Source organism: Cyprinus carpio, chromosome B4 (assembly GCF_018340385.1).
Source record: "Cyprinus carpio isolate SPL01 chromosome B4, ASM1834038v1, whole genome shotgun sequence".
NCBI lineage: Eukaryota > Metazoa > Chordata > Actinopteri > Cypriniformes > Cyprinidae > Cyprinus > Cyprinus carpio.
The window spans coordinates 17,910,136-17,982,224 of NC_056600.1; the positions used below are offsets into that span (position 1 = coordinate 17,910,136).

At 35.3% G+C, this 72,089-nt stretch overlaps 1 long non-coding RNA gene across 1 annotated transcript; it reads right to left on the minus strand.

Annotated features, from left to right (window-relative positions):
* Positions 1-26,068: 26,068 nt before the first annotated feature.
* On the minus strand, positions 26,069-56,811 carry LOC122137043. Its single transcript, XR_006154546.1, has 3 exons — positions 56,620-56,811; positions 56,461-56,515; positions 26,069-26,199 (listed from the first exon to the last, which is right to left on the minus strand). It is a non-coding gene; the product is annotated as an uncharacterized LOC122137043 (long non-coding RNA).
* Between the last annotated feature and the right edge of the window lie 15,278 nt (positions 56,812-72,089).

Consider the following 72,089-nt stretch of genomic DNA (forward strand, 5'->3'; position numbering starts at 1 on the left):
CCAAGCTAACATAGTCACTCTGGTAACACTAAACAGTGTTAAAGATCAAACATGTCATTAGAGTTTTGTCACTGCACAATAATGTGGCAATACTGTATGTTTTTAGTCAACAATATCAACTAGCTTCAATAATATGTGATTTTACCATTCATTTGAAGACTGATAGCTATGGAGGATCATTTTTGCTGCTTTAAAAAAATCATAAGTCATAGTAAATCATAATTATGATACAAAAAGTCTAAATTATGAGACTAAACAGTAAGTTGAAATTATTAGATAAAATCATTATGAGATAAAAAGTCAAAATTATAAGATCAAGCTGATAAAGCCATAATTATGGTATAAAAAGTTGACTTTAATTACAATTTTCAAATTTGTTAACTTATATCATACAGTAATGTCGACTTGACAAATTTTTATATCAGAATTTTGACCGTTTATGTCAGTTACAACTTTTGACATTTTATCTCATAATTTTGACGTTTACGAATTTTGATGTAGTATGTCATAGTTTACATTTTTTATGTCAGAATTTTGACATTATCTCATAATTTTGATGTTATCTCAATTTTGACTCATCATCTTAATAACTTTTACAATTATGATGTAGCATGTCATAGTTTCAACTTTTTATGTCAGAATTATCAGTAACACTTTACAATAAGGTTCTATTTGTTAACATTAGTTAACTAAATTCGTTAATATAAACCAACAATGAACAATACTTCTAAAGCATTTATTGATCTTAGTTAATGTTGATAAAAAAGTTTCATCTATTAATGTTAGTTCGTGGACCTGAGCTAACATGCACTAACAATGATGAATTGTAAGCCTATTTTTAATAACTAACATAAAAAGACTAATAAATACTGTAACAAATGTATTGTTAATGCATTAAAAAAATTGCTGAATTATCAATTTTAAGTCATAATCTTTAATGTCATGTGGCATTACTATGATGTCATCATTTTAACTTTTATCTCATAATTGTAATTCTCGCTCACAATTTTGCCCGTCATAATTAAAAAAATTTGTACCATAATCTTTATGATTTATCCAAGCATTATTTTTTTTTAACATGGCACCTGCATTCAACAATTTAACATTAATGAAACTGTGCCAAAATACCATCATTGCCACAGATATTGGGCCTGCGCTATGAGAAAGAAACAAAACGTATTTATTATAAATTGTTCATAAATCCATTTTATGTAAACTGACACATTCAACTAAATCATACAGTATCTCGGAAGAAGAGTATCAGACTTCATAATCATAAGCAACCACCGTTAACGCCTTCAAAAACACCCAGAACACAGCTAAAACTACTCATTTTTGATATAGGCTTCATCCATTCATTCATTCATTCATTTTTTGCAGAACCTGCAGTCCATGGATGCATGGTCTAGTTTACATCACTGGATCAAAGAGACTATAAGAGCATAATGCCCAGGTAGGCCCTCTTTTTTAAAACATTGTCAGCACTGTCCAAACCCTGATAAACCTACATGTTCACATCTACACCACACAAATTGTGTTTTGTCACTGGGGCTTTTAATAAACTGATCTTTGTAAAGTTGCTTTGAGATTGATCTGTCTTATGAATAGTGCAACAGAACTAAAAACTAAACTGGAATGAATGGCATATCTACCACAGGAACATGAAGCATTAGCATGCAGAAGATGGAAATATTAAAAACAAAAAGAAACAACGTGAGCAGAATTATGCGAGGAGCGTTCATTTATTATTGATGCGTGATGAATAGCCGGGTCTCCGGTGCGCCATATTGAGTTTCAGTCCCTCTCTCCTGTCTTTAAATATTCCTCAAGACTGAGAGCTTCAAAGTTAACTTCAATTACAGGCGTGATTAGATCTACACAAGCTTCCATTAGCGGATATTTAAGCTTCAGGCCCAGAAAGCCCTCAACGCGGACTGGGTCAAACACAAGAATATGGCATATTGATTTACTTACCACTACCGCTTTTTTTTTTTTTTTTTGTCTATTCTAGATTTATTCTATCAGGGTTTCCCTCAGTCAGAAATATAAACTGACTGCTTGTTTTCTGTTTGTTCGAGATTTCTGATTGCGAGCACTCTCTCCGTATGCATTTACTAGCTCGTGGCACAATCTCACGTTGTCCAACAAAGTCAAAGTCTCACTTTCAAATTATCTGTCAAACATGCTGACGTCGTGATGTTCTCTACTGATGTCAAGACTTTCTCCAGTTAATCATGATCTGTTAATATTAATGCAATTCCTGATTAAGTGATACAACAAGAATAGGCCTATGAGTTTCTTTAATTGTCACTTCCATGTATTTGTGTATTTCTAGGTAAAACAAGATGTTTAATCAGTATGTTCATTTCGTTAACGAAGACTATGATGAATAATGTTCTTTGATGAGCTTTTTTCCATGACTGGACGAGACGAATACGAGACGACAATAAGGTCAATAAAAGATAACTAAGATTATATCAACATGTAATTTTGTTGACGAAATAAGACAAGACTAAAATGTATTCAAAAAAATTAAAACTTTACCAAAAACATTTTATTTTAGTCAAAAAAAGGAGACTGTCCCTGCGTTCCATTCGGAAGGGCTCATCCCTAGTGAAGGGATCACCCAGAGTGAGAGCTTCAAAGGGTTGAAGGGTGTAGGGGACCAAACAACTTTTTCTTGAAGTGTCCTTCTGCGTCGTCATCACGTGCACACACAGAGGTGCCATCATCATGCAAAGATTCTGCGCAAAGGATCATGGAAGCCCGAAATGTCCATCAGTTGTATTCTTCGAAAACCTTTATTCCGAAGGGCCCTTTGAAGTGGCCCGTTTTGAGCACTTTGGTTTCGAATGACCCTTCAATATGGCGGCCATGATTGTTTTTACTCCGAAGTGCTCTTCGGAGGGCGATATATCCCATTTGGAACGCACCAAAAATGTTATTGCACACTGCTCTACACACCTCCTCTACTAAGCGAGCTATCAAGAGTACTAAACCCCAAATCAGAGCTTCGATGTTAAATTGATACATTTTCTGCCCGGTGTGTTTTGCTTATTTTAAGCAAAAGTCGGCTTCAACGCCTCTCGTTTACTTTTAGTCAAGTGTTGGCGAAATTAATTGTGGGTCCGTTGCATCGCGTTGGGTCCGTTGCTCATGGCAGAAGTTGAAAACTTTTCAAGTGCCAATGCAGGAGTCAGCCAATCAGATTGTCTTATGCAAATACCCTAGTGCAGACGCTAGCCAATCGCATATATGCAACACCAGAAAACTAATGTGATTGTCTGTTGTCACTATGACGGCTGCGTCAGCACCAAGCTTCAGAAACGCCCTCCGTCAAGCGCTAAGCATTGGCTAGGGGCATCATTTCGGAAGCGTCGCCACCGATGATCTGAAATACAAACAAGCTTGAGTTTAGCAATCTAAATAAAAGCGTCATTCAGCCGGTCAGTGTTCTGTAATGAGATGTCGACTGTATTGTTTGCGATTGTGATTGCTGAGTAAATGCACTTACTCAATCGCTGTTGTTTTAATAGTGAAATAGACTATTGCAATTTTGGAATTAGTGGAATTACTAGGAATTTCACTGTTGCAATATTTTTCATTTGTTTAAGCTGTTTTCATAATGTAGACAGAGAGATTGTATAAGTATTTGGTATTGATTTATATAATGAAAAACCTATTATAAATCAGTACACTAGATGAGTTGCGTCCATGTATGCGTCCACATTCTATTGATTTGTGCTTACTGGAGAATGTGCAATACCTGAAATCCAAAAGTAAATTTCTCAAATGACAACAATCAGTATGATTATAATTTTAAGAAAAAATATTTTTTATCAGTTTAACCATTATACATAATGATGATAATGTGACTAAGATTTCATTGATTAAAACCTGACTAAAATGCTGATAGATTTCATTGAATAAACAAAAACAGGACAAGTTTGTCTAAATATGATAACTAAAATGTACATTTGAGTAAGACTAAGACTAAATTAAAAAAATGGCTGCCAAAATTAATAGTTTTTCAAAAGTAAAAGTTTTCATTGACTAAAATTAGACTAAAATGTTGAGACTAGTCGACTAAAACTTGACAAACTAAAAAGGTTAAGGTTGACTAAATATGATAAAAACTAACAAGGACATTTTAGCACGGGACTAAGACTAAAATAAAAATGACTGACAAAATTAACGTCAATCAATCAATCAGTCAATAGTAGGGCTGCGCAACATGATTAATCGCAGATGTATCTTCTCTACGGCTCTGTGTAGTAAATGCTGCTCCATCTGAGAGCATGTGAAAATACCACACTTAATAACATGTTTTTACTCTGAAATCACTTCATAATGTCAGTCGAGTGTTTGAAATAAATCCTTCTGTGAGATGATGTGGCTTCTTAAACAGAATAATTAAGGCACACTATATTTAATTGTATTTTAAGCAGTGGTAATGGCTATGTTGATTAGCATTTCATTATAGATATACTTTATTATGATGAAAATTATAATAATAAGAACTCAGGTAAACAATATATTGCCGTAGTCGTGTGTTTATTAGTCACGTTGAATAAATGAAAGCAGTTAAATCTTCTGTTTATTAATTTCCTGGATTTCATCTTCAGGGCATATTTGGATATTCAGCGTGAGAGCGCCCTCTGGCCTTTGGATGGAGATTTACTACTGATCACAGAACTGTGCTTTACTGAAAGATGTGCATGAAAATCTTCTGCCTAATTGCGATTTATTGCATTTGCTATTTAATTTCGATTAATTGTGCAGCCCTAATCAATAGGGTTATGATCTTATGATCTTATTTTGACTTGAATTTACTCAAATTTTAATGACACTTAGGAGTGAAATGCCTAAAACACAAAAGTGTCCTCTTCAGTATTCCTCCATTTTTAAAGCGCAAAAATTCAGTAAAGTCTGTAACCAGATAAGTTTGTAGATGGAAGCCAGCTGTTTGGTTATGTACAGATTGAAACAGATTTGCTACGCTTGTTTCATGTTGCACTCACAGCTATAGCGCCAGAGGTGGTTGTATTTTAAATGCATCTCTTATAAAACAGGAAAATAGCCAAAGTAGCAAGTTGCTATTGCTTGTTGGCATAATGTTTTGGCTGGTAGATACAGTAACTACACCATTTTCCAGGCAAAAACAAAACTAAACATACAAAAAAATAAATAAATAAATAACATTTCTGGCAATTCAACTGAAAATATCATAACATCAGTGAAGATAAATGATACCAAAAAAAGAACCAGTAAATACTTACAGAAAACTTCTGTAAACATGTTAATTATAAAGTGGTCCACTCATATGAAGCATTCTGAAGTTTAACTCAATGTAGTGAATCAGGTTAGGATTGTTCATTTAGATGAACTGATTCAGAAAATGATTCACTGATTCATTTGACTCATTTTATATCGCTTTGTTCACATTAATATACTACTGCTATTACTACTACTACTGTATTACTAACACTGCTAACAAAAGTTTAATAATAATAAGTATTATTATTATTATTATTATTATTATTATTATCAAAGCAAATATTAATTTATAATAATAATAATAATTCAGAATAACATAATTTTTTGTTTTTATAGGTGGTATTTACTGTAAATATGTTCAAATGGCATCACCCTAATTGAAAATAAAATAAAATAAAAATAAAATAAAATAGCATTAGTGACTAGTGACATGACATATGGCCAAGTATGGTGACCTATACTCAGAATTTGTGCTCTGCATTTAACCCATCCAAAGTATACACACACAGCAGTGAATTTCGGGCAGTCGAGCAGTTGGGGATTCGGTGCCTTGCTCAAGGGCACCTCAGTCGTGGTACTGCCGGCCTGAGACTCGAACCCACAACTTTAGGGTTAGGAGTCAAACTCTTCAGGAATACACATTACCATTTAGAGCTATAAACTAACACAAGGCATAACAAGGGCCACAAAACCCAAGTTTTGGTTCCACATGTTCTATTAAAGTGCACAAAATAAGACGCACAACGAAATACAGGCCTCTGAATCCAAAAGAAGACAACAGGAAGGAAGCAGAGATGGCGAGAAAGGAAGACAGAGAGCGAGAGAAGGGGAGATGGAGGAAGAGAGAGGGAGAACGAGATTAAAAAGGGAGGGAGAGAGGGAGAGAGGCAGAGGGCCGCTGAAGCGGGGAGCAGAGGGGAAGATATATGAGCGTCCTGAATGATTGTGACAAGCATAGACCATATCAGCCACTGTTTGTTTGCACACCACCCCTCTTTCGCTCTATCCCCCAACATCGCATTAAAGTGGCCTGTCTCACTCTCTCTGTCTCTCTCTCTCTACCCATCTCATCACCTGACACACAGCCAGATGTTATAGACTGATAAGGGCCACGGGCCCTTCCCTTCCACAAGCAACACACATTTATAGAGCATAAATGTACTCGCAACACACACACACACACACTCACGATCAACTGATTTGAGACCGTAAATATTTAATTACAGTAAATATTTGTTGATTATTTATTAAAATAATTCCAAAAAGTACACTATTATTATTGTTGTTATAAAAAATAATAAGGTTAGTCTTTTGATATTAGTTAGCTACTTAATTTGTAGCTATTTGTAGCTCCATTTCGAAAGGCTAGCTTGACTGTAGCTGAACTTAATTATGGTTCACCTCACCTGTAGTTTGACAAGCTGTGGATTGAAATTAGCTTCTCCAAGACTGGATGTGACAGCGATTAATTGCAAAGAGAGGAGAAGAGGTAAAGAAAAGAACCAAGAGAGAGAGAGACAGAGATAGATAGAAGAGATGGCAGGAGTGTGAGTGCTAAAGAAAGACAGCAAAGATGGGACTATTCCATCACACAAGGAAAGGCAGAAAGGGAAACGATATAAATGGAGCTTCCTGGCTCCTCAATCATTTTTCTCTGTCATAATCGGTTTATTCCATAACTGCTTCTCCTCACATCATCATTAGTCGCTGATAATGACATTATTCAATAGGGGAAGGAGAATTACGCCGCCACCGTGCTATCTGATGAGTTTTTTTCTGTTCACGGCCATTTCCGCGGGCCTCTCATGCTCCGCTTTCAGCCGACAGAGTTTGTTTGTGATAGTAATTACAATTTAATGATGGCCATGTCCGTTGCCGTTATTGCTTGAAAATAAGGTTATTATATCACTTCTTTATGCATTTGCCACAGAGTGGGTGTGTTCCGTAAATACTGCAGAATAAATTGGAGTGTCGGAAAACAAGTAACTTGATTGGTCTGGTCTGCTCACTGTGATGTCATAATGGGGGTGATTCATTTGCGATGGTAAAGCAGGATGTTTGCAGTAAGTTAAATTCATCTCAAATTAAAAGAACAGATGTGAAAGCTGAATATTCATATGGTCGACAGTACCAGTTCAATATTTTTATATGTGTCGGTCCTAAATACTACATGTATCATAACATATCATACAGTTCATGCTGTCAAGACAAATGGCGTATTGCTGTTCTGTTGATATGAGGGGTATTTAATGTGCTGCTTTGCATTTGCAAACATGTTTCTACTTCTAGAATGTTTGCCGACATTCTAATTTGTAAAACTGGTATAAAAATAAAGTAAACAAAGTAAGTTATTTTATTTATTTGTTTGTTATTTATTGAAATTGTAAAAATGCAGAAAGGATATGGTTAGGGTTGGGGGTAGGTTTAGGATAAAATCAAAATGTATAACTATCATTAAATAAAAATAATAGAATGTCCCCATTTAGATAGCTAAGTAAACGTGTGTGTGTGTGTGTGTGTGTGTGTGTGTGTGTGTGTGTGTGGTGTGTGTGTGTGTGTGTGGTGTGTGTGTGTGTGTGTGTGTGTTTGTTTGTTTGTATCAGAATTATATCGGCCACACTTTCTTTGTAAATCTCAGAATCTCCCATTATTGTATTTGATATTTTAATCTGTAGATATGGCTTGCATCCCTTCTCAAGTTTAAGTCTATGAGATGGACTTTATGGTTGTTTTAGATCCCATTGATGAAACCAGTTGAAACATTCTTTATAATGTTTTCTTTTATGCTCCGCAGAAGAAAGAAAGTCTCACAGGTTTGGAATGACATTAGGGTGAGTGTTTTTGGGATTTTCAATAATAGTAGTAGTGATGCTTGCCTTAAAAACACCACTAATAAAATGAGAATGATTGCTTGCTTCTTCTTTAAACTTACATCATCACATTAAGAGCTATTTGCTCGCTAGATCCAGATTCAATTGAAAAGTGGATTAGAAATTAGCCTCGGTATTAATCTTTTGTTCGGGACTTGCGATAATCTGGGTCTAGGAGTACAGTCCATATGAATCGAAACATTAAAAAACAAGAAGTTCAAGGCCGACACCAATGCTAACGGGCAGAACGCCTCAACACCGTCAACGCAAATCTCTTAGAACAACGCACGTGTGCTAAGCCTTCAGAAGACATTTCTTTGCGTCCCAATCAATGCGACGATGATGATAACAAGCTTTCAGCCTCTGTCGGAGGCCCAAGCTCTCCTCTATCGGCCAAAGTCATCAGCAGAATTTTCTACAGAGACTCGAGGGGGGTGCACGCTACGGCACGGCGTGACAAATACGGCAGGCGGTGCGTCAAGAAGATAAGCTCTAAATAATGCCACTCTGACACGGGAGAGAGAGAGAATGGGCAGATGAGGCCAAGCCATGCCATTCTGACAACACAGAGATGTTTCAGGCCCCGTTAAATGTATTAAAACGCTTAATGCAGGCATGCAGATGGAATCCGTGGGGAATCGGGGGCGTAGGGTGTTTTATCCCATCTTCCGATGGCCCTTTTTTGTTTTCCATAAGCAATTAACAGCGTAGTGAACACCGGAGGAGAATCAGAGTGACAGTGTGAAGAGAACATACCTGTCAAAAGCCCCTACGGAGCGAAGATAGGGGGGAAAAGAGACAGATCCTGCTTGTGTACATCCCAAGAGTGCCCCATCTGTGAAAATGAAAGGAGTGAGAAAGATAGATAAAGATGGTGCGGATAAAAGGTGTTTATTGGATTATGAGTGGTACATGGGATCCACAATGCAGGTATTGTTTATGATGTGATAAGTATGCATGTGCTTTGATGTTGATCATGTTCTGTTTAGTCTGTCAGACTGCCATGCTGTGATGAAGTAGAACCCTGTTCACACACACACACACACATGCATATTCATACATAACAATACATGTCCACAAAAATCCAGCGCCAACAGTCCTCATTGTTCTTCATGACAGCTTAAACCATTTAAATATGACTATTGTTATTGTTACGTAAAATTAAATCTATTTAGTTAAACTATTTGGTAATTGAAATGATACTTTAGAAACTTTATTTATTTTAATTTATTTTTGTTTTTAAATATAGATTTATTTGTTTGTTTATTATTATTATAAATATCAAGTCAAATATCAATTACTATTAACTATTGTCTGTGGTCAAATACTTATATGGACATGGACGTGAAATACTTTTTTTTAGTTTAAATTGTACTATTTAAATTTATATAAATTTATCAGAAATGAGTTAATTACTTTTATAAATTACTGGTCATGTACTTACATAGAAATGGAAATTAAATATAAATATATAGCTTCTTTCAAAGTCAACTGAAATACATCAATATTGGACAATACTGATGTAATCACTGATTGGACAATATTGGACATTGGATATTATTGGACAATATTAGATATTGGACAATACTGATGAAATCACTGATATTACATCAGACACATTACAAGGTCAAAGTTGTCCAACTTGCACACATTTACGAAGAATAAACATTAAAAGTATTGCAGATAGATAAAAAATGTGTCTTATATGACCAGCCCCTCGCTGTTTAAGATTATACTAAGATTATATTTAATTTTTTCTCTGACATGCAGCACTCTATCTTTCCCTGACTGACTCTCTCTCTCCCACATTAACATGTTGTGGATGATGGCAGGCCGGACACAAGCACACTTACTGTGTCCTTGGCACAGGGCAATTAATTGGCTTCTTTTCAAACTTGACTTAATGAAGAAAACACACACACACACACACACACACATCTAAGAGGAAATAACTGGGAAGGATCAGAAGCAAACAAGATCCTAGACATAGAGAAAAAAAAAGAGAAACACGAACAAGAAATAAACCCAAGCAATCTATCTCTTGTCCCAATCTGCTTTGGCAGGGGGTGAGGAGCTCTAATGCCAGAACAGGCAAACTCCAAACACAAAAAAAGCCTTATCACTTCTTACCGCACAGATTAAACACGACCCTGTCGCATCATGTTCAGATACTGCAATGCCGCTGCTGGCTATGAGGATTGAGTGAGTGAGTGTGTGTCTGTCAGTATGTCTCTGTTTGTGGAGAAGTTAAACTTCAAGAGCTGTCCCAAAATGCCTAAATGAAATAAGAAATGTTTAATACATAACAAGAATGCACGGATTTGGAGGAAAGGTCAAAAAGTTTGGGGTGTTTCAGAAGAAGTCAGTGAGTTTTCAGAAGAAGAGTCTTATGCTCACCAAATTTGATAAAGAAAAAATAAAATAAAATAAAATACAGTAAAATAATAAAATTGAGAAATATTATAATCATTTAAAATATTATGTTTGATTTAATTTAAAAATGTATTATTGTGATGGCAAAGCTGAATTTTTAGCATCATTACTCCAGTCTTCAGTGTCACATGATCCTTCAGAAATTATTACACTAATACGCTAATTTTGTACTGAAACATTTCTTATTAGGGTAGTATTTATTTAGTATAATAGTCAAAATATTTTGTGCAAAAACACACAGTAAAAAAAAAAGTAGACCTAGTGATCACATTTTATTTAATTGAAAAATGTATATATATAAAAAAAAGGGTGAAACATTTCATTTACTGTGCAGTTGGGACAAATTATGAAAGTGTTTCAAAAGTTTTAGGCTAAAGACCCTATAGAGATGCTCCGTGGCATGACACTATATGTTATAAATACATACATATATATATATATATATATATATATATATATATACATACATACATACATACATACATACATATATATATATATATATATATATATATATATATATATATATATATATATATATATATATATATATATATATAAAACGGCATTCTCACTTAAGCACTGTTTATTAGATACTAATGTTTCGGCAAAAGAAGTAGCCTTTGTCAAAGTATGAGGTACCAGTGTACCGAATGACACTATGTTCACACTGGCACAAATATCACTTCTGAAACAGCAGTTCCCACTGAAGCAAATGAGCACTTCTTGACTTATTTACAGGAGGAATGAAATTACTTATGGTTCAATCTTTTATATAGATTATTCAGTTATCGCTATAATATCTCATAATATAATATCATAATATTTGAATTATTGCAGACATTATGTATAGCATTATATATTAAAACTCCTCTCTTAAATTCACCCCATACTCCACTCTCTCCTCGCCCCCTCTCTACCTACTATTCTCCTCTCATACCCAACTGCTACCCTGATGCAGGCTCCTGCTGCTTCTCTAACATCTTTTGGGTTCCATCTGTGAAGCTATAGCCCCCCTAAAAATGGCCTAGCGACGCCCATGGTTGACTCATGTATTTTTGTGTGCGACCGGAGCGACGTCGCGGAAGGTGGAAATAAAACTGAGGAGGAGTACATTGCTAAACACGGAGCTCCTTCTACAGTCTGGTACTGGTTTGGTCAGGGCTGTACAGTGCAACAAAAAATTGGTATGAGCCTTTGTACTACAGTAGCACGTGTGCAATACAGTTTTGCATGTGTATGAGCCTTTTTACAAACCTGTTTTCCAACAAAGATATAATTTATTGACATGCTTTTTCTCCAAATTAACTTCATAACATCAGTTGAGTGTTTGAAATAACTTTGTGATCAGACGTGGTTTCATATCACAGAATGAGGCAGAAATCATACTATTTATACAGTGATAAAGGCTGTCAATTAGCATTTCATTATAAATATACTCTATCCTTATAAAAATACAGAAGATTGCTTGAAGAACACAGATAAACCATATATAGTCGCAATCTCTATCTGAGTTTCATTCAGCTACAATGAAAACTAAATACCTTTGTCCATATTAGGGGTTCCCTGGAGTGTCATCAGTGGAATTACTTCTGCAATGCATATATGGGGTTTCTGCTCAAGGGCGTCCTCCGGGTTCCAATATAAAATAGTCATTACATTACGTGTGTCCTCAGCAATGCTCACAACACCAGGGTAAAAACAGAAAAGATAATAATTTTCTCTAAAGAAACAGGATTTTTTTGTCTCTTAGTGGATGCATAAGATTCCCTGATTTATCGTCATTGATAATGTTATCGCAATAAATACCAGAAATCATTTAAGCCCATATCGCCCATCCCTAGCTAACACCATACAGAAGTGAAGAAAACAGGTTAAACTTAAAGGGACAGTTCACCCAAAAATGAAAATTCTGTCATTAATTACTCACCCTCATGTCGTTCTAAACCCGTAAGACCTCCGTTCATCTTCAGAACAAAAATTAAGATATTTATGATGCATTTTGAGAGCTCTCTGACCCTCCCATAGACAGACATGTAATTAACATGATCAATGTCCAGAAACGTAGCAAGGAGATTGGTAAAATAATCCATGTGACATCAGGGGTTCAACCATAATTTTACAAGACTACGAGATTACTTTTTGTATGCAAAGAAAACAAAAACAACAACTTTATTCAACAATTCGTCTCCTCCTGTTTCACCCTAGCACCATTTTAGAGAGTATCCACTGAATGCAAACAGCATATGCTTTTCTGTGTTAACTGCACCATGCGGATGCATTATCTAGTAGTTGTTTTTGTTTTCTTTGCATACAAAAAGTAATCTCGTAGCTTCGTAAAATTACGGTTGAACCCAGTCAGGATCATACACCTGTTTTGTTGTGTTCTGCCCCTGTTTCTGTTCATGTGTTCCCTTATTTACTCGTTGTGTACTAGTGTTTTCTCCTGTGCCCATTGTGTGGATTTCCCGTGTTCCTTGGATTAAAGACTGTTTACATTTACTCGTGCCTCCTGGGTGATTCCTCAACAGGGTCTCGTGACAGAAGACCCGACCAAAAAACATTACCTCCGTGTGTTTACTACTTTCCGTTTTTCCTCAGTGTTTTTTGTTTCCGTTGTTTGTATGGCAAGCCGTGAAGGATGAGAGCGCAGAGAGGAGCTCCGCCCGCTGCACTGTGGCTGAGGGTGAGCTAATTATACATCTGGGACTGCTGGACTTAGAAGGGGACCTGATAGACTGGGAAACAGATCTGGAGGTTGACTTGCCCTGTCTCCTCTCACCTTCTTCCTCGCTGTTCCCGTCCAGCCCTGAGGGGGCTCCCATATCCCAGTCCAGCCAGGAGTGGGCTCTGATCCCTGAGGGCAGCCCTGAGAGCCCAGAGGCTCACGAATGCCCAACCACCCGTCTGCTCCGCCAACATTGGTCATCCCCCTGGAGTCAGCGGCCATTCCTTCTCCATGGATCCTCACTCCATTGGCTCCACCGTGGGCCACCGTAATGACCTGTTTTGTTGTGTTCTGCCCGTTTCTGTTCCTGTGTTCACTTATTTGGTTATGTTCCTATCCTTGTTTAGTTTAATTATTCATTCTGTGCACCTGTGTTTGATAATTATTCCTAGCATTTTAGTTCTTGTCTGCGCATTTTTCCTCTGTCAGGTCTACCTGTTGTGTACATGTGTTTGCATTGTGTGGATTTCCCCTGTGTTCCTTGGATTAAAGACTGTTTACATTTCCTTGTGCCTCCTGCGTGCTTCCTCAACAGAGTATCATGACAAACACCTGATGTCACATGGATTATTTTACCAATCTCCTTGCTACATTTCTGGACATTGATCATGTTAATTACATGTCTGTCTATGGTAGGGTAAGAGAGCTCTCAGAATGCATCAAAAATATTTTAATTTGTGTTCCAAAGATTTTAAAATGACATGAAGGCGAGTAATTATTGATGAATTTTTTTTTTTTTTTGGGTTATCTATTTATTTAATTGATTGATGAGTGAGAAATTTTTTTTTATTTTAAAATTTTGCATGTTAAAAAATAAATAAGACCACACTTTGTGTCAATCATGTTCACACACTACCTCAAAACTTTCGTCCTTCACAAAAAACTTAGGATCGGGTTCAATATTCTATGTTTTTTGCATCCGTAGCAAACATTTGGAGAGGTGCTTTGATTCAGAGCCACTGTATAAGCAAACACAAAAACCCAGAATGGCGATCGTCAAGTTCAACCAATTCGTCTCGTAGCACAAAACACTGTGAAGGTCCTTGCACAATGAGTTCACAGAAATTGGTGGTCTTCTTTTTAATACATGGCTCTAGTATCGGTAACAAAGCTTCAAACTGAGCCACTGATATCCTGAAATAAACTTTGAATCACCTGGGATAATCCTGCTGCTCCTTAATAAGGAGGGGAACTCTCCTTCCTCTCTGTATCTCAGGATTGGATGGACACAATATTTCCTTTCTTTTTCTCTTTTTAAGAAGTGAGAGGACGACAAAATCATCTTCACTGTTAGAAGACTCCATTTAGTTCTATTTTGCAAGGTTTCTGTGCGTGATTCATTTTTAGGATGACAAATACGAAAAAACACATACGAAAATTTCAGACTGATTGTGCAAGAACCTTCACAGATGGAGCCCAAAAGATGTTAGTGAAGCATCAAGAGCCTGCATCAGGGTAGCAGTTGGGTACGAGAGGAGAGTAGTAGGTAGAGAGGGGGCGAGAGGAGAGGAAAGAGAGGAGAGAGTGGAGAATGGGGTGAATTTAAGAGAGGAGTTTTAAACGCAGAGCGGACCAAAAACCTGTTTAAGAAAACCCCACTGGAACCACAATCTGCCTCCCCACCCGACCATGTGTGTGTGTGTGATTTACCAACAAAGAGAAGCGTACCAGCACGGCCGGTCCCAGATATACACCCACTCACACACATACACAACTTCATAGGACTTTCCCAACACTAACGGATGTGTAATTGTATAACTCATAAAAACAGGGATCGCCGATGGCCACACTTGCTCATACATTCCTACCACACAAATATCGTTAAGAACATAATCACAAAACAAAAACTTCATAGCAGAAACACATTCACACATATAAATATTCATGGGGCTGTATGGCAACAAGGCAACAAACCATATTTGTTTCTTTATAATAATGAAGAAACATGGACTAATATAAAAAGACATGCTTAGTCTAAACAATGACAAAATTAATATTAAGGGGTGTTTTTTAGGTGATGTAGAGTTTAGTTGTTGCATCAGTGCAACTTGCCACATTAATATGGACACCATTTTGTGTACAAAATCCACATCAGCCACTGACAAAGCAGCAATATACCCCAAAGCAAACATTCACACAGAGTCATACTGTATTCATAATTCAAGCTGTGTATTATTTGTGATAATCTCTGACTGTCCTTGGGGATTACAGATGAGTGAACCACTAATACACAATAATCCTCCCCCTGAAAACACACAGTCTCTTTATGACATCACTGTCTGCTTTATGACCTCACAGGGTCAATTCCCCTTCAAAGATCTTTGATGTTAAATGCCTTTTATGTCTATTTTTCCAGTTCTTTTTTTTATTTTTTTTTAAATGATGTAGTATCGTCAAACCCACTCTTCATATTTTTCGTCCTACATCTTTCTCAGCTTCCTCCCCCTCTGCGCTCTGGTCTCAGATCGGGACATATCTTCCCTAGTCTCGTCCAGCCTCAATAACATACAACAAAACACAAGGGTCTGCTGATAAAAACACAAAAACAGAGAGATAGCAAAGATTTATGAGTTCATCCACCCCCCTTTGCCCTGGGCTTAATCATTTCTTTTGTTCCCCTGAATTCAAGTTTTCAAGAATCTTGTAGCTTCACAAAAACATACGACTTTCAGAGCTTTTCATAACATATAATAACTTTATTACATATGTAAAAATAATTGATTACACATGGAATGTCATAAACATGGATAATCTGTTTTGTTCTGATGTTTTGAAAATACTTTATCTGTATACAGTATGTATACTATTTTGTGTGAGGTATGATTCTTATTTAGTTTAAATGCCTTAATTAATATAAATAATATATCCCTATATATTACCCTAAAATAGTGTTAATAGGGTTTCCATACAAATTTTTCCAAATGGTTGTTTGTTTGTCTACAAATGATCTAAGAAAAAGATCACCTATTTAACTGATTTATTATTTTGGGGGAACCATAAATATAATTTTAAAAAAAAATTCCAAAGCTGTTGTATGGCGATGAACCAGATAACTATGAGAAAGATTAAAGGTGTGCCCAGCAATTTTTCATTTTAATAAGATTTACCACTGAAGAAATTAATATCACTTCATATACTCAGGTCAAATGAGGACTCACCTCATATCAAAAGCCAGTTACACTTTATTTTAAGGTCCAATTCTCACTATTAACAAACCATTAACTATGAAATTTACCTCAATAAACTTGTAATTTACTGTCTATCAATCAATCAACCTTGCAACCCCTATGTTGACAGTCTCATTCATGTCAAAGGCATCAGTTCCAAAAATGTTTTCATTTTGCATGATGTTGCATTGATGCTGCTAGATGTCAGTTAAATTCTAAGATAAGGTGACTGCTTTATCAACTTGTATTGATTATATAATATATTTGTATACTATTAGTGCATAGTTCAATGAGAATTTGTTGAATTTCATGAGCTCATCAGGATTACTTCAGAAGTGTGTCATGTATAATGTAGATTTTTTGCAAACCCCAAACCAATCCTGACTTATATTCTTTATGGCTAATAAACTTTTGTATGGCAGCACTGGAAATGGGAAATACAGCTACTGTAGGTGGTTCTTCTGCTAGACTGCTACTTTGTTTGCTTTGATTGGCCAGCTAGCTAGATAACATTAGCCAACGTAATCAGATTATGACAGAGCACAACAAAAACAGAGTCAAAGCAAAATAAAAATAAGATTCATATCATAAGCTAATATTTTCAGCCACATATAATGAATAGAACGAGAACAGAAGTCAAGAAATATCTGCAAAACTTCATTATTCTAATAAATGTAAATAGTTATTGAAAGTAATCAATTAATTGATGGGGAACAATAAAAAAAGCTTAAATTTTGCCTTTAATTTAAGTATATTTCAACATGTTCACTGCAGAAGCCGCACAAAAGTTTCCCAATCCGCTGTATACTGCAAAATCCTGCATATAAATTACAGAAACATCTGCAGAGTGGACTGCAAAAATATGCCTCCTAACACACACAAACTTGTAAATTGTTCATGGCCAAATACCCACGATGCAGTGGAGTATCAAAGTCGCTGCACATGCTCAGCACTGACCGGAACCGCGTATATTCACTCTCTGAGGCGGCAGCCCCATACCGGTTATCAGGGGCCCAGCACTGCTCACATTGCCACAACAGCACGAGGGGAAGTTAGGCACTGCAGAGGATTGTGGGGGATCAATATTTGTCCGCCGTCTCTTGCTGTCACTCATCATTACAGCTACCACCATCAATGTAATGTGTGTGTGCATGTGTGTCCAATGTGTAAGCGAGCCAAAGAAGGAATTGCTTGCTGAATGTGTGGTCTTGGTGCAATTGGCTTTACTCTATCCCTTACACACACAGATACAGGCAAACATACACTTTTTGCCCCATCTCTACAGGCTATTTACGGAAGCTTCGGTGCTAAGTAGCATTTTGCGCTGGATGCTAATGTCGTAGACGGTGAGTGGGTGGGACTAAAGCCTGGAGGCATTATAGTCTTTTATGTCTATAAGAAATCAGACGTAGGCTGAAGAAATGGGGGGGTTACAAACAAGCAAAATGGCCTCCAACCACTCTGTCGCAAAACAAAACTGTCTTTTCTGGACCACCAACGAGACCAACACCCTGCGTGATTTTCTTTGCACTTCCCTTTAATTGGTGTTAACCAGATTAGCGACGTCAAAGGCTACAAATGTTGACGTCGAAACAACTCAGGGCCCTGTGGCAAAATCTCCATTGCAAAGCAAGAATGGTTGTTTCAAAAACGCTAAACACAAATAAACAAATGGCTGAATAAAAGCTAAAACGTGCGCTAATGCTTTCATATTCAAGCAAATACAAAAACCAAGGCGTTTTGAGAACAATTCCATTTGCTAGAGCTTTATTATCACCAGCAACAAAGGGCCTGGAATTGATATGTTCTAAATAATGTCTCTATAACATTTTTCTACATAAAAAATAAATAAATAAATGTCCCAGTATTCTCTTCAAAAGTATCTTTTTCAGGCAAGCACTGTGAAGTTTATGTTGACAGATGATCTCTGTGGAAATTGAGACAATAATTACACAGATTTATATGATTTTCCGCCTTGTGGGTTTGGAAAAAGTTAAATGAACAAACAGAAGTAATAATCGGACTGGGAGGGATATGAAAGTGAGACAGAGTGGGTGTGATTACGTATCTCTTTGGGTGAAGTGGCCTCCAAAATCAGATGCTGCGGTCGGCTGGAGGCCTAAAGGCCAAATATACACACTCACAAAGACAATAACACAGTCACTACTTTTTCCATGGATTGTATTGGCCCAAATAATTCACTTTGATTTTTGCACACTAAAAGAAATACAAAACAAAACAAAACAAAAAAAAACTTAATTTGGATAATGTGACACATTTCAGAATGAAACTGAATATTAAATTAGAAAAATTTTCTGTGCTTTTTCCTTGCAGGTGTTTTTATTGGTCAGTTCCCGTCACAGAAGCATGTTTTTGAATATCTAACTTAAAAGGTTTAAAATATTAATATTAGCATTTCAAAAAATGGAAAATGTGTATGACATAGTATCTTAGTTTAATATCAGTCTTGGGCATTTGTGAATAGAAATTGCAGAGTATATGATGGTCACAGACTTGAGGATAGTCGGAGAATATCAAATATTTTTGATATTTTCAGCAAATTTTCGAACACATACTGTTTTCTTTTGTCATGTGTATTCTAGCAACAAGGTACACGTTTGTAGTGATTGGAACGACTTTAAAGTCTGGTAGCATATGTTCCTCAGTCGTTTGGTGTATGATGGACAGTTTTCCATCTGTGACTATTACAAATTCATGATGCCTGTTCAGATTTTCAAGTTCATTTAAATGAAATGAAAAAACTTGGAAAAAGTAAATTAATAAAACCATAAAACACCATGGGCATGTTTACAACGAACATACAATTTCCTTGTTATGCCAAACTCTAATATATTTTCAGCAATATATAATGAAATGTTTTATTGGGAATTGATTGGATGGTGAAAAGATGGATATATGGAAAGCATCCCTTACCATAACAACCTGAATGCGAGTTTACATCACCATGAGAACATCTTGATGTATTCAAATTATGCATTATTTAATTGGTGTTACATTTACTCCATTAACTTAAACCAGCATTAAATCACTGTTAACTGCTATCTACAACAATACAGTAAAATCTGTGGTAACACTTTAGTATAGGGACCAATTCTTACTATTAACTAGTTGCTTATTGGCATGCCAATTATTAGCATACTGGCTGTTTATTAGTACTTATAAAGCATATATTCTGCATCCCTAATCCTACCCAATACTTAAATTTAACAACTACCTTACTAACTATTAATAAGCAGTAAATTAGGAGTTTATTTAGGGCAAAAGTCGTAGTTAATAGCATTGTTAAAAGTATTTGACTATTGGATAATGTTATCCAATAGCCTTCATGGCCTAAATGATGTCATAAATCAAGGAAATGTGGTGGAATTAATAGAGTTTTTAGTGTATAATGAAGGATTATTAAGACTAATTTTCCAGAAATGTGTAATAAGAAAATAGATAAATTTTGTTTTCTTGTTAACCTCCAGTAGTTTTAAAAAGATTCGCCTCCATTTGATCCCAATCCTGCCAGGAAGACTATTGGTTCTAGTTAGCTGCAGGATTCTGGAGAAAAGAATGTTTGATGTGATTTGTTTAAGAATCAAACAGGTTTATACAGTATCACAAGGAAAACCTCCATTCCATACAGCTGTAGGTCAAAGTCAATCTGAAAGGGGAGGGTCTCTATGGACCAGACCAAGTCTGCCAAAATAAACCCTCACAAAATGCAGGAAACGAGCCCCCTGTTCCACAGGAAATCAAGTCGCCTGTCAAGCAGACATCCCCGTGCCCCGTCTCCCAGGTTACTGCGTATTGTTTACTCACTCTGAAAGGGTCAAAAGTCATCCAGACCAAATCTATTTCCTCTTTCGTTTCATTCTCTCTCCCCCCGAGAAAAGCGAGGGGGTGGGGGGGTGTTACAGAATTAATATATATATATATATAGAGAGAGAGAGAGAGAGAGAGCGAGAGAGAGAGAGAGCGAGAGAGAACGATCTGACAGGAGAGATAAGAACTGTGGGTAGGAGGAGGAGAAAGAGTGAGGAAGACGAAGGAGAAGCGGAGGGGGGCGGCTTCATGGGTGTGTATTCAACCCCAGGCTTCCTCCTCTTATGCTAATGCAGCCAATTTCCCCTTTTATTTCATTTCTCGAGCTGAAATCTGCGATCTTTGATAAGGTTGCCACGGAGACCGCCTCTCGGGCGGGCGGATGCGGGCAGGCATGTGATGGAGATGTGCATGTGTGTGTATGTGTGCAGGAGCAGTAGGGATGAATAATTTAAAACGGCAGCAGCCCAGAGAGATAAGAAGCCCAGACACACACACTCGCTCGCTCGCTCACAAGCTCACACACACACTCGCACAAAGCTCTCTCGGAGCTTGGCGGACAAAGACAGGTGACCCCACAAGGTCGGTTGGGGGTGTGCGAGGTGGGTTGATGATAGAGGGATGAAAGATGGAGGAAGAGAAGACACAGGGAGGACAACACTCTCTGGAGAGGGACTGACGGGGGGTTCAAGTATTGATTTGAGACTTTGGAGTCACACGGCCCTTTGAGTCTGTTTCCATTTCGGCGATTCCTTTCCAACAATCTGCCGCTGATATGTTCTCATTTACTGTGCACTTGTGGAATGAGTTCTAATATAACTTAAGGCACCTTAAAACACAGGCCTCACAATTGAGAGCTCTTTAACATCTCAATTGGTGCTGCTAGAAATTGGATGGAGAGCATATGGAGACCTTTAATGTTCAGAAACTGGTCTGGCATGTTTTATTTCAGTATCAACTGAAAGTCTCTGACTTTAAACAAGTGGCTTGGAATCTAAGAGTATGGGTAGCGTTTTAGTTATTACAGGGTTATAAGATTGATATGGATGGAATAGCCATTATAATTTGTTTTTGTTTTATTTGATGTGCAGTATTTGAGGTCAAACTGAGTTCTTTGACTTTCAGTTGGCAAGCTATAAAAATAATGTGAATGGGGTTCTGTAGCTCTGATACTTTGGTTTCATTTAATTTGATGACAAATGTTTATGTTCAGATTGAGACTTCATTTTTGTAGTCTTAAATACTGTCTATACTCTTAGATACCAAGTTATAAAACTAATGTGGAGGGTAGAGCTACGATAATTCTTATAATTTTTATTTATTTTTTTTAGTTCAAACTGAGATTCAGTTTTTTTATCTAAATCTTGGAAAATCAGACCACAGTTCAAGACATTGATCATATCTCTGAAAATGTAGAAAAGACTTTACTGAGCTCCATTTTTCTCAGGAGAAAATCTAAACAAAAAAACAGGGTCTCAGTTTGTTCTCCATTTAATCTTGTTGCTGTTGTAGAAGAAACAACTAACATATTAACAAATTGGCTGTTTATTAGTACTTATAAGAGACATTTGATCAGATTAGATTTAAAGTATCACAAGAAATTTTACCAGTGTCTCAAACTGTGCTCAGATTTATCCAAAGTAATCAAATGAACATTCCTCAGTGAATTCTCAATATACTCTTATTATACGTGGCAGACACAAATGAGATAAAGTCGAAATTCGAACGAAACTACTGGGAACTCCATTTAGTTTCCTAAACAATGAAAGCACAACATCTGAGCAATAACATTTTCATCTGAGTATTCCCAGAGTCAACTTCTAGGTTGACCCCGTCACACACCCTCTGCATAACCCGGTGAATAAGGGTTCAGTGCTGCAGTCGCACGCTTAAAATATTTGTGAACACTCCCACACAAACTTACCCAAGCATTGTGTGCGTCACTGTGTGTGTGAGAGACACATGCAGGTCCATTCTGTTCTGACTCCTGTCTGTCTGCTTCGGCACATTGCTGTCTTTTCTAGCATCACACACACACACACACACACACAAACAAACACAGGTCATGTGCTGGTGAGCAGTTCAAATAGAGGTGTATGAGGCCACCGCCTCTACCTGCAAAGCAGGCCAATCATAAACACACCACACAGGGTGAATGCTGGGAGCCCGTACGTGTGATCCTTATTCAAGCATGACTGTATCATCTGTGCTGGCGCCAGTCAGACTACAACACTACCTGCGGAACCAGCACACTTGTTGCGTGTGTATGTGCATTTTTTTATTATTATTATTATTTTTATTTTATTTTTTTACTTTAAACACAGCGTACTAAATATTATACATTACATTTTATATTATTTAATATGTATGTGTTTATTAATAGTCAGTATATACTGTGTGTGTGTATGTATGTATGTATATATATATATATATATATATATATACACACACACACACACACAATGCAAATTTGGTCAAACATAATAATCTTGCAAAATGTTATTAAACTATTAATAATGGTTTCTATTTTAATATCCTTTAAAATATAATTTATTTCTGTGATGCAAAGCTGAATTTCCATCAGCCATTACTCCAGTCTTACTCAAGTCTCACATTATCCTTTAGAAATCATTCTAATATGCTGATTTATTATTAGAATTATCAATGTTGGCAAAAATATAATTTATATATATATATCCATATATATATATATATATATATATATATATATTTGGAAACTGAGATAATTTGATGAATAAAAAGTTAAAAAGAACAGCATTTATTCAGAATAAAAGCCTTTTCTAACCATGTACATCTTTGCTATCACCTCTTATCAATTTAACACATCCTTACTGAATAAAAGTTTTAATTTCAGTCCAAAACAAAAAGCAAAAAAGAAACATTTACTGACCCTAAACTATAGTGTATATTGTTAGAAAAGATTTCTATTTTAAATAAATGCTCTTCTTTTTAACTTTTTATTCATAAAAGAATCCTGAAAAAAAGGAGTACAGGATCCAAAAAAAAAAAAAAAAAAAAAAAATGACCCAGCACTGATAATAAATCAGAGTATTAGAATGATTTCCGAATGATCATGTGACACTGAAGACTGGAGTAATGATGCTGAAAATACAGCTTTGCTTCACAGGAATAAATTGGATTTTAATTTATGTTAAAATAGAAAAATGTTACAATATTATTTTTTTTCCTGTATTTTTGATCAAATAAATGCAGCTTATTTGTTTGCAATAAGAAACTCCTTTAAGAAACATTAAAAACTGTTCTGATCCCAAACTTTTAAAAGTCAGTGTGTGTATATGTGTGTATATATATATATATATATATATATATATATATATGTATGTATATATATTGTATGTATATATATTGTATGTATATATATATTTATATATTTTTTTTATGTGTGTGGGGGGGGGGGGTGGTTGGTTGGTTGGGTGGTTGGGTTGGTTGGTTGGTTGGTTGGGTGGATGGGTTGGTTGGATAGTTGGTTAGATAGATAGATAGATAGATAGATAGATAGAAAGATAGATATCGTCAAACCAAAACCTTCAACATTTCTCACATTATCACAGTTTATTCGCTATAGTTTAGAAAATGGTAATAAAATATGACAAGAACTCAGAGTTAAACTGTCAGAACAAATTCTTCTTGATAATGTCAGATAGCTTTGATAGAAAGGTATGTAATGAATTAGTTTGAATAGCTGTCAGCTGTTAAATTTAAGTACACAATTAGATAATAGCAATTAAGGTCAACCAGTTACAAAGGCAATGCTTAACTTTGTTCAGTCTGTGGTGTAAAAAGGTCTCATTAGCAATTAAAGTAAAAAAAAAAAAAAAAAAAAAAAAAACCTACAGAAAAACATGGTCAGGTTAGAGTGTTTTAATAATTTTTGGTCCCAAATTGTAATTAATTTTACTAATAGTCCACTGTATGAAGAATTTTGGGGTATAATATGTCACAGTTCACTTTATTCTGCTATCCTCACTTACATAAATTAACTATAGTGTCCTGCACCCACTTGTGAAAACAAAAATATATGTTAAAAATTGTATCTGGTGTCTGAATAATTTTTGGCTTGTCTGTATATGTATATTATCATTTATTTTGTTTATTTTGCTTCTGACGCTTTACATATACACCAAGATAATGATATTGTGCAAAATGATACAAAAAATAAAAATTATACTATAAAAATAAAAATAATAAAAAAGCTGTTATGTATTGCACACATATAGGACAGGAAGTCAAAAAGGGACATCCTTTGATGTGGCACGTCTGATCCAAATTGTTTTGTACATGTCTAGTAGCTTCCATCAACACTAGAAATCTTAAAAGAAGATTTCAACAAAAAAACAGATCGCCATCAGCGTGTGTTTTGTCTTCTCATATCATGCCTGACATTCCAACCTGGGTCCAAAGACACACACACAGACACACACATACACACACTAAAGCCTATACACACATACATAAAGTTATTCAACAGCACATTTGGTGCACTGAAGTTCATCCCTTTGAGCTTAGACTGCTGGTACAAGATCAATGTGCTGTATTCAGTACTTATACTCACCACATGGTGGCACTAGACACATTTTAAAAGGACCCCGATAAGCTAGTATTTCCATAAAGTGATAAAAGCCAAACACTGCACATACTCTAGCAAATAGATACTCCAGATAACAATAGTGATACAAACATTCTATACTGGCCCCCTCGAAAATAATACAAGATGAAACTCAGAATTGATCTGACTTCTGACAAACAGCATAACACTCAAACCGCAAATGGTGTAATGCTTTAAAAAAAATATATATTAAATGCAAATTTCAGAGTTTGTTCAAAGTATTCAAATATACAAATAGTGAGAAATACATTTAACATTCATTTTAAATGGAAAGATGTTAAGATATATTTTTATTTAAATAAATCCTAATGAAATATATATTATGAAACGAAACCGAAAATACACTTTAAGGACCAAAAAATGATGATGCTCCAAAAATCTCTTTGAATCAATTGGGATGTTGCATGAAAACCATCTTATTGTTTCTATAATACCACATAATCAGAGGTATTTAATCAAATTATTTCCCCAAAATCAAAATTAATTAATAAAACTGTGGAAATGTGATATTTTTTCTTCTCTCAGCAAAAGTGATCAGTCTTGGATTTACATCAAACCATTTGAATGCATTCTCATTATATTTGTCTGTATAATTATTACATTTTGCAATCATTTTCTATTGGAGCATACAGTGTGAAAAGCAATTGTAGGCAAGCAATTAAATCAGATGTTAATTAAATCTGATCTTGTGTTTGTACATTAATTAAGCTGCAGTTTTAATCTAGTAAACCCCGACAGTCTAATACGAGATGTGGAAATGTGTGCAGGCGCAGAATTAGCTCATTTCATGCCTGTAAATGCTGCTTTTTATTTGTTCATCTCATCAGCGCGAGAACCCAGAGCTGCAGAATTCCAGCCTCCGCATCGCAATTATCAGCCAAGTTAACAGAAGGTCAGCTATTATCTACCTTCATTATTTCCCGGCCTAATTCTTGAACCTGGAAGACACACACAGGAAATAAAGCTGGAACACCAGTGAGAAAGTATACAAATTCAAGACAGATTATGAACAAACCGGTTCAAAATATGCTCACGTTTAGGAAGACGCATGCAGCACCTACGGACACTTTCATTATGTTTATTTCAGCAATAAAGGTTATCAGATGAAATGCTGGTTTCCAAACGCTCCAGTTCCTGGTAGCAGAGACATACGAGATAAGTGTGCGAATTTTCCCCTGCGGTCAGCATCTCGCTCGCTCACTCATACAGGTCAGGTTTACTTGAAGACTGAAGTCTAAACAAATCCCTCTGTTAAAAAGCATAGGAACAGCACATTAGGCTAATTACAAACTCATTTAAAGCTGGCAAAATATTGATCGTCATGCATTTGGTAGCAAACCGGTGGGGGAGAATAATAAATATGGCAGGTGTAGATGTAAATTGTTTGTTGGCAGCAGCAAATTTTAAATTACAGTTCAATCATGGGAGGGTGGGCAAAGGGAGGGGTCTTTTCTCTGATCCCCTCTCTGCATGCTTAGTTAATATTTCACTGGGTGAGAATACGCCAGCCAGGGTGTATTTCACCCCCTGAATGAGAAGCAATCTCGCTCAGCCGACTCGAACAATAATTAGAATGGAGATTAAATAAAAATAATTAGAAAAAGTTCATCTAGTTTTGATGTATTAATTATTCAGTTGCGCTTTATTCCAAGTCTAATTATCTGCTTCACTGAAAATGCCGAGATTTGCGTGACTCATAAAAATTACATTCGTGTAATTATGTCAGCAATTTGCGGGGAACTCAACTAAGCGACACGTCAGCTTTCTTTCTTTGCCTTTCCCCCCGCCAGTTTTAAGTAACTTACTTCCAACTACTTATAACTTATAAGTTAATACACTTCCATTCAATGCTGCCATAAAAAATAATGGAAGGCGAGTCAGGATTATTTACTCTAGAAATGGCGAGGCGTTCCCACTCCGACTGATTTCCGTCTATTCCCCGTCCGCCGTTTCAGACACTTGTACCTCTCCGAGTACAATGAAAACAAGACGAGCTCCATCCATTCTTGGTCAGTAGATAATCATTTGCATATAAATGGGAAATATTTATTGTGACCGAATATTAAAAAAGGGGAAGGCGAGATGAAGTAGTGTTTTCATTTTTCAAACCTCAGGAGGCGGCCTGTGATATGTATGTATTAAAGACTTGTTGGAAGATGAAGAAAAGGAGGGAAAATAAGTGCGGGGATCTGTCGGAGGGTTTATCGCGCTGTGGGACGGGTGAATGAAGCGAGCTTGCGCTGGTGAAAGAGGGGAGATAGAGCGATCGCTCTCCTCCGTCTATCTCTGCAGCCTGAGTCTGCTCTGGAATACACAAACATACTGACAGTGACTCGCAATATCCACTCCAGCTCACACTTTTGCACTTTACTGTAGTGTGTTTGTATTACAATGTAATTACATATGTAATTACATAGTAATAATAATGTGTGGCATGTAATTAATGTGTAACAAAAACTTGTGTTATCTCTACATTATTATAGCCTAAAAATATAACTTTTGTTTGTGTCAGGGTGATTGATTATATATATATATATATATATATATATATATATATATATATATATATATATATATATTATATGAGGAAAAAAAGACATGCTACCACATGAAACATTAGCAAAGTTACTTTACAAAACATTTTTACAACAACATAAAAAAACAGCAGTAGACTGTTACCTCATACATTATTATTAAATAAAATAATTTAAATAATTAGAGTGTAATAACGTGCAAATGAATAAACTATACATAAGATATCAACAAAAAACTCCCAGCGCTGAACTGTTGTCATTTTTTATATTGTTTAGTTTTTATAAATTAAATTTTATTATTATTATTATTATTATTATTATTATTATTATTATTATTATTAATTCGTAGTTTTATAGACAAGTTTTGATTATTTTTGGATTTCACATTAAAAGTGAAATTGAAATAAAATTAGTCACATTAAAATGTTTTTTAGATAAACAATGTGCAAAATGCAAACCTCAGGAATGAAATCATACTTGATTTTTCAGGTGTAGCAACAGTTATTAGGTTTCTAAACTTGGACTGTAGTAATAGGACTAAAAAGTGTGCATGGAAAAGATATCAACTACACATCAGCGTATTACACATGTACACCTTTTTCCTTCCCCATCTTCCCCACTTTTCCTCTCGTTGGCTAGTTCTCCTTACATGTGGAGCCAAATCTCTTGGCATAACCACATTCCCCTGTGGGAAACCCTGAAGAGATAAGTGCACCCAGTGTTAGCCGAACCTTGAGTTATAACTCCGCCATCACAGATATGGAGTAACCTATACAGAGATGGAGAGCCTCTTGTGTTTACTTGAGTTAGTGTGTGTGTGTGTGGCCAGCCGGGTGCGTGGAGCAGCATGAAATTCCAGCATTGTATTTTATCAGAGTTACGCTGCTGTGATAATAATGTTAGGAAGAGATGTAGTGGAGAAAAGGATGACAGAAAGGTGTTGACTGAAACAGGTCAGGCCGCTTAAACTGGCTTTGAAGTGTTGCCTCATTCAGACTCATACTGCCTCTTTCCTGCACTATCTAACATCAGTGCTGATGCAGCACGCGAGCCAAAAGTTATCGTGTTCTAATCAATGCCTGCAACGATACTGCGTAATACAAACATTATAAATAAACCACAAAAGAGGAAAGCCATCCTTTTCTTTTCCCTTGCCGGAACATGTTTACACGCATACACAAAATTGCACATTAATGATATTCAGAACGTGTGACAAAAATCCAATTGGAAAATGCTTTATCAGTTTATTTAGAGTCAGAAAGAAAATGCGTAAATTGAATTATATTAAGAATAATTTTTTACTCTTCCCTTTTTTTTTTTTTTTTTTTTTTTTTAATTGTATTTGTTTTAAGTATTTTACACATAATATTTAATTAAAATAGTGCTATGCCCAACCATTTATAAACATTTTCAACCAGGGGCCGTGGACTTTTTATATCAGTTGATTCTTTTGAGAGATCAAACAATACCAGTGGTGTGACAAATTTAGGACATTGCAAAGGATGTAAAGGTTGTTAATTCAGAAAGTAGGTTGATGAGATAATGTTTGTTAATGTTTTAAATGGAACTTAGTGTAAAGTCCAACTTTTGTTATATTACAGGATAGTTGGGTTAACTAAGAGTATGGGTGGGGAGTGGGTTCTTTGGGTTGAAAAAACAAAACAAAAAACATACAAATATATTTCAGATTTTCAAAATGTAAATTTCTAACTATGGAATCATACGAAAGAAAGAAAGAAAGAAAGAAAGAAAGAAAGAAAGAAAGAAAGAAAGAAAGAAAGAAAATATCTTTTCATCATGTTAACAAAAAATCCTTGATTTTTATCTGTTTAACTTTTTCACGATGTCTTTCATTTTTACTGGAGTTGTTAGAATTTCAACTCAAAAGAAGAAAAAGTGTGAATGGTGAAACATGGAAATATTTTGTTAATGGTATGAGGGTAAAAAGATGAAAAGATGTCAAACATGCAGAGTGAATGAGGGCAGATGGGACTTCTAAGGCAAGGCCCACACACTTACACACACGTGCGCAACACACGGATATATGCCAATAAAATAAAGTCATGAGTTATTGCTAATGGTTAGTAATGCCAATCCGACACACATTCTAAGAAGTAATACTCATTTTAGTCAATCTGTACCTTGTTTTCCACCTATCTTTTTTTTCTCTCTCTCTCTCTCTTTCTGAACACTGTGTTAGGACAGCCGTAGCACTCTAAAAGATTCCTCTCCTCTCTTTTGCCCAGTGAATGACTGCATGTTAATGTCAAACACTTATAACACAGGTTTAATCCAAAGCACATGTTGTACTTCCCAAAAAACACAACCTCCATCTCATGTACCGAGCCTTACATACACACACACGGACACATGCACCTCTCTGCCCCGCCAACAATAACACTGCCCTATCGGCACACATCAAACCGCAGCACAGAAAATCATTACTGAAATTAAATAGCCTTTTCCTCGCAATGAAAAGAAAATTCACTGAGCTCGCCCGATCGGCGCAGCCATCTCAGAACTCTCTTCCTGTTGTTTGAACGTGCATTCTGTATTGTGTTGATATAACGCCCTCCGTCCCCGGAAAATGGAAACACGCGATACAAGAACTCCTTCCACCTGAGGTTTTCATGACAGGACAAGGAGGAGAGCAAAAGACAGAGAGAATATTTTGTGTTTTCTTTAGATGGTTATTTAAAGTTGGTTTTCTTTGGCCGTTGCTGGACTTGCAGTTAGGCAGGCAATTGAAAAAGGACCTATCAATTACTGACCCCTCTCCCCACTTACGATTCCTCCCCAGGGCCCTAAGGACAACAGGATAACCCTGCTAACGTGAGAAGTGTTCCCGGGGTGGACATTAATTTACTAATGCGTTTTTGCAGGTCCCGTGGGGTCGGCACTGAAGAGTGGCCCTCTTGGGACTCTGCAGCCATTCTCATAACAGGACCCAGGCGCCAATCGGAAAAAGGGAGGTAGCAAGCACAGTCTTGATGGTATTACATTGACAAAACCACAAAGTCTCTGATAGAAACCTTGACCGACTACTATTAATTGGCTTGACTGTTTGTTTTTGTTTCTGTCTGATGCAGACAGCGATATGACGGCAAGTCATCGATGGCTCTATTTCTGCGTTTACTCTGTAATCAGGATTGACGTGCGTGGTTGTTGTCGTTTTACCACATAAAACTTTTTGGGAAACATTTGTCAGGCTAAATACACAAGCGTCACTCACTTATCTGACCTACAATGGCACGGAACAGGAAACGCTGAGGGAGCGTTGCCAAAAACGTCTCTCAAAGGATCTGAAAATTTTTAGTGCATGATTGAGCGGCACAGGGATAGAAAGTTGATAAGAGGTTATCTAAAGGTTATCAATTTGTAATTACCATGTTATAACAAGGTTATTAAGAGGTTATTACTGAGAGCTTAAAGGTGGATGAAGAAAATTCTTTAATGTTTGAATGAGGTCACAGAGTTTATGATAAGGTCAATTTAAGGTCATTTCATAAGGTCACAGACACTGGCGCCCACTAGTCCTCAAACTTTGAATGTGTAGCTGCATTAAAAACTATTTTAATATAAATAAAACTCTGCATACGTAGCCACCAACGCACTCAATATGCTGTGAACGTGTGACCCCGACCCTAATTAATGCATTAGAGAGGTCAAAGGTTACTTAAACAGCTTTCAGTCTGGGCCAAAAGGGTGCAAGTATTTGTGTGTTCCGATTTCTAAGTACTGTGGCTGACCTGACTTTGTGGTTTGTTGGATCGGAGAACCAACAGGCGGTTGCAGCCCACTTCATCCTCTCCTGTGTGGGTAGGAGGAGATGCGGCGCCTGTTCACTGTTCAAACATCTACTTCTCAAGCCCTGAAACAAGGCTTGAATTATAAATACCACTCTGAATTTTGATCAAAAAATAACACTAAATTTTTTCTCCATTGACACAACCCCCTGTTGGACCCGACCCCTAAAAGCTTTCCTGACTTCAGAGAGTCCATAAACAGTTCCTCTTTTTACCATAAATCAACTTTGCCGTGTGGCTAGCTCTCATTCTTTTTTTTCTCATCCATTTTTTTCCTGTCATTTATTTTGAGGAGGAGAGGTTGTAATTGATATGCAGGATTACAACTATGACCCCACCACCACACACCGTCAGAAACACCCCCCTCCTTCTCGCCACAGGGCAAAATGGAGATGGAACAGAAGTTTTGTTTGGACAGAGGCCTGAGCTGGGAAAAGTGATACAGACACACGTATAAGCCGCATTTACTGACACCATTTCTCTTTATTTACACTAATGGTGCCGTGAATGGTGCATTATGGGGCTTTTCAATTGCTGAGTGGAGGTGTCAGACCGTGTGTCTGTGTGTGTGTGACTGTGTGCTAGTCATTAGCGTCTCTCTTTTGCTTTGCCCCGGGCGCTATTCAACATTTACTTGGTACTTGATTTTTTTTTTCTTTTTTTTCACTTTTTAAGCCATTTAGGAAGTGCAAGTTGACCTCTCCGTTCCTTCAACTCATGTACCGCCTGTTAACAAAAAGACCCACAAAAACACACACACGCCACCACACATTGTTAAGCTCCTACTCGTTTTCAACTATGGTATCATGCACTGGCTGAGAAATTATATATTACATGATTATCTGGAATATTGCATTCTGATTGGTCTTGTCATGGTCAGATATTTTTGTGTAATTATCATTAAACTTTTAAATTAACTGCTGTACTAATCAAGATACATTCAGCTGACCGTAATAAAACTAACTGCTTCTTTTTTGTCTGATAATGACTGCCTTGACTGCACATTATTGGTTACATATTACTGTAAATCAAACTGGTGCAACATCAAACTATTTTTATGATGCAACACAGTATTAACCAATTATTTTATATATAAATATAAAATCAAAGTTCAACTAAAGTTATCTGCATTTTTCTTGTAATGGATTTATATATATCACTTATATATACCATCCATAAATCCATTACAAGAAAAATTGCAGATGACTTTAGTTGAACTTTGATATTATATATATATATATATATATATATATATACACACACACACATATATATATATATATATATATATATATATATATATATATATATATATATAAAAGTTCAACAATTATTTAATTCAACAAATGAGTAATTCGCATCTTAATTTTACAAACAAACACACACACACAAAAAATATACATTTAAATGAAATAGAAGGTGTAAATTACTTGTTTACATAAAACCATAAAAGAAGTTTTGAATACCATCAATTCAGTCTTTTTTTACATTTTTACATTTGTTAAATTTGTTTTGCATTTTTAAATTTGAACACATGTAAATGTTTTTCATTTTTAGTTCTCCAAATGTTAATATTGCACATTTCAGCATCTTTCCAAACATGTAACATATAACATATCACAATTTCATTATTGACTATAATTTAATCACATTGCATAATCAGCACTTGTGCAAATCAGTGTGATGAAGTAAAATACAAATAATAAAACTTTAAGGTGCCAGCAAAGAATTTTTTAACCAGGAAACAGTGACAAAAACAACAATGAAAAGAAGAAATAATGGGGGGAAATAATAATAATAATAATTTATAAAAAGCATTAAAAAAAAAAAAAAAAACTTTAAAAATGATTACAACAGCACTACCACCTGAGGTGGTGGACGATGTTTATTTAAGACAGTGTGTGTATATGTTGAAGATTACTGAAATGTGTTTTGCCCTTTCCAACTCACCCCTCAGTTCAAAAACTCAGCACAGATCAACCATGCAAGAAACTTTTCTCACTTAAAACACCTTTCTGATCTTTGTGTCTGTAGCGTTTAATTGGGAACAGAACAAATGCACAAGGAGAACATTTCCTACATGTCTTTGAAGTGAAGCCCAGTTTCACATAGGTGGTCCTCTTGTTTTTGAACAAACACTAAATAAAGCGTGAAAAATGCATGCCAAAAGACACACTCGCATACTCACACAAACCATGCTCCGTTTCATCAAGACTGCATTTGCTTTTAGCTGTGTGTGTGTGTGTGTGTAGGTAGCATTGATTTGCATAGCCTGTAGGATGCGATCGCAGTGTAGGGGTAAACTTGCTACCACAGACAAAAGCAGACGCTGGGGCCTTTAGAGCACTGTGGGCCAAATGCGCAATTACATGCTATCTGTTTTAAAGAAGCCAACATGCTACAGTATGTTAGCCTGACGCTAGCTCGCCGTTTAGATACATAGCTCATAGATATTTGTGTGCTGGAAGCCCTGTGCTTTAATCACTTGTAGTTTGGTTCAAAGAGAAGAGGAATATGATGGAGAGATGGGTAAAGAGAGAGATCAGAAGAAAGAATAAACAGCTCTAAACAGTTTTGTTGGCGAAGAAGGGAGGGCAATGGATATTAGAAAGAGAGCAAGAGAGAGGGAGATAGTTGAGCCATATTTCAACCCTAATTAGAACTGACAAAATGTTTTTTTGAGGGATCACTCTCTCTCCAGCTTTGTTTGCTTTAGCAAGTCAAAGCCAGATTTATAATGGCTGCAAAACATTAGAGCGATCGGAAGTGCGTGCAGGGAGGGCGGCAGAAACAGACAGAGAACGAGAGAGACCATATGAAGGATGTATTTGGTAAGGCAAGCATCACTATTTCAGTTGCTCAAACACAAGGAGTTTTTCTTGGGGGAAAATATCCTGTAGATTTATTTGAAATAAAGAACCCAAAACAAGCTTCAGATTTACATTCAGATTTGCATGAAGCAAATTTCACAGTATGTACTCAGCCCCGATTTTTGTAACCATGTGCCGCTCGCATATGCATCTTAAATTTTTTTAACTATTTAATTTGACCACAAGCTGGCAACATTGATCCAGGTCCATTGTTTCACAGCGGAAAAAGAAATAAATGGAGATACAACAACAATATACCAACATATTGGTAAGGGCTTTTAGTTTAAACACATGCAAAGACATTTGTATAACTTATAACTTTTGGAGAGAAATAGTGCAGACACTGGACAAGGATACATATGAACATATAATATGTCGACCACATGTGTTCGCGCAAACTATCAAATGGACTGTATTGTACTTTGAAAGGCTATGGATCCAACTCAGTGTGTATGCGTAAGAAAGAAGGCCTCAGAAGCCTGTCCGAAATCAGTTTGTATTCGCAAAGAGATGTTAAAAACCAACTATGAGAATACTTTTTGTGCGAAAAAAAACAAAAAAAAAAACCTTTATTCAACAATTTCCTCTCTTCCATGTCTGTCTTAGATGCACCTTCACAAGAGTTGCATGCTTGATGCATGTGAATAAAATCTTTTCTTTTTGTGCACAAAAAGTATTCTTGTAGCTTCGTAAAATTAAGGTTGAAGGACTTGTCCTATATCTTTCTGGGCCTTGAATGTGGCTGTCTATGCAGGGTCAAAACGCTATCGGATTTCATCAATGATATCTTAATTTGTGTTCCGAAGATGAACGAAGGTCTTAAAGGTTTGGAACAACATGAGGGTGAGTAATTCATTTTAATTTTTGGGTGTCAGTGTGTCAGTAACAGTGCTGATTTCCTACATAATGCTAAAACAAATACTAACTCCAAATTCTAACCTAAGCACCAACCTCAAACTCAATATACTGCACATTCTGATAGATAACATTTATATTTGTTGCAATCGGATCCATCTACAATATTTCTGAACTCTGAACTGAATCCATGAAGCCTGAACTTTTCTTGACAGGTGACTGTGAGATCATATTGATCAATAATATCTGAGGTGGGATTTGCACTTAACTTGTTTGGCAAAAAAAGAAATCATGCACTCGGTACAACATACTAAAAACATTCAGAACATGCAACCAATTGCATAGTATGTCCTATGTCCCAGAAACCACCAGAACAGCCTAACAACTGCCTAGAAACAACCCAGCAATCACCCAAAAACACACAGCTTATAGTATAGCAATATGCTAAACCACTCAGAGCATGCTAGCAATCACATAGCACCATTTTTTTCATTAATTTTTTCTGGATTTACATTAATATTTTAAAGTAAATTTTCATTTTCCATCTCTTCGTGGTTTTGACATTTCTAGGTGAATCTAGGTTAATTATTTTTTAAATCTAAATGCAACAAACAGACTAGAGCACTGTACTGTTCAAGCACATAACTATACTCTCACGTATGTTTTTAGAGTTAATAGTGTGTGTGTGTGTGTGTGTGTGTGTGTGTGTGTGTGTGTGTGTGTGTGTGTGTGTGTGTGTGTGTAGGCTCCAGTCAACTGTATTGTGCTAACCTCACTGTGACCCTGTGCTTAAGTTCTCTTTTGGACAGAGAATGGGCCATTCAGGGGTCGAAGGGTGTGTATGTGTGTGTCTGAGTGAAGCTTTGAGATTTGTTTGGTTTGGCAGGTTCTGTTGACTATTGATGTTAGGGAGGGAGGGAGGGAGAGACCTGCAGTTACTGCACTAAAAGAGAATCATTCATGCACATGAAAAATATACACATAAAGGCATCAAAATGTTACTGAATTGGTCTGCAATGTCGTTATCCAATCAGATTCCATTACTAGGACGTTTGGATTCTTAAAAGACACTGTGGGAATTACAACAGGTGGAATAGCGACTGATCACAGTTAAACAGTTTCTTCAGCTCTGGAGATGGCAGGCCCACCACATAAGAAAGAAAAACAGAAATGAGATCTCTTTAATCTCTCAATCGTTTCTCCTAGACTGCAGTGATTTTAAAATGAGACATGTTCTTAAGTCTCCTGTTTCTCAGATGTTATACCCCAGTAACCTAATGTTTAAATTAAAAGTTATACATTATTATTATTATTATTATTATCATCATCATCATTGTTGTTGTCAATGTACAAAAGTTTGCCTGTTCTCCTGATAAAAAGACCCCTACAACTTAATGCTGCACATATGTCTAAATTAAATTAAATTAAATTAAATTAAATTAAATTAAATTAAATTAAATTAAATTAAATTAAATTAAATTAAATTAAATTAAATTAATTAAATTAAATTGAATTGTACATTCAAATTTTTAACAAATAATTTTTAACAAATAATTTTTGGAAAAAACATCGACAAACTTGATAACAACTGAGACATCCATTAAGTCTTCTGAGCTATAAAGGCAACATCTTAGAAATACAATTTCCTCTGCTAAATGGCCCGATATTCAGATGTCTGTCTAGACAACTCAGTCTCACATCTAATATCTCAGATTTATACTTTGAGTGTCTGTTAGTCATATTAATGCACAAAAGCTATACAGATTACAAGACGATATGTTTAAAAGAGTATGTAGAATGTAATAACACTAATGACATATTCATATCATCAACATATCTGATTTCAGACAGTAAGGGCAGAGAATTGACTGTCCATATGACAACATGCACAGACAGTATTAATATTTTAGGTGAACAGCCAATCTCACGCATGCATTAACTCCCACATAACCTGGTTAGAATGAAAAGTGTGTGTGTGTTAGTTTAAGGGGTGTGTTGTGTGGGTCAGGGGGTTATTTAAAGGACATACTATCAGTGTATCAGCTTCAAATTCTGGTCTTTATTAAAGCCAGTAATAATAACAAATTTAAATGCAAAACAAGACTTAATCCCAGGAGAAACTACAAGTCAAAGCCAGGTTCTGGAGGAACCATTTGAGAGACAGATGCAAAGATCAGGTGCAGGCGGGATTGTTTCCCATCCAAGAAATGTGTGTGTGGTTACTGTTGGATTTAATACCATTTGATTTGTTTTTGCATTTTTCTAACCACAGCTAGCTGATGTTACAGTAAATCATTAAAACATGCAAAGAATTGGAGTACTATTGGAAATACAGTATACTAAATAGTATATAAGAGAAGCAAGTATGTGAAATAGTATGAAACATGCAACACATTTTTAAACATTACATTATTGTCACATGACATTAAGTTCAGCCAGTCTTTTAGCAATCCAATAAAGTAATGAGTCAAGAATTGTAGCCAAAAAAAAAAATAAAAAATGCAGTTTGTCTGTCACACTGGAAGGTCAAGACAAGTGCACTGCATTGTGGGATACAGTATTCCTAAACTAAACTCTGCTTACACAATTGGTGAATGTATTAAGTAATCTTGGAATCTGTATATTTTGCAAAGTATTTCAGCTGCAAAAATAAGAACAAAAACAAGTATTTCAGCATTTACTCGTTTTTTTTTTTTTGTATAGTTTACCATGTTTATTTTACTTATATACTGTTACTAGCACAGTAATCCAGCTAGCAAACAGCTTTTTTGAGTGTGGAAATCAAATTTTGAGCATCGTGCTCAAAAAGACATCATGCCATTTATCACAAATATTTAATTTTATTGACAGCTCAGTTTTTTGATGTAAATAATACACCTCCATTCAAGTTTTTTTTTTTTTTCAGCAAGAATTCATTTAATTGGTCAAAAGTGACATTAAAGACTTTTACATAGTTACAAAATATTTATATTTCAAATAAACACTGTTCTAAACTCTCTTTAAAAAATTGAAAAAAAAAAATAATTGTTTTCCACAAAAATATTAAGCAGAATGACTAGCGTTATTCAATAAAATTAAGAAAAAATTAAGACCAAAATGCAGAAAAAAAGAAAACTGATTTCATAATTTATTTTAACAATTTAATCTGATTTGATTTCAACAACTATTAACATTTTGGCTGTTTAAAACAGTCTTTTTAGATCCCTGTGCTAAAATACACACACACACACACACACACACACACACACACACACACACGCACGCAGGCACACACACATGATTGTTTCTGTGAATTGAGGGGACTTTCCATAGACTTCTATTACTTTTATACTGACTAAATTATATGTTTTATCCCCTAACCCTAAACGTACCCCTTACAGAAAATCTGTTTGCATTGGTACACTTTCAGATAAACAATTTACTATTTTTAATCTTTAATCACACACACACACACACACACACACACACACACACACACACACACACACACACACGCACACAAAATCCACACACACATAGACATAACATTCATCTGAGGGAGCAAGGATCACAAAGCTAGTCCTGTTTTCACACCTGCTGCTTTGAACGACATTAGGGGCAAAACCAAGGCTCACACACACACACACTCACACCAAGCGAATCAGAGAATCACCTCACTACATGAAGTTCACTCAGTGGTCATGACCGTGTGTGCGAGTGCCTTCTGTTAATTGAAAGAAAGGGGAGCATGATCCACAGGTGAGCACAGCTCAGTGCTGCACCTGTGTCATTGTCAACGTCACCGGCCATCACCCTCTGAACTCCGACCCCTGACCTGTAACCGTAGAGCTCGGGTTTAGGCTCTCAGATAGAGATACAGACCTTAAGGCCATGGGAATGACATCTGGAAATCCGCTATATCTGTTTACCGCTCCTAGATGGCTAACGCAGACGTAGCGAAACAAAGCGTCGGACAGTAATGAACTCGGACAATCGCTTCAAAGACAAATTTGGGGAGAGAAAGAAAGGAAGGATGTTTCCTACAGCTGTACAAGTCATCAGGGTGGAAGCGAGAGTGTCATTAGCTCGGGCCTGTCAGCGGCCCTTTAAGACCGCCGGAGGTTTATTGTTGTCATAATGAGTGGTGACGGACTAAAAGGGGAGGTGTGTCCGGGGAATAATCCGCTAGTCAACACCCACATTAAAGCCCTAACAAGCCGTCTCGCACAGTCAAAACACACACATGCATTCTTTGACCTCTGTTCACACAGAAAGGTGCTAAATGGGCATATCATGTCTGACGTGTGACTGTGTATGTGGTGTGGTCTCTCCCACTGCTCCGAGTCCAGTCTTACTGGGAGGCTTGAGTTTCCAACTTTTAGTTTGGCTTAATGTAAATATTCTTGAGTGAACGGTCAATTAGGAGTGAAAAAGAAGTCAGAAGAGATGGAGGAAAAAAGAAAAGTGACTATCTGTTGAGTCAGTTGAATGGAGTTGTTATTATTAGGAAGAATTATTTTTATTATTAGGTGATATTATGATTAACCACAAGTGGCGATCTGATGGTCTCTTATTAATAATATCCATATACTGTACAATTAAAACTGTCCCCTTTTTCTGATTTTATTGCATATTTACATATGCATTTTAAACAGTTCTCGTTAGTTTTGTCTTGTGACTTGTTTCTGTTGTGTTGTGATTTCTTTCCGTTGTGTTGCGACTTATTTCTGTTGTGGTGCGATTTGTTTCCGTTGTGTTGCGACTTATTTCTGTTGTGTTGTGGCTTGTTTCCGTTATGTTGAGACTTGTTTCTGTTGTGTTGTGGCTTGTTTCCGTTGTGTTGAGACTTGTTTTTGTTGTGTTGTGGCTTGTTTCAGTTTTGTTGCAGCTTGTTTCTGTTTTGTTATGATTTGTTTCCTTTGTATTGCAATTTGTTTCCGTTGTGTTGCGACTTGTTTCTGTTGTGTTGTGATTTGTTTCTGTTGTGTTGCGACTTGTTTCTGTTGTGTTGCGACTTGTTTCTGTTGTGTTGTGGCTTGTTTCCGTTGTGTTGCGACTTGTTTCTGTTGTGTTGTGGCTTGTTTCCGTTGTGTTGCGACTTGTTTCTGTTTTTTTTTTGCTTGTTTTCGTTTTTGTTGGGCTTGTTTCTGTTGTGTTGTGGGTTTTTTTCGTTGTTTTTGTGACTTGTTTCCGTTTTTTTTGGCTTGTTTCCGTTGTGTTGAGACTTGTTTTTTGTTGTGTTGTGGCTTGTTTCAGTTTTGTTGCAGCTTGTTTCTGTTTTGTTATGATTTGTTTCCTTTGTATTGCAATTTGTTTCCGTTGTGTTGCGACTTGTTTCTGTTGTGTTGTGATTTGTTTCCGTTGTGTTGCGACTTGTTTCTGTTGTGTTGCGACTTGTTTCTGTTGTGTTGTGGCTTGTTTCCGTTGTGTTGCGTCTTGTTTTTGTTGTGTTGTGGCTTGTTTCCGTTATGTTGAGACTTGTTTCTGTTGTGTTGTGGCTTGTTTCCGTTGTGTTGAGACTTGTTTCTGTTGTGTTGTGGCTTGTTTCCGTTGTGTTGAGACTTGTTTTTTGTTGTGTTGCGGCTTGTTTCAGTTTTGTTGCAGCTTGTTTCTGTTGTGTTGTTATTTGTTTCCTTTGTATTGCAATTTGTTTCCGTTGTGTTGCGACTTGTTTTTGTTTATGTTGTGTTGTTTTTTGTTTACTTTGTGTTGCATTTTTTTTGATTTGTTTTGGTTGTGTTGCGACTTGTTTCTGTTGTGTTGTTGTGTTGTGACTTGTTTCTGTTGTGTTGCGGCTTGTTTCCGTTGTGTTGTGACTTGTTTCTGTTGTGTTGCGGCTTGTTTCCGTTGTGTTGCGACTTGTTTCCGTTGTGTTGTGGCTTGTTTCCGTTGTGTTGAGACTTGTTTTTGTTGTGTTGCGGCTTGTTTCAGTTTTGTTGCAGCTTGTTTCTGTTGTGTTGTTATTTGTTTCCTTTGTATTGCAATTTGTTTCCGTTGTGTTGCGACTTGTTTCTGTTGTGTTGTGATTTCTTTCCGTTGTGTTGCGACTTGTTTCTGTTGTGTTGTGATTTGTTTCCGTTGTGTTGCGACTTGTTTCTGTTGTGTTGTGGCTTGTTTCCGTTGTGTTGAGACTTGTTTTTGTTTGTGTTGCGGCTTGTTTCAGTTTTGTTGCAGCTTGTTTCTGTTGTGTGTTATGATTTGTTTCCTTTGTATTGCAATTTGTTTCCGTTGTGTTGCGACTTGTTTCTGTTGTGACTTGTTTCTGTTGTGTTGTGATTTGTTTCCGTTGTGTTGAGACTTGTTTCTGTTGTATTGTGGCTTGTTTCCGTTGTGTTGAGACTTGTTTTTGTTGTGTTGCGGCTTGTTTCTGGAGAATGATGTCATTAACTGTTTTTGTTAGATGCATGATAAACAGTAACGGGATGGAAAGTGAATTAATTACTAATTAAAATAATTTATTGATACAGTACATTGTATGTTTATAATGTCAAAAAAAAAAAACATATGTTCACTTAATTGTGATAAAAAGTGAAACATTAAAATATTAACTACCATAATATTTATTTTTTTATTTAGTAAATATAAAGACATTATGATAGGGACATAATGCAACACATTACTGGAGTAAAACGTGTCAGCTGAAGCTAAAAGTGTATTCATCCACTCTATGGAATTTTCATAATTATTTTGTTGAATCTGCATTAGTCTTAAAGACTATGTCCGAGATGGAATAGGGGTTCAGAAAATGATGTAATTTTGCAGAAACTGTATGAGTCATAACAGTATAACTGAATATTTAGAGTACTGATGCTCGGATGTAATGAAAAACATTTGGTTGGACATCTTTACTCCATCAAAACTACTGACTTGTTATATCAAACCTATTTACTTATATAAATAAGCACATATCTATATGTGTGTATCTATACAGCAGTGAATCCAAGTGAATAAGGCAGTCGCTGATGGACATTGATGTTTGTAGCCCTGCTAAATGATCCTTGAGGTTCCACTGTGGGCAATCTCCTCTTGTTAACATTAATCTAAACATGAACTCAAATACATATGTGCACACAGAGAGAGAGAGAGATAGAGAGAGAGAGAGAGAGAGAGATAGGCCAGCATCAATAAATCAATCAGCATAAGACTTAAAGGGTTAGTTCACCCAAAAATGAAAATTAGCCTGTGTTTTACTCATCCTCAAAGCATCCTAGGTGTATGTGACTTTCTTCTTTTAGATGAATTCAATCAAAATTATATTAAAAATTGTCCTGGCCCCTCCAAGCCTTTCAATGGGTGTAAGTTGGTGTATTTTTGTAAGATAAATATCCATATTTCAAATGTAATAAACACTTTTTTTCTCACCTCCGCTGACTGTCATACTCAGAAGTCATGCAGGTGGATGATGTAGGACATACTGTATGCGTCGTGCGCGCTCCTCTGAGAAATGCAGGAGCAAAGGAAACAAAGTTTCCTTTCTTTAGCAAAGGAAAACCAGTCTCCTCCTGGCTTATATCGAAATCCACCGACATTTTTCTTTACAAATCCCTGTTATGTGCTTTTAATTCGTGAACATTTTTTGTTTTGTTTTGTTTTGTTTTGTCTCCCCGTTTGTCACTAATCATGCAACGTCGACATCTTACATCATCTGCTGGAACGCCTTCCGTGTAAGACAGTCAGCTGAAGTGAGAAAAAAGTGTTTATTACGTTTGAAATATGGATATTTATCTTACAAAAATGTATGGATTTACTACAGGAGGCCTTTTTTCACCCCCCGGAGCCATGTAAGGGACATTTTATTGCGGATGCGCTCACTTTATTTAACGTCTTCTGAACTGTTGACAACCAACACCCGCTTACCCCATTGAAAGGGTTGAGGGGGCAGGACAATTTTTAATATAAATCCGATTGGATTTGTCTGAAAGAAGAAAGTCACATACACCTAGGATGCTTTGAGGGTGAGTAAAACACAGGCTAATTTTTATTTTTGGGTGAACTAACCCTTCAAAGACCAAACAACAACAACAACAACAGCAAAAAGTTAGACATGCATGCATGTTTCCACTCCTAATCCTGTCACTCAGTACTTTGTGTGTGTGTGTTGGGGAGTAATGTTTTATATCTTGTCTGTGTGACACCTTCTTAAAGCCCTCATTTTATCTGCATGAATGAAAAAGAACAAATAAAACAACAACCTTATAAATCAATGTTTTTGTTTGTTTTTAAATAGTCAAATCATTTAAATAAATGTACATAAATAATTTCTATTAATATCATATATTTCACAAAAAAAAAAATAAAATAAAAAAAAATTATAAAAATACATATAAATTTCAACTATATTATACTGTACTCTCACACAATATGTTTTGGTTGTTTTTCAATAAATTCAAATAATTTCAATGAATTTAAATAATTTCGATTGATATATATTTTGCAAAAAAAAAAAAAAAAAAAAAAAAAAGGGGAAAAAAAGTGTCATTATCAACCCACTCAATGTGACTCAAAAACTATTTTAATTTGTTTAGGTGGAGCACAAAAGATCACATCTCTAAAGCTGCAAAAATCAATTAATAAATAAATAAATAAATAAATTAAAATAAAATATTTAAAAATATATATAACTACTTATAACTTCCAACTATATTATACTGTACCTTTACAAAATAATATAATGTTTTGTGTTTGGTATTAAATAAATTAAAATAATTTAAATAAGTTTAAATGATTTCTATCAATATTATATATTTCACAAAAAAAAAATTAATTGTCATTATTCATCAACCCACATGTGATTCAAAATGTAAATAAAGCTGCTAAAATAAATAAATAAATAAATAAATAATAAATAAATTGTATAGATACATAAATTTCACCTATATTATACTGCATAATACATTTTTGTAAAAGTAAAAAAGTACGCAATTTTTATGTTTTTAAATTTTTATATTTTTTGCTAACAAATGTGGTCAATATGTGGTTTCTTCAAATACTCTTCGAAAAAAAAAAAAAAAAAAAAACAGTATACAGGTTTGGAAAGTAATGACAAAACTATTCCTTTAAATCACAGATATTAAAGTGGGCGTTCATATAGCCCACTATTTAGTCATTTTAGCTGTAATATTGCTAATAGGAAACCAAGGGCCAGTCCCTTCTGCTCTGGTGCAGGATGTGAAGGCCAAGGCAGCTGTTCAGGGGGGCTTTGGGTGGGGACCCCTTATGGTCCTGCAAGGTTATGGTGAGAGACCCCTGGTGATGCATCGCCCTCATGTGTTGGTGTAAACCGATACTGAGGTCACCTCCAAGCCTCTAGCACCTCCGTCTCTTAAATAGACTAAACACATATGTCTCCCTCTCACTCTGCCAGTCTGTCTCTCTCCACTCATAATGGCTCTGTCACTAATATGTGTATCTAATGGCACTAATGGAAAATGACAATATGGGACAGGCACACATTGGGCACCTAACCTCACGGGGATTCCAGGACCCTGAGGACCCCATCGACTGTCACTTCCCACAAAGATCAAAGATCATGGGGAAAAAATGAGCAGCTACTTCATTTAGAGCAACAAAATGTGAGCTGTCTTTTCTCAAGAGGCCCCATGATGATAAGATGTTAGGGGTGGTTTTTACGGTGGACTAGTAGTGCATAACACAACGAAATCTCCACAACAAAACAAAATTGCGACAAAACAACACACTTGGTTGTGCTAATTTGACTGTTTTGCGGCTTGTTTCTATTGTGTTGTGCTAATTTTGTTATGTTGTGACTTGTTTTTGTTGTGTTGTGCTAATTTCACTATGTTGCGGCTTGTTTATATTGTGTTGTTTCTGCTGTTTCTGTTGCAGCTTGTTGTGTTGTGCTAATTTTGTTATATTGTGGTTATATTGTTGTGTTGTGACTTCTGTTGTATTGCAGCTGGTTTCCGTTGTGTTGCGCTTGTTTCCATTGTATTGTGACCTTTTTTCCATTGTGACGTGCTAATTTCGTTGTGTTGCGGCTTGTTTCTGTTGTTTCCGTTGTATTGTGACTTGTTTCTTTTGTGTTGCGATTTCTGTTGTGTTGCAGCTTGTTTCTGTTGTGTTGCAACTTGTTTCCATTGTGTTGTGGCTTTTTTTCCTTTGTGTCGTGCTAATTTCGTTGTGTTGCAGCTTGTTTCCCTTTTTTTCGACTTGTTTCCTTTGTGTTGCTCCTTGTTTCTGTTGTGTTGTGCTAATTTTGTTGTGTTTAGCTTGTTTCCGTTGTGTTGTGGCTTGTTTCTGTTATGTTGTGCTAATTTTGTTGTGTTTAGCTTATTTCCGTTGTGTTGCAGCTTTTTTCAGTTGTGTTGTACTAATTTTATTGTTGCAGCTTGTTTCCATTGTTTTGCAACTTGGTTGCATTGTATTGTGACTTGTTTCCGTTGTGTTGTGACTTCTGTTGTGTTGAGGCTTGTTTCTATTGTGTTGTGACTTGTTTCTGTAGTGTTGTGGTAATTTCGCTGTGTTGCGGCTTGTTTTTGTTGCTGTGTGCTAATTTTGTTGTGTTGCAGCTTGCATCCATTGTGTTGTGACTTGTTTCTGTTGCAGCTTGTTTCCATTGTATTGTGCTAGTTTTGTTATATTGTGGCTTGTTTCCATTGTATTGCGACTTATTTTGTGTTGCGACTTCTGTTGTGTTGCAGCTTATTTCTGTTGTGTTGTGCTAATTTTGTTGTGTTACAACTTGTTTCCATTGTTTTGTGAAATGTTTCCATTGTGTTGTGGCTTGTTTCCTTTTGTTATGCCTTTTTTTCCGTTGTGTTGTACTAATTTTGTTGTGTTGCAGCTTCTTTCCATTGTGTTGCGACATGTTTCTGTTGTGTTGTGAAAATTTTGCTTACATTAAGGGGCTTGGTTTCTCTCGTGCTGTGGAGATTTTGTTGTGTTGTGCACTACTGGGCCACCATAGATTTTATGATGCATTTCAGACAAAGTTGCAAGTTGAAATTCTCAAAGTGTTTAGATCAGAAAGAATGTAATGAAATAAAGATGTCACTGAAACACTAAGATGATTCTGTTTTCTTATGGCAATTATGTCACACATATTACAACTATAAAAATAAATCTAACAAGGTCATACAAGGTAATGTTACATACCAAATTCTGAATTTATTACATTATCATATCTCGGATATTTACATATGTCAGTTCACTGAGAGTTATTTTTAACTGAAACTATTAAAAATAGTTGTAGTTAATTGAAATAAAGCTGAAATAAAATATAAATATTTGATTTTTTTTATGTCATCTTAGCAGCTAACTGAAATAAAGGTCAAGTTTAAATAATAAAATTAAGCTAAATAGAAATATTTTAATGTTTTTTTTTTTTTTAATTGACAAAAACTAATTACAAAAAAACATTAAAACTATATAATAGTATATTAATAATACTTTAACACTGCATCAAGACACTGTCAGCAGATTTTTTATTTATTTGTTTAGTTATTTTGAAACTAACATTTTTTAAATGTATATTTTCCCTAAAAATGAATAAATAATAATAATAATAATAATAATAATAATAATAATAATAATAATAATTCTAGGTGTTTTTTTTTATTTATTTTTATTTTTATTTTTATGCTGGGCATTGTTAGCCACCTCACTGAAAATGATTAAATTACACTTTTCACTCAAAGTCAGATTGTTGATATTTGTTTATCTAAAATTTTAGATATTAGTGCCAAATTCCTAACAGAATAGCTTTCTGGTCCAAAGTTTGAATATGAACTAATTTTGTGTGTTTGTTTGTTTGTTTATTTAGTTTCTTTCCCATGCATAAAATTATTTCCCAGGTATAATAAAGACACGCTGGTGAATGTACAGTATCTGCTTTAAAAGGTGTTGGGTTTGCTGATCAGAACGAAAGGTGATCCTGCCTGTGTTGCCTGAGTTGTTAAAATGTGATTAAGAGGTTTTGATGGTGGTAATGTGGCCACCATAAAGCAAACGGGATGTGGCACACACACACACACACACACACACACACACACACACACACACACACACACACACACACACCGCAAGCTGTGCTCCTGACGATGAACTTGGCCTTCTCTTCACCATCTGGAAACCTAACACTAGCCTGAGCAGACGGTTGAATGACAGAGGGGCTACGGGGGTTCTTGAGGGTCCACGGAGGGGGAGTGGATGGGTGGCTGAGAGGTCTGTGGGGACGTAGAGTGTATTTCAAACCCATCAGTGTCACTTATTTCACTAAGTGGTGACATAACCACCCTCACCACGCAAAATCCTGTGGGACCAGTGGAACCGGGCCTGACCAAAGACTCTGACTATACCATTCAAGAATGTAGAGACAAGGAAAAAGAGAAACAAGGAAAAAGAGTATCAGAGAATTACAACAGAGATGACACTTTCTACTAATAGGGTATAAAAAAATGGTAACACATTAGCATAGTGACCAATGCTCACTATTTACTAGTTGCTAATTAGCATGCCTATTATTAATATTTTGGCTGTTTATTAGTACTTATAAAGCACATATTCTGCATGAACATATTATACATCCCTAATTTTATCCAATACCTAAATTTAACAACTTATATAAACAGCAAATTAGGAGTTTATTGAGGCAAAAGTCATAGTTAATGGTTTGTTAATAGCCATAATCTGACCTTAAAATAAAGTGTGACCAAAAAAAACAACAACAACAATAAAAAAAAAAAAAAAACACTAAGACAAAACCTGCTTTATCTTCAGAAAATGTTACAATTTTAAACCAACTGGAACAAAATCGAAATATTGTCAATTCATTTCCTATGAGGTTTGGAAAGAACCTAACAAAGAATTAAATTTTTTGTCATTTAAATTTTTGACTAAATATAATTTTACTATTTAAATATTACAAATAGTACTATATTAAAAACAGCTTTTACTACCATTAATTGATTCCCAATTCCACACATTTGCTGGATACTATCGGCGACCTCTGGGAACTGATTTGTCCCTCAAATGTAATTTTTGAGGAAAAAGTAATCTGACACCAAAGTGTAACATTTGTGCCATATGTGCTGTTACACTCTTTACTAGAGCCTTTATATTTCCTGACTATGACACACACACACAAATTCAGAGGAAATGAAGCGGTAGATCAGAATGACTTGCTGATTGTCCTGTTTGTTTCACTTTGACTTTTCCTCCCCCACGTTACAGAAAAACACGTTGACTTAACTGAGCTCCAAGAATGTTTTTCAATATTTCATTGCACTGCCTTCTTGGTATTGAACAACATGATTCATTTTTATCCTAACTAAATGCCAACACTGCATCACAAGTAACCATATGCACAAACACAAGTTGTTTCACCCAAAAAGTGTGAATGGTACGATTTCCACAACACACCTACACAATGTTCCTCTTTCACAAACTGAAATTTATGAATCAAGCGTTGAATAATTCCAAATCTATCCTGATCTTGATTTTGCGGGCCCGTCATAACATCCACAACACAGAATCAGGAAATAGCGAATGCTTAACTAAAAACGTCTTTCCAATATCATTATCAAATATTTTTTTCTTAGTTCTAACTAGAAGCTTTATGTGTAGGATTGAATATTAGGGTGCCACTGAGCACTAGATGGCACTAATGAATGTATATGTTTGTGTATGAGTGTATGGATAAATATGTGTATTAAATATATTTGTACAGAGCCGTGAAAAGGTTTTTGCCCCCTTCCTGTTTTTGTTCTTTTTTTTTTTCTTTCATATTTGTCACACTTGCAGGTAAATACAAAATGCAGTTTTTAAATGATGATTTCATTTATTAGGGGAAAAAAAGCTGTCCAAACATACCTGGCCCTACGTTAAAAAAATTAATTGCCCCCTCCTGTTAAATCATGAAAGAACTGTGATTAACCACATTATTTTAGAAAGCCGAGTTAAATTTTACTAGCCACACCTAGGCCTGATTACTGCCAGACCTGATGAATCAAGAAATCACTTAAATAGAACCTGTCTGACAAAGTGAAGCATGCTTAAAGAGCAGCATGTCATGCTACAATCTAAAGAAATTCAAGAACAGATGAGAAACAAAATAGTTGACATGTATCAGTCTTGAAAGGGTTATAAAGACATTTCTAAGGCTTTGGGATTCCAGCAAACCACGGTCAGAGCCATTATCACCAAATGGAGAAAACTTGAAACAGTGGTGAACCTTCCCAGGAGTGGCCGGCCTACCAAAATTACTCCAAGAGGGCAACGACGACTCTTCCAGAAGGTCAAAAAAGAACCCAGAACAACATCTAAAGAACTGCAGGCCTAACTTGCCTCAATTAAAGTCAGTGTTTATGATTCAACAACAAGAAAGAGACTGGGCAAAAACGGCATCCATGGAAGAGAGTTCCAAGGCAAAAGCCATTGCTGACCAAAAAGAACACAAAGGCTCTTCTCACATTTGCCAAAAAATATCCCAAGACTTTTGGGCAAATATTCCGTGGACTGGTGTGTGTCCCGTTACATCTGGCATAAAACCAACACAGCATTTCATAAAAATACCAACAGTCAAACATGGTGGTGGTAGTCTGATGGTCTGGGGCTGCTTTACAGCTTCAGGACCTGTACGACTCACCATAATTGATGGAATCATGAATTCTGCACTCTATCAGAAAATCCTGAAGGAGAATGTCCAACCGTCAGTTTGTGACCTCAAGCTCAAGTGCACTTGAGTTATGCAGCAGGACAATGATCCCAAACACACCAGCAAGTCCACCTCTGAATGGCTCAAGAAAACAAAATTAAGGTTTTGGAGTGACCAAGTCAAAGTCTGGACTTAAATCCAATTGAGATGCTACGGCATGACCTTAAACAGTCCTTTCATGCTCGAAAACCCTCCAATGTGGTTGAATAAAAACAATTGTGAAAAGAAGAGTGGGCCAAAATTCCTCCACAGCGATGTGAAAATCTCATTGTCAGTTATCGCAAACACTTTATTGCAGTTGTTGATGCAAAGAGTGGCACAATTAGGTATTAGATTTTGGGGGCAATTACTTTTTCACGTAGGGCCAGACAGGTTTGGACTTTTTTTTTCCTTAATAAATTAAATCATTATTTTAAAACTGCATTTTGTATTTACTCAGGTTAACTTTGTGAAATATTAAAATTTGTTTGATGATCTGAATCAGTCAAGTGTGACAAATATTCAAAACATAAAAAAAAAAAAAAACAGGAAGGGGGCAAAATGTTTTTATGAGCACTTTATATATTTTTTTCATGCCCTAAATATTGATATAAAACAGACAAAAATCAACAAACTCTCAATTACCAGTTAAGTTTGTCTCAAAGATATGCACAGCATTTCAGTAATCTTGTATTCTTTTAGATTTCATCATCTGAAGTTGGAATCAATTCATCTATTCGTAAAATGAAAAATTTACAAAGCAATGAAATTCAAGCTGGCCTTAGATAAGTTGTAAAATAATATAATAAAGTTATGTAAACTAATACATACATGAAAATTCTAGATCTAGGCATGTGTTTATTCATTTTTAAACATAAATAAAAGCGTTTTAGATCTCTTAATGTATGACAAATCTTTTTTCTTTAGAAAATCAGTTTTTTTTTTTAGTTTTAGATCTCTTAATGCATAGCAAATATTTATTGCTTTACAAAATTAGTTTATTTATGTTTTTATTTTATTTATTTAATAACATTCAGATTCCCCACTGGAACTTCTGGTGGTGTAGACAAGATCTGGTAATTATCTGATGTTTCTGTGTGTTTCAAGGTGTCCATCTCTCTAGACGCCTTAGGATTTAAAAAAAATAAAAAATTAATGACATGTCCTTTGTCTCCAAAGTCACGGACTGCCCGGGAAGACCGCATATGAAGAGGGCACGAGAACACGTGTGGGGCCATATCTGAGCGGAAAAATAACATGAATTCTCTTGTCGTTATTAAGGCCACAGAGCAAAGATGCAATCTGAGTGCCCATGGCGACAAGTAGATTTTGAACCATTCTCACTCGCCTGGCTAATAAAAGAACAAAGATAATCAGATATTGAAGATAGACATAGAGAGAGAGAGGAAAGAGAGAGTGTTTATCTCAAGGTGGACAAATCTTTAGACAGTTGCAGACATTGTCCTTTAAGGTCAGCTAGTGAGGTGGACCCTTGATGTGGTTGAGACAGGACACTAGCTATGAATGTGTGTGTGTGAGTGTGTTTCGCTGTGGCCCGATGTTTTGCTGTGTGTGCAACTTTGTGGTGATAACCAAAGTCACGAAAGCTGATCTGTTTCTCACAGAAGCAAAGCAATACTTTAACACTTTATTGAGTGGCAACGGGGTTTTTTTTTTCTGTTGAACTATTTTAGTGAATTTCATTATAATATGTATATAATATTTCAAAATAAACCATTAATTATATATATTCCAGTACTCATAATATACACTTACATTTATGTGTTAAGCAGACTCTATTACCCAAAGCAACAATATTTATATTAATTATTAGACAACGAAATTTAGAAAGCAAGCTAGAGAATAGGAGGCGGAAATAGGTTTTGTTTTGTTGTTGTTTTTCTCCATAATAAATGTCCAAATTATTATTTATTTTATTTTATTTTATTTTATTTTATTTTATTTTATTTTATTTTATTTTATTTTATTTTATTATTTCGTTTCATTTCATTTCATTTCATGTGATGTATGCATTTGCAAATAAATAAATAAATAAAATGTGTGGGACTAATTAATTAGGGAAAAAAAGCATACCCACGCTTTCACACAAGCTGGAATTTTGCCCATCAGTCTATTCGCCACAAACCCCCAAAATATGTTTACGATCCACAGATAAGATCCCCCACACACAGCATGTCTGCTTTCAATATCTGTGGAGGTATAGCAAGCCAAGCAGGACATCTACACCATCGTGTGCAAACCATGCAAACTCTCTTTAATAAAATTAAATTACAAAATGAGCAGCATTATTATTCAGGATCCTTTATTTAATTTAATGCATACATGCATGATTATATGTTATACACAATCAGCTTCTTCTGAAATAAATGAATAAAAAAAAAAAAAACATTTCTTTGCACCTGTAAAGAACCTAACTTTTGTAGTTTCGAGAGCAAGATCTGTGCACTTGCAATAGTACACCTATTCTAAGAATTCATTGTAGGTTCTCAACTTAGATAAAACATTTCATAACCGATATTTACTGTATCTTCCTGTGAACTTCAGAACAACTGAATCTGGTATCAGTTTCAAAAACTGTGACATAAGGCCTGGTCTAATGAATAATTTATCGTGGTTGCATTATAATTAATCGATTAGGGTTGTTCGGCAACTTATTCTTTAAAACCTTATGTCTTAATAAATAAAATAATATTAATGAAATAATCTAAATTAAGAAATGAAAAAGACAGAAAACACTATTTAGCATACAACTCATATAAAGAGTTCAGTTGAAGCTCTGAGAGAAAATGTGTGGTTGAGTAAGTGCAACCTCACAAAAAGTACGTATTTGTCAGCTCTTTAATACTCTGTCAGGTAGAAAGGGCAAGAAATCTCAGGTTTTGTGAAACAGGAAACATTTCTAATGGTATGATACATCTCATGCATACTCAGAAATACACCCATACCTTTCTTCTTTTTCATTTCATTATACATTTACAAAAGCATCTCACTTCGAGGGACAAGCTGAGAATGAATATATTGATTGAACAACCAGTAAAAATCTTAGCAGCCGAATAATGTTCTTCATCCACATCACTAAAAAAAAAAAAAGGAAAAATAAAAAAAAAAAAACTTCTTAAAATCTAAATTTATCATCAAAAGACAAAAAACAAGCAGATTCAACAAAAATCACACACCCTGCCAGCCATTCTATTTAGGTACACAGGAAACTAAATGTATTTGTAGATAACAAACCTCTCATGTCCAAAAAAAGATTTGTCGTAAGGTAAGTAAAGCATTTTTTTTTCCTGTGAACTCAGACACAACAACCACAATATATGCTTTACTTTTTGTCGCATACTTTGTAAAAGAAAGTTTAAAAGGAAACTGCACATCAGTTGAATCTGCCAGCGCACTAAAGTCTGTTTGAAGACACAGGTAGTGCATTTTCCGTTGTGGCACACTTCAACTACCCGCCCTCCCGAGCGAATCTTCAAAGAATACATTTGATTAAGTGTCAGCATTACATTTATAGTTTGTTTGTCCAATTAGAATTTAGGTTGCAAGTGCATTTTCACTTAAACATTTGTTACAAATTTTCACTTACATTTACAAAGTTACTATTTAAGAAAAACAAAATAAAAAAAAAATCAATATACTAGTAATGGAAAACTCAAGCAGGTATGTATCTAACACACACACACACGTTTATGACTAAAATCACTAATAAAACTAATTATCATATTTGTCACATTACATTTAGGGTACTATTTAAGAAAAAAAAGCAGAATGCAGAATATAATAATTTTGATGGGACTAATTAAAACTGCTCTAATTAAATCACTTTACTAAAATCAATCATTATTAGTATAGTGTATGTTACAAATATTATAAAAAATAGTAATATATTACAAATATATGTCAAATATAAAAATCTAAAGTAATATATAGTAATGTCACTAATATGTGTAATATATTGCTAATATAAATAGCAATATATTACACATATTAGTGACATTACTATATATTACTATATATTTTTATATTTGAGATATATATATGAGATATATATATGATATATATATGTATACACACACACACACACACATATATATATATATAAATAAATCAACAAAAACTGCTAGTATGTGAAATTAAACTGAGTATGATAATTGCTGCAACAAAAAGGAGTATTTTATTTTAAAGTAAATAAAAAGTTTATTTGGAAATTAAATAAAGTCAAATTTCAAAATCCGTCTCACTTTGATTACTTCAGAGTTATAGCCTTTGAAGTTAAAAACTTGATTCTGAAAAACAATCTACATTGTATTATGTGCATACACACAGACACACACACATACAGTACTATACTGTAGATTGTTATTGAGTGGATTTTGTTGGGACTAGGATTAAAATCGTTATAATAAAAGCAATGATTATATTTGTCACTAATGACAAATGGAAGGAAAGCGAGTTAGAGAGAAAGAGAGAGAAAATGGGGTGGGGGTGATATTGTCATCCTACGGATTAGTTGGGATTAATCAGACTTGTCTTTCAGAGGGGTGAATGCTCTTTTAACGAGCGACTGCTAAAACGACAGGGATTCTTACCCATTAATTAAACAGGGTCAGGCTAGAACCTCCTATCAAAAACATGTACACATTCACACGCTTGCATACGTGGGATGTTTTCGGAATAGTAAAGCAAACATTTACCGGATTTGTTGGATTGTATTTGCGTCACATTAAACAGGTTACAATGCAAAAATTTTGCTGCGTATTGGGCAAAATGTTCCGTGTGGGTACGGCCTACGATGATGAAACAATCAGCTTGTCAACCTACAGCAACAGTATGACTTTTTTGTTGTTTGTTTTTTTTTTGTTTTGTTACAGAGCTGAGTCAGACCTAATAATTAACATTTCATTAACTGCACTGGATTCGTCGCATTTACTTTTATAAATTAAATCATTTTTATTGGCCATTTAATAAGCTTGTTTCGAGCATCAGGTTAACTGGTGACGTTCGTGTCATTGTTTTGCTGCATGTGAGCAAAAGTGCCCTGAGAAATGCCTGACCACATGTCATATCTCACATCGCTACCCCAAAAGCTCGTCTGATCATTATCACTCTATTTTCCATCTATTGAAACCAACCTTTGAGTGCGTACATGTCTGCGTGTGTGTGCATTAGGGTGTATCAGACAATCTGCAGCTATCGAATCGCTGCGATGGGAAGGGTGTGGATGTTTATTTTTATTTCATTTTGATTTATTAATTTTAGTTAGAGTTGGACTTGGATTCTGACTTTGATGACTTACTGCAAAGTGAAATGCCTAATCAGGGCCTTTGAGGTTAAGAACTTCATTCTTTTATCTTTAAGAGTTTAACATGGTTGTTTTAATACAGCTTTTTTTTTTATCTTAAGTTTAATAAGCGTTTTAAATAGTGACTGCTTGATTAATGCATATTAAATTTAAAATATAAATAAAATCAATAGTTTTATCAGAGTTAACAATAAAAGGCAGAATTTTCTCAGTGTTCTGAGAAATATTTCAATTAGGTGAACGTTTATCTGTATTTGAGACTTTCATGATATAAAGAGTCTGGTTAGAGTGGGCTTCCACACTTGATAGATATAAACAGTGGCTGAGATCCTGTCAGATAACTGGAGCAGGTATTTCGATACTTGAAATAAAAATGAAGCCTGCCTCGGTTAAAAAGATAATCCAGAAACCAGAATTCTGAGAAAAAAATGAAAGTGGGTGCCTAACATACAATACTTAGACCTTTGATCAGACCTGATCAACTACATAAAACCATTTTAAACAGCATTTTGATAATTATATTTTATAGTATAGCGGATTTTATGACCTCATATTAAAAAAAAAGCGTATCATTCCTTATGAGCATTGCAAAGGAACTAGTAAAATAATTCTTAATGAATGAATGAATGAATCATCCTAAAATATCTTAAATGTGTTTAAACCTAATATCAAGGCTATGTTATTATCATATATATATATATATATGTGTGTAGGTTATATAATGTATATATATAATGTAGGTTAAATCAAATGTTATTGGAGACAATTATACACAACATTTCCACTTGATAGCATTGATCAGACAACCTTCCTGAAGAAAAATAAATAAATAAATAAATTCTGAAATGTTTTTTTTTTTTTTTAATATCAAGACTCTGTTAATATTACAAATATATATAAAATACTTTTTTCAAAGCATATTTAAATTAATTATACACAACATTTCCACTTGATAACATTGATCAAACATCCTTAATGAAAAAATAAAGTATTTTTCTATAATGCATTTATATGAAATGTATATGCATATGCACACACACACACGCACACACACATATATATATCCTATAAACTCCACACAGTCTTGACTAAATGTCAAATTAGAAACTGAGAAAGAAATGCAGAAACCTTCTAATCCTGAAGCTGAAAGGCTTTAAATAACAGGGCAGGAGAATAAAAGTGAATTAAAAGGTCAATAGAAAACAGATCCTGATAGAGGGACAGATTCTGCCATGGAGAGAAAAGAAAGAGCAGAGAGGACGAATGGAAGTTTCTCGAGTTTCTCTCGCTCATTTACAGGGACAAAGAGCAGTGAGGAGAGCAGCCTGGTGGGGCAGGGAGGGGGTGAGGCATCTTAACACGTACCCTGATCGCAACTATGCGTGTGTTTGTGTGTGTGTGTGTGTATGTGTGTGTGTGTGTTGGGGGATCACTGAGCGCTGGGGTCAGTCGCAATGCCTGAGTGGAGAAAGCGGTGATCTCATCTCACCTGTGGGATATGGCGACACCAGCGTGCACCTGAGATCTTCCTCTGACTGACAGGCCTTCAGAGAGGAGAGGAGAGGGTCAGGGTGGGGTAGGGTGACCACCTCACTCACCAAATGGCAGCACACATTTGGATATCACCAAATGAAAGCGATTTACTCACTCTCATGTCGCTCCAAACTCGCCTGTTGTTATTTTTCTTTTTTTCTGTGGAAGACAAAAAGAGAATTTTTGATGAATATTCACGCATTCCATTTCCATAAGTAACCATGTCTATCAGCTCCAAAAAAAAAAAAAAAAAAAATGATATGACATTTATGGTTGTATCCATATATAATTATAATTCAAAACAAATTAAGGTTAAAGGGATAGTTACCCAAAAATATTATTTTGTGTTATTTTTTTTTACTCTTTTTTTTTTAAAAATGTGTATGTTTTTTTCTTCTGTTGGTTACACACATTCTTAAAAAATATATTTTGTTTGTTTGTTTTGTTTTTTGTTTGTTTGTTAGTGTAACATTCTTTATATCTCATTGTTTTATATATATATAAAATGTGATATTATGTGATATATATATATTATATATATATATATATATATATATATATATATATATATATATATATATAAAACAACACAAGGACGTAATTAGTGATGCACAATGGGTTATAAGACTGATGCATGCAGAGCCGTCTTACCAATGTTGCTAAACTAGGTCAACAATGACTTCCTGCGATTGAGCAAAGCACCCTAAAAGATCTCACTGCTATTAGCAGCAAATCAACCAAGAGTGTGTGTGGGTGTATAAGTGTATGTGTGAAATATTTAAAACAGGTATATTTTATCTACATCATCAGGACAAGAAGTCATGGAAGATATGCACTTCAGATGATCCTACGCTTCCGGATGTTTATTTTTATTTTAAGTGTATTCCTCTAAATGTATTTTAGATACTAAACATCTGTTCGATATATTAGGAGAATATGACTAATGAGCTGTACGTTTAGTTGTGAAAGAAAGTTGTGTGTAGACTTTGTTTTAGTCATAACAAAATAACAATTTAACTAATAATAATTTCTGCCATTTCTAACCCAGCATTTTCACGTTGATTTCAAAACAATTAAATTCAAAGTTCTTTTAAATACACCCTGCACATTGCAACTCTAACTTTAGAATACATTTTAAAATAAAAGTTCAGGCACAAGTGGAAACATTACCAGAAAAAGACACTTTAGATTAAAAAAAATAAATAATAATAATAATAATAATAATAATAATAATAATAACAAAATACTAAATATCTAAGGTCACTTACCTTTTATTTCAGAATTATGGTGAATCTAACCATACATTAAAAATGCTTTGTACAGAGGAATCCATTTTGATATTTCCTTTACACACAGAGAAAGTAATAAAACACAACATGCACTGTACAGTGCACTTTCTACTTTTTCACTTTATTCATATATATCTGCCACACTCAATTCGATACTAATCATCTTCCTATCATGCTGCCAGCTGGGATGACAACCACAGCTTTAGTTTTATGAACGGCTTTATCCAGTTTTTAAATAAATCAAAAAATACTCACTGACTTAACATGGAGCCAGAGCTATAAAAAGAGTTGTGTAAATAATAGTTTTACAAGATTACAGAAAATAGATCCATGGGAACAATAACAGCTTTTCTAAGTAAAAAGGTAAAAACACTAAAAAAAAAGTTGAACTTTCTCATTCTCACTCTCTTTGAATGATCTGCCATTTTCAACCTGAGCCAGTCAGAATGAGAAAGATTCGAAGAATTTTCAGTATTCACTTTTCTGCTAATTTGACCTCTCAGTCTCCCTAAATGAGCAATAACCTCATCTATATATTCTCACATGTCAAAACCTGAAAAATCAAAGACACTCTCTAAGAATTATGCATTCCTTTAATACGAAGAAACACAGCTCGGGGAGGCAGTGCAGCCTCAAAGTTTCCAGCAGGGACTGTCAGCGTAATTGGCCACCGATTCTTTTGATGCTGACATTTTGATAATTGTACAAGAGGTCAAATTAGGCCTCATCGAAATGCGACAAAATAGTAGTAGTTTGTCTAGATCTCTTACACACACACACGGAAAGTACGCCGCTCACAGTACAAAGCGTACTCATGTGGTCTCAGGAAGTCCTTTACCACATCATATGTCTGCCATCAGGAAATGATACACAAAATCGTCTGTAAGAAAAACACATTACAGTAAATGGCAAAGCCATTATGCATTCAAAATCAGTAAAGCTAGCCTTTATATATGGATGGTTTAAAGACCCCCATGAAATTAAAATAGGAGTTTAGTGGCATTTAACCTTTATCTGTTAGCTTGGAAGCCATCTACATGCATGTAGATAGCTATAGCATACTTTGAAAGGTATGAAAGCCTCTTCACTCTCTTCCTGTCAATCATTTTGCGTTCAAGTTTTCTGAAAGTCATGGTGCGTCCAACATACAGGAAAAAATAAATTAATAAAAAATAATAAAATAAATATAAATTAGTAAAAATGATGTAATTTATGTCTGTGCTTTATTGGCACTAAAATATGCAATCAGGGCCGTAGCTGGGATATGCGGGGCTCAGTGCAGGCTGTACCCGGTGGCACCTATTTGAAATTGTGTAAATAAGCTAGCAAAAATAAATAAATACAATAAAGATATAAATTAAACAATGCTAAAAAAAATCAAGTTTGTTGGTGTTCTAGTATAGAAATTGAATAAACAAAAGTAAAACTTCATAGTCTTTGTTAAAGCTACAAAAAAGTGGGTGATTTTCTCTCTTTTTTTCCTTGGATTAACATTAAGGATAACGACAGCAGCTAGTAAATGAGGCACGGTCACTTAAAGACAATTCATGGATCCAATATAATGATACACAACTTTCTCAACTGTCTACATTCGAGGATACTCAATAAGATAGGTATTTTGGCATAATTTTGCATGTATTTTTCTGTTCAAGCGCAAGATGATGATAGAGAGGGTTTTTTATGATGGTTTTTTTGGTGTTGTGGGCAGCCATTTATGCTGCGGCGACCGGGAAGCAGTTGGGGGTTCGGTGCCTTGCTCAAGGGTCGTGGTATTGCCGGCCCGAGACTCGAACCCACAACCTTAGGGTTAGGAGTCAAACTCTCTAACCACTAGGCCACGACTTCCCAAAAAGTGGGAATTGTCTAAGTCCAATTCTAGAATAAACATTTCCTGATAATTTACTCACCCCCATGTCATCCAAGATGTTCATGTCTTTCTTTCTTCAGTCGCAAAGAAATTTAGTTTTTTTGAGAAAAACATTCCAGGACTTTTGTCCATATAGTGGACTACAATGGTGGCCAATGATTTCAAGGTCAAAAATGCAGTTTCAATACAGTTCAAAGAGCTTTACACTATCCCAGCTGTGGAATAGGGGCCTAATCTAGCAAAACAATCGGTCATTTTCTTAAAATATATATATTTATACACTTTTTAACCACAAATGCTCAGCTAGAATTAGCTCTGCGATGTGCATGCGGGTCTTCATTCCGTGATGTTGGAAAGGTCATATATTATTATGGCCATATTAAAAAAGCCAAATTGACCAATCAGCATCAGAAACTGGAACAATATATATTGTATATATTTAAGACAATTTATAGTGATATCAGGTTAATATACTAACAACAGAAAGAAATTAAAAAAAAAAAATACTTGAGCAGGTGTTGGGTTAAAAAGTCAAGTGTGGGTGTTTTTGTAACTGCTACAAGAGGTGAGGCTCTGATAAAAGCACATACGCACATGCAGTCGGTTGTACCACCGTTCCACCACACTGAGTCTGGGGGGTTTAGGCACAGAGCTCTGCCCACAGACGGTGCAGAAGTGCTGGGTGTGGTGTGGTCTGTCCAGCACATAAAGCAAGTCTGGGCCTCCCACAAAAAAACACGTCCTCAAATGCATGTGGTTTAGCCCTGTCTGCTCCTAGCCAGGAGCTGTGGTCATCCCTAAACTTCCTGTCCGCCCCCTAGTTACACACTTTCCACGGCGACTCTCACCTGCTGTGCACCTGTCAGATATATAACGTGCTGCAACTGCTGTCACACGCCAAAAAAGCGATGCCAACCCGAGGCTTTTATGTAACCGTTACCAAAGACCTGTCTCCCATACACACACACACGCCTCCAGACAGCGAGGGGAAATTTAGAGTGAAAAGGACAAAGAGGGGTGAGAACGGCAGAGAGAGAGAGAGAGACAGAGAAGAAAGGAAGCAACAGAAAGAGAAAGTAGAGTTGGAAAGTAAACGACTGAAACTCCTGTTTCCAACCCACTGTGGAAAAACAGAGGGACAAAAAGAGCATGAAAAGAGCCACACCAAAAAGTGTTATGCAATAAATAAACAATCAAAACTATTTGAATCATCATCATCATCATTAAAATAAATAAATTAATAATAATAATGGTCCTGAAACAGGCTCGCTGTAATGTATGCAAAAATAACACATTGTTTATTAGTCTTTTAATTCCAGGTTAAAATGTGCCCAGGACACATTCTAAGGGAGATTTGTAAAAAAAAAATTGCCAGAATATAATGTTACACAGAATAATTTGTAAGATATATAAACCATCTAAATATGTGGAATCAGATTCTTAGTTTGCTTAAGCCTTAGTATTATTTCATTACTATGTTTATTTTTACAGTACCGCAATGGTTTCATGGTATTCTTTATACCTTTTTGGAGCACCATTGTATATGCACATGATAATCGTACAGTATCATGACAAATATCAAAATATCATCGTGGTACTATCTGATGCTATCAACATGGACACTACAGCATCCCATGCGACAGCAAAAAGAAAACATACTTCCATTGCGTTCGAAAATCACATTCTGACACATAACTAGCATTTCTGTTTAGCATTAGCTTCTAGCATTCTGCATGTGCCATTCTCTCTTTCACCTACTCAAAGATGCACACATTCAACTTCACAAAACTACACACGTCTTTCACTTCAGGACTTGCCGCCTTTGCTTGAGCCACGTGAGAATTCCTACTCATAATTAGCTCGCAATTAGGCCACAGATAACAATCGTACTCATTTCAGTTTAACGTTAAAAACAAGCGAGAACAGGAATGAAAAGGGGTATGGATGGGCGTCTCAGAGGACAGTGAAACAAAAGGGGCGGAAATAAACGAAAGAGGATGATTTTGCTTTAATAAATTAAACTCATTGGCTCTTATAATTACTAAAGATCAGAAGATCTTGCACTTTTAACACATTTTCCTTCCCCCACCTTCAACATGCACTCCTACACACATGCATTATATTAGCATTGACTACATGTACAACTGAAACTTTTCTCACACTGTTACACACACATACTTGCACGTTCACAATGACAGATGTCGATTACTTATTACAAATAATATACTTCAAAAGAATACACTTAAGTGTAAACTTAGTGTAATGTTTTAGTACACTTAAACGCATGTAAATTGCAATTACATGACAATGGATTCAAATTTAAATTTATATTAAATACATTTAGATGACTTTAGAACACTTTTTGAGTCAATTAAGTATGTATTAGTGATTTCATGATTCTACTGTTTAAGTAATATAGTTCAATTGTACCGTTAAATATACTCAATTATTAATGGTAAACTAAAAAAAATAAATAAATAAATAAATGTCACCTATTTAAACATATTTGGTAATATGAAGTTGCACTTTATTTTAAAGTAATTTAGTTAAAAAAATTTAAATTAAATACTGAATAGTACTACAGTTAAAATTACAATCAAGTGCACTGTGCTAGTATGTTAGTCCACACTTACTAAAATAAGTGTGCTTCAAAGCATAACAAAAACATATTTAATTATGATAATTTAAAATGTACTTTATTACAAGTGCACTTTTTAAATGTGTACTTACAGTAAGTGTGCTAAGAAACAGTCATGAAAGTGCACTCATATATATTTTATATATATACACATATTTATTTTTATGTTACTCCTGTTTTGTGTGTATTTTTTTATTGTTTTGTATGTTTTTTTTTTTTTATTAGTAATGGTTATAAATTAGTTATTACTGTAGGGTCAGTGAATGTGCATGTGGGATCTTTTATCTTTGTATCTGCTTACAAAGAAATCATGGGAAATTCAATTTATTTGCTGACATCCTTGAAACGTAAACATACTTGTGTGCACACACACGAACACTCTCACACACACACACACGAACACTCACACACACACACAAAAACCACTGCGATGGAAGTGTAGGTATCCATTGGCAATTTTACATTTTAGCCTCTTCCACATCTGGGCCTGATATCCGGTTGTGTTAAAGGGAAACAAATCACATATACACACGTGGAAGCACTATGTTTACCCATGTTTCCGAGTAGAAAGTTGATCTGGGTCCGACACACACAACACACACACACTTCAAGTTTTCAACAAAGACAGACAACCTCTATTGGAATGTAACTATATTAATGTTTAGGTAAAATTCTAAATAAAAAACTACAGGAACATATCCAAACATAATTCAGAGCCTCATAATGTTCTTTAAAATGAATAGCTTACCCCAAAATGAAAATGTAATCATTTGCTCACCTCATTACTCACCCTTATAAAAATGATCTAGAATTCCTGCAAAAAATCTGAAAATCCCCAAAATAGTTTTCTATCCCATGTTCACAGTAACAAAATGGTCACTTCTGGAGCAAATTAGTGCCAAATAAAATGGAAATTAAAGTTGTAGCCACTGAGGCTGTTGTAAATTGGTGAGTGACAGCATCAGACAGTTCTAGAGGGCAACAATAGTCAGTCATTTTGATGACCTTTTGATGGCATTACAGAAAAACCAGAGCAACATGTTTTCCTTTCTTATTTAACCACATTAATCAGTCACGTGATTTGTTGAGGCAGTCACATGGCTGCTTAGACATGCATTAGGAATTTTATTTTTATTTTTTTATTTTTTGGAACATTTTACTTGCATCTTTCAGTACAGCATTTTTTAGCATTAATTCTACAATTGGTATGTAAATATGTATGAAAACCTGACACCAGACACTATTGTCAAGACTGAGAGTGGCATGTTATGACTGACTGTGTATTATTGTGAATCTAGATATTATAGAAGAGTGGAAGATAACTGTCTCCGTAAATAATTTCAATTTTGATCAAATTTAGTATGCTTTTATGGTGCTTTATGCCATTTTTCACTGTAGGGAAAAGAGCAGCATGGACATTTATAAAAACATCTACTTTTATCAGTGTTCCGAAGTCGTCAGTCAGTCATGTTTGGAACCAGAGAGTACATGACAGTAATTAATTTTCTATTCTCTTACCGATACTAGCTTTTGCGAATATGCTTTCTGTTAGCATAGACACATTGCTCTTAAGTGGTGCAATATTTCTTTTTGAGATTAATATCCGGCGTCACATTAATGTTTAACAAGAAGGTCAACAGACTAGTAACGATGATCATTCTGGAAGAAAACTACTGGATCAATGTCAAACTCCATCTACATCATCCAAACCCTTCTGCATTTGAGCAGATATAGGTTCAATCCATATTTTCTCATCCTCTTATTTTCTATGAATAATCATTTTAATCTAAATGGATCCATCTCTGAAAGGACACATTGGTTGTGATGATTAATCACCATGGGGCCTGAAATAAATTAATTTACATATCTAGGAACAAAGACATTATTTCTTTGAGTTCGGCACACCTGGTCGGTACACCGTGCCCACAGCGCAACACACTGCAGGAAAGCGCAATAAAGCCAGGAGAGTTATGATTATCATCTCAGTCATAATGCCTGCGTCAGTAAGATGAATGCAGGCGAGGGAGCGTGGGGACGCCGACTCTGCTTTTAATAAATCCCACATCACCGCTCGCCAAAGCTCTTCACCGCCACCATGACAACCGCATTTATTTTAGGACAGTTTGATAAATTAATTTGTTTTTATCGGATAAGAATACATTCAGCGCCGAATTGATCTTGACTGAGAAATGAAATGCAGCAGAGCAAGGCAAACTCTCCAGTTCGCTTTGGAGCTGTGAAGTGGTTTTGAAGTAGGTGTGCTGTAAAATAAAACTTTTTTTAGGGGGGGTGGTAAAGAGTGAAGTATTTTGTAACTTCAGTTGAAACAAAATTCAAGGAAATTAAAACAAAATGTTTTTATTATTATTGTTTGATAGGCTTAGTAAATAAACAAAACTGTAGACCATAGAAATCTTATCTGAAACAACGAGACCATATTTAATCTGATTCAACAGGCCTCGTTCTTGAAAATAGACATGCATTTGGCATATTTTATCAAAAGCCACTTACATTGTATTCAACAAGTTCCATTTATGCTCATGTATTCCCTTAATCAATTGAATCATTGTTAGCGTCATGCTGTTCTATCATGAGTATTAGTACTAATTAGGCACATATAAATGCCTTATTCTACATGACCTTATTCTACATCCCTAATCCTTCCCAACACCTAACCTTAACAACTACCTTACTAACCATTAATAAGCAGCAAATTAGAAATTTATTGAGGGAAAAGTCATAGTTAATAGTGAATATGTGTTCCCTATTCTAAAACGTTACCGGTCCAACTTAAATATTTTAATATGATATGTATTATGTTTTCTAGCTAAGATTCATAGTATAACATTTGAATGTCTCAATGCTAACTAAAGCTGAATTTGTATTGAAAAATAATTCATTACACTCACTGATACTGGGCTACTGCACTTTTTAACATCTAGTCACCTTTTTAACAAAACTAAGCCACTCCCCAAGACACAAAATGTAGTTGATTCAACCCCATTTAAATCTTCTCAGCTGTCTGTGAAGGTTCATCAGCTCTTTGAGAGTGTGTATTTGGGTTGACAGCTTTATGTTTGTTCTTTACTCTTCTGGAGAAAAAGAGGAAAGCTACTGAGAAGGTGATAAGAGAAAACTCCAGTGTGCAAGAGAGAGAAAGAGACATATCTGATATCAAGCCACAGGTCAAGCAGACATACACTCACGCACAGACACACACTCGAGAAGACAAACTGGAGGAATGTGAGCTGGTGGAACAGCCTGCCTGATGGGTATCAAATGGAGCATCTTAGATAAAGACGCTTCTGCCAGACTTCACTTACACACAAACACACAAACCAAAACATCCTCACCAAAGCAAGCTAAAATCTTCACCAAACACACAAAGATACGTGCAAAGACCCGTTCAGTGCGTCCCTAGCAAGAAAGTATCACAATTTGACGTATAAGCAAACCAGAATTTGCTTATCATGGAAACATTGATCGGCAAAATCCCCGAATGCATGCTCTTACAGGATGCGAGGAAGGATGATGGTTGCTATCGGAAATCTACATATCAACAATATCAAGTTTCTATACACAAATGCTAAACATCGAAGTTGAAATGGTTGTCGGGGTGCTTAGGTGTAGTTAACCTTCTTATCGTAATGCTGCGCACTGCAGAATCAATAATAACCGTGCCGCACCAATCTCCATGTCCGCCCAGGCGAGGAGGGAGCCAACATTTCCTTCGAAATGGAGGTGCGTTGAAATGTTTAATCTCTGCGGCAGTATGATAAGATTGCTTCCTCCATTTTGGTTCCAATGCATCTGAACCATCTCCCCTGTGCCAGGTCTGTGTGGGATGTGGTGTAGAAGCCATCTTTATCTGCAAACCCAAGAGTATCTCAGCTTTGTATCTCAGGGCCCCCACACGAACAGAAGAAGAAAGGGATGATGGGTAATCTTCATCATCTCCAATCCAAATACACAACTAAATGCTTGCTACTTGTTTACGTCAGTGACCTCTTACCTTAGAAGATTGACGGCAAGGCCTCTTAGTTGATTTCCTGCTGAAAGGCACTAGCATTTGCTCATACCCGCCCACATAATATGGTAAATGCTGTAAATGTGTTTTTCGCATCAATGAAGCGACATTCACAACCCATAATGTAAATTATGGATAAATAGGATATTCAATTAAATTGTATTAACTGTAATGGTGTAACCATCAACATTTTGGTAACACTTTACTTAAAGCCTTCATCTGTAATGCATTATAAAGTGTTATTAAAGGGTATAATGCATTATAATTATTCATAATGTGTGTTGTAATACACTAAATCTTGTCGGAAATGATTACAACCAAATTTGTAAAATGCATAGAGTAACAATGGATTGCTAAGTGCCTATAATATATTAACTGTAGTTTACAAATTATTCATTAAAAATGTACAATGCATTGTAAGGTGCATTACAAGGCATAATTAATGCATTAAAACTACTTTTATAATGCATTATACATAAAGACATTAAGTAAAGTGTTGTTAAATGTTTTAAATATAGTTTAAGGTAAAAATGGCAATAGTACTGATAAGTAAATATCATTAAGTTCTTTTGGGGTGGTTGTACCCCATGACATCTTGCAACCTGTAAAATGTAATAGTGTCTTCTAGGTCTTCTAGAGTCAATACTATGACTTCTTGTTTGGTTGTTTATTTGGTTTGGTGTATTCCTGTATGTTTGTGCATGTTGGTTGCATCACGTGACTGGATTGGTTTCACCAAATGACTTTTTGGCAAACAAAAGCATTATTATTAGTCTTTTATTTACTATTTTAACAAAACTTGATGTCAACCAAGAGGAAAGTTCTTTCAGAATTAGAAATGATTACAAATATTTTTTCATTTGTTTTTGTTGTTCTTCTTTTAGAATGACTTCCTGTTTGGTGTATTCTTGTATGGTTTTGCATGTTGGTTGCACCAAATGACTTTTCTGATAGACAAAATCGTATTATTAATGTGTTATTTAATATTTTAACAAAACTGCTTGGTGATCTCATCCCCAAAAGGAAAGTTGTTTCAGAAGCTGAGATATTACAAAGACAATTTGCTCGCAGAGAGAATGCAATGAGACCAGAAATGTGTATTAGGAAAACAAACAGGGTCAATTTTGATTACATGACATAAATTAAACTTTTCAGCTCTTCAGAAAAGCCTTGAATGACTGCAGTAGAAAGAATGACAGAAGTTGTTAGTAAAAAAAGGCGTATTCTTTGCTGCGGTGTTCAAATCACCGAGGCGACTGCAAGGCCATTAAGTTAACACACTCTGGAAAATAGCTTGCCCCCCACCTCCCCATTCTTAATGTCATCTGAATGCTCTTTGATGGAGGCGTAACCTTATTTCAAACTGTGTTAACCTTGGCTCTTCCTCCTTCCCTTTCACTCCGTCTCATTTATTTACTCAGGAACTATCTGCACACGGGGCGGTTTCGCGCTCTGATGAGCGCTTTTATCTCTGAGCCCACCTTTCGCCTGCGTTGGTCTTGCGTTGGGTATCGGTGTTAATTATCTCGCCGTATTCCCCCTCTCCCGCCTATCGGGTGGCCTCATCGCCACTACGTAATTGTACGCAGCTCACGGCCGCCCGCCCCTCTCTCACGGGACCTGTGGAAGAAGTGTGGAGGGACCCGCCCCTCTCTCACGGGACCTTTAGGGATTGTTTTGGTTTTTGTACAGTAGGGAACTACACGTAGAAGAAATATACAACGTGCCCTGGAAAATAAATAAATAAAGGGCTGCTTCTCATTGATATTTTTTTTATATATATAAGCTGATTATTAGTGGTCTTAAGCTGATGGTAAACCCTATATGCACTATTTATGCCATTACTTTTTTCTTTTTTTTTAACAACTGGACTTTTGCCTTTGGATTTTTGACCAAAAACCTGCTAGCAACAACTTGGGACACTCTCGCAACTGCACAGCATGCATAAAACATATGCTCATTACAAAAACAGGCCCCTATTTTAATTTTTGAAAGACTCCAAAACATACCTATACATACTATCCACTGCCGTTTCCAGCCGAAATGAAGACTTGTGGCAGTAAAACATCAGCAACTTTTATTCACACAAATTACTGTACAATAATGGGGTTTATTATATTTTTTGATGTTTGCGTTACAAAACCAACTCCATATGTATAGCTTTTCTGACATAGTAAACTTGCTTGATAGCCCACCTGGTACAGCATTGCAGCTGTAATGCAAAGCACTCAGGCACGATTCCACAAAACTAAACGTAACCTGCCTGTAAGTCCTGACCTAAAATGCTTACTTTTTGCAATTTTAAAGTAAATAAAACATTAGTGCCTTCATCAGATTTAGCAGTCACACTTTATTTTAAAGTCCAATTCTTGCTATTAACAAACCACTAATTTCCTGCCTCAAATAAAGTCCAAATTTGCTGCTTATTAACAGTTAGTAAAGTAGTTGTTAGGTTTAGGTATTGGGTAGGATTAGGGATGTAGACTGTTCATGAAGAATATAAGTACTAATAAACAGCCAATATGTTAATAATAGGCATGCTAATAAGCAACTACTTAATAGTGAGAACTGGTCCCAGTACTAAAGTGTCGCCGGTTTAGCTTACTCTTAAGTAAATATTTAAACACACTTTGAATTTTAGGTTTGAAAACTGCACACACACTTGCTTTGTTGTTGTGGGGCTAATGCTTTAATTGGCGCAGGTTTAATTTCATAGTTTCTCTTTCTCATCACCTTTGCATCTGTCTCCCAGTTTCCATTCCACCCTCCATTCATTGTGTCTTTTTCTTGTAATAAAGCTGTGCTCCAAGCGGAAGACTCCATGACCTTCTCTCAACTCTCAGACTCCATTGTAGCAATGAGAGAAGTAATTAATGCGTTATCCTCTCATCTGAGTGTTTCGTCTTTTTAACGGAGGTGTACGGCTCCCTCTGTTTCTCTTAATTAACTTGCGGTTCGTCCAATCCTCACCACACAGCCTTTTCTTTTCTCCTCTGACGGACGTTCATTCACACCATGAACAATGGTGGATGTGGACTCACGGTGAGTCACGAATGTACCGTTCCGCTGAAGTTGTCAAGTGCGGGTGAAGAGAAAGTGAGGGAGAGTAAAGGAGAAATGATGAAAAATGGGAGATAAATGAAAAAGAGTTTAACGCATTGTATGTCAGTGTTTAAAAAGGGCCGAGAGTACTTTGGGACAAGAAAAGAATAAGCACTTTAGGCTCATTTTGCGCAGAATTTTAAAATGAGATCTTAACCTTGTCATTGAATATAGAGTACTGTGATGTCTATAGCTTTTGTACTAAAAGACTGTGTTGATTATGTATGCATGCATTTATTTTTGTTATGTATTTGATCGACATTTATGGCTATGTTTGGCCCTGTGGGCATTTAGAAAATAAGCTCTTAGTTGCACTTTAATTAATTTTTCTATTAACAATTTTTATGTCGTTATAAAATGTATTTTATATAATACAGTACATATATAATTTTTTTTTTTTTTTTTATCATACTCATTTCAACCACATCCCAAATTTTATAAAGTATTGTTTTTTAATAACATTTTGTGATGGAAATTAAGATCTTTGACATTTGACTCTTCTTACTAAGGTTACCATCACAGATAGAATTTTGTGTATCCTAAATACATACACTTTAATAATGTGTTTACCTTTTTTGCATAAAATCACAGCTGAAAATGACAATAAAAATAAATATTTTTAATTTAAATTAAATTTTTCACATACATATTAAAAGGGTTTATTTTATTTTCTCACTCTTTATATGACTTATTTATTTATTTACGCTTTAAATTTCATAGTTTAAGTTTGACATTTCAGGTCTGAGTCAAGGGTAAAGCCTATACATGGAAGAAATCTGAAAGGTAGTTAAAAAAACAATAATGATAATGATAATTATGATAATGATAATAATAATAGAAAAAGAAGATGAATGTTGAAACATTTTTAATGTGAACATCTTTAAAAACTAAAACCATATCAAACTCTGGGACATAAAAGTGAAAAAGGTTCAGGAAAAACTTTAATATAAAAGTTCAATAACAGAACAAACGTGTGATAGTATGAAAATAAAAATAAAGGCATAATACTTTAATAGTGGAAACACTTAATGTCTGTTCACACCAAGTCAAGTTTTAGGTTCAAATCATGTTTAGCAATTGACAACAGAACAAATTGCAAAACATTAAACACGTTATCCTGTGATGATGTGCTGTTTGTTTGTTGCTTTTTGACTTGATGTGTATAGTTTTGATACACCAAACATTTTATATTTTCTTGTTATTCAGTTAGATCAGACTTGCTATGAACAGGCATTTAGATATGTAAACGAAAATTAACATATTGTGCAATATATATCAATGTGATTTTTACATTCGTTAACATATCAAGTCAGAGACACAAACAAGCCTTTATACATCATGCATATGTACTTTTCTGCATGACACCTGACACTAACCTTTCCGACATATGCCTCTTCCCTTTTGTGAGAGGAAATGCAAATCTAGTCTCAGGTCATTGGCAAAGGGCACACGTCCACATTACTAACACATTGCTGCTTTATTTTACCTCATGCTGACCCAGCCAGGTGCTTCTCCGACTGTGGGCCTGCATTCACTCTCAGTACAACAGTATGAAAGCTGATCTCAGATCAGGTTTCTCCATGTCCATTTTGATATGGGTTTGAACATATGACAATGCTGATCTAGTGACAGCTCTCTTAAATAAGAGTCCCTGAGGCCTCTGCAGTTGACTATGAGGTTGGTGTGTCTTCAGAGAAGTCAAAATCTTATCCATCCAGACCACTGAGATGCATTAGTATGCTAAGTGACTGACAGCCTAGTGTTTATATAGGCTTTGTTCAAGAAAAACTGACCCTTGAGGGACCAAACAAGGAGCAGGGGTCCCTGTCAGGTCAAGGGTCAAAATGTGATGACCCGTTAGCTGGCTTTGTCCTCTTTGATTAAAGCACTCAGTGTTTCTGAAAAGTGCCCTTCATTGCAGTAAAAACGAGGCCATCGTTGAGGGGAAACAACCTGGAATGTTTGACGATTATTATATTTCTTATTATATAAGCATGATCTGCTTAATATGACATCAGTTATCTAATAATAATACAATAATTATCTAAACTAAGTTCTTTACAATTTAGGAAATGAAGTTTACATTTGCATCAGCTGTGTTGAAAAAATAAGAATAAATAAATAAAAATAAAACAAATATTACTTATTTGTAAATAATAATTTACATTACCTTAAAATAAACAACTTTCTAGATTATTGTAGGTACATTTTAAACAATTTCGTTGACTAATACTTTCACAAATGTTATCATAAATATATAACAGTGTTGACAAGGTGCATGTGTATTTTTCAGGTTAACTTGAATAAATTTGAAACAGAGTTTCAATTTTAAACAGTGTCCATGCTGCCCTTTCGTTTCATAATTTAAAGTTTTAATTTTAGTCTTGAATTTGAAATGTGTTGTAATAAGTGAGAACATGGATATTTGAGTCTTAAAATCGAATCTGGTAAAGTTATTGTAATGCAAAATTGTAAACACTAAAGTTATGATAACTAATTGCAACAATTATTATTATTATTATTATTATTATTATTATTATAATTATTTACATAAATTGATTCATGCTCTAAAGAAAAAGGTTTTAAATATTGATACCATTGAGTAAAATATTGAGTAAAATTTAAATGCCGTATAAACAAACAAACTATAAATAAATAATAC